General features: G+C 42.7%; 5 protein-coding genes across 9 annotated transcripts; 2 read left to right on the top strand and 3 right to left on the bottom strand.

Moving 5' to 3' along the window:
• Nucleotides 1-534: 534 nt before the first annotated feature.
• On the bottom strand, nucleotides 535-9,674 carry hpse (heparanase). 2 transcript variants are annotated; one of them, XM_026174675.1, is made up of 12 exons: nucleotides 9,093-9,674; nucleotides 8,011-8,141; nucleotides 7,645-7,773; nucleotides 7,400-7,573; nucleotides 6,844-7,015; nucleotides 6,319-6,366; nucleotides 5,345-5,438; nucleotides 5,156-5,262; nucleotides 4,697-4,826; nucleotides 4,148-4,272; nucleotides 3,197-3,343; nucleotides 535-1,449 (listed from the first exon to the last, which is right to left on the bottom strand). In XM_026174675.1, exons 1-12 carry the CDS (start codon nucleotides 9,317-9,319, stop codon nucleotides 1,290-1,292), a joined length of 1,644 nt encoding a protein of 547 aa, XP_026030460.1. In that variant the 5' UTR covers nucleotides 9,320-9,674; the 3' UTR covers nucleotides 535-1,289. The 2 variants fall into 2 exon arrangements, with proteins under 2 accessions (XP_026030460.1, XP_026030461.1); XM_026174676.1 differs by having other exon boundaries at nucleotides 4,712-4,826; nucleotides 9,093-9,673.
• A 310-nt stretch (nucleotides 9,675-9,984) lies between these two features.
• helq (helicase, POLQ like) lies at nucleotides 9,985-26,623 on the bottom strand. Of its 4 annotated transcripts, none has more exons than XM_026174669.1 (19): nucleotides 26,503-26,623; nucleotides 24,777-24,977; nucleotides 23,978-24,539; nucleotides 23,693-23,871; nucleotides 20,800-21,000; nucleotides 20,653-20,725; nucleotides 20,463-20,560; nucleotides 19,937-20,035; nucleotides 19,630-19,775; nucleotides 19,307-19,546; nucleotides 19,008-19,149; nucleotides 17,193-17,297; nucleotides 16,527-16,728; nucleotides 15,867-16,024; nucleotides 15,680-15,778; nucleotides 12,546-12,719; nucleotides 12,324-12,437; nucleotides 10,878-11,012; nucleotides 9,985-10,677 (listed from the first exon to the last, which is right to left on the bottom strand). In XM_026174669.1, exons 2-19 carry the CDS (start codon nucleotides 24,951-24,953, stop codon nucleotides 10,594-10,596), a joined length of 2,988 nt encoding a protein of 995 aa, XP_026030454.1. In that variant the 5' UTR covers nucleotides 24,954-24,977; nucleotides 26,503-26,623; the 3' UTR covers nucleotides 9,985-10,593. The 4 variants fall into 4 exon arrangements, with proteins under 4 accessions (XP_026030454.1, XP_026030452.1, XP_026030453.1 ...); XM_026174667.1 differs by lacking the exon at nucleotides 26,503-26,623 and adding an exon at nucleotides 25,451-25,836; XM_026174668.1 differs by lacking the exon at nucleotides 26,503-26,623 and adding an exon at nucleotides 25,056-25,423.
• Nucleotides 25,918-27,277, top strand: mrps18c (mitochondrial ribosomal protein S18C). Its single transcript, XM_026174674.1, has 6 exons — nucleotides 25,918-26,057; nucleotides 26,153-26,205; nucleotides 26,283-26,366; nucleotides 26,630-26,687; nucleotides 26,764-26,823; nucleotides 27,155-27,277. The coding sequence occupies exons 1-6, from the start codon at nucleotides 25,997-25,999 to the stop codon at nucleotides 27,229-27,231; spliced, it is 393 nt and encodes a 130-aa protein (XP_026030459.1). The 5' UTR covers nucleotides 25,918-25,996; the 3' UTR covers nucleotides 27,232-27,277.
• A 580-nt stretch (nucleotides 27,278-27,857) lies between these two features.
• Nucleotides 27,858-31,968, bottom strand: abraxas1 (abraxas 1, BRCA1 A complex subunit). The gene is made up of 9 exons (XM_026174673.1): nucleotides 31,825-31,968; nucleotides 30,810-30,900; nucleotides 30,689-30,725; nucleotides 30,545-30,611; nucleotides 30,281-30,477; nucleotides 29,426-29,545; nucleotides 29,265-29,349; nucleotides 29,069-29,180; nucleotides 27,858-28,531 (listed from the first exon to the last, which is right to left on the bottom strand). Exons 1-9 carry the CDS (start codon nucleotides 31,903-31,905, stop codon nucleotides 28,281-28,283), a joined length of 1,041 nt encoding a protein of 346 aa, XP_026030458.1. The 5' UTR covers nucleotides 31,906-31,968; the 3' UTR covers nucleotides 27,858-28,280.
• Nucleotides 31,969-31,973: 5 nt separating this feature from the next.
• On the top strand, nucleotides 31,974-40,381 carry gpat3 (glycerol-3-phosphate acyltransferase 3). The gene is made up of 13 exons (XM_026174672.1): nucleotides 31,974-32,264; nucleotides 33,411-33,583; nucleotides 33,696-33,762; nucleotides 35,714-36,002; nucleotides 36,424-36,498; nucleotides 36,575-36,664; nucleotides 36,746-36,839; nucleotides 36,949-37,064; nucleotides 37,597-37,652; nucleotides 37,756-37,841; nucleotides 37,941-38,069; nucleotides 39,161-39,240; nucleotides 39,769-40,381. The coding sequence occupies exons 2-13, from the start codon at nucleotides 33,440-33,442 to the stop codon at nucleotides 39,896-39,898; spliced, it is 1,356 nt and encodes a 451-aa protein (XP_026030457.1). The 5' UTR covers nucleotides 31,974-32,264; nucleotides 33,411-33,439; the 3' UTR covers nucleotides 39,899-40,381.
• The last annotated feature ends 20,567 nt before the right edge of the window (nucleotides 40,382-60,948 follow it).

Raw genomic sequence — 60,948 nt, 5'->3', positions numbered from 1 at the left:
AGAGTCCTGCTGGTGGCCATCGCTCTGAGGTGTTTCACCCTGCAAATACACTCTTATTTTTATTTCAGCAGTCGCTGAAACAGGTCGGTGCCTGCAGCGTGCATCAAAATGTTCGACCCCGACGACAAAGGCTTCATCCACAAAGAGTTCTCACGCCAACGTCTCCTTATTCAGGCCGTGATAGAAAGTGAAAACACTGAGCGAATGAAAGTGTAAAAATGAAAAGGGCTCGCTTTGGAAATGTTTAGTGACAAGCGTGACATCGATACCTGTGTGTCTGTAGATGAAGCAGATGTTTCAGTCATCAAACATAAACGCAACCAGAAACCTGGACTACAAATCCTTGTGTTACGTCGTCACTCACGGCGAGGAGCAGGACAAATGAAAAAGGAAATGTGATGTTTGTCTTTATCTTGCATCAAATAAAAGTTCAAACATTAAACTCTGAATCTAGTGTCCTTTAATAAGCTGAAGGTCTCAGAGCAGGGCCTCTCAGGCGTCCTGAGCTTCACACTCACACTGAGAGCGTCGGGCACTGGTTCATTAGTTTTATTAGAGTCCAATTTAAAATCAGCAGAGAACAGAAAGATTTCATGAAATAAATATTTAATTAGCAGAGTTCACACTAAAGTTTATAGATATATTATTATATATATATATATATATTACACATTTATATTTTCAGTGTAAAATATCTGTTATAAAGATGTATACATCTGGTTAAAGTTTCAAAACCTTTTTCTAGTTTTACTGAAGTTTTTATGAACAGACTGGATAAAGATGATGGAGGACGCTACTGCAGTTCCCAGTCTGACCTGATGGTGACAGCACTGTCTCCCCGCTGCTTAAACTCTGACACATTTGCTGTCATGATAACGTGAAGCTGCAGCATCAGGAGGACGTGCTCCAGCCTGCTGACGGCGATGATGGCAAAGAGGCGGCGTCAGCATTGTGCTTTTTGATTAATTAGATCATTAGACGTCCTCACTGATGACACGCTGAAACACGGTCGTATCAAAAATATTTTTGGTTTCTGAAAATTGTTATGAAAAAAACATTTAAGTATCTTATTCCATATTGTTCCATATCCATCATCCTCATCAACCTTGAAGTTCACATTATTAGGGGCGTGGCCTCTGTGACTGACGAGCGGGTGGAGACATAGATGGAGATGTTTGGTCATGAGTGAGAATCAATAAACTCATTATCAGAAAGTGGCAGTATTGTCTAAAAATCTGACACTGAGGCGTCCACGGTGTGAGGAAACAGCACCTCTCCGTGTGATGTCATCAGCTGCACGCCGGAGCTTGGGCGTCTGGGAGGACGAAGAAGGCAAGCGAGTAGGCAGGAAGCTGCAGGTGGCGAGCCGGCAGGAGAAGTTTTCCTTTGAGTTCAGGCAGCGTTTTATCGTCCACCATCATCAACACCTCGCCGTTCAGCTTCACTGACCTGCAGAAACAGGAAATGAGCTCATCAAGCTAACCGCCACACAACGAGTCAAACACAAAGATTACTGAGATATTAATCTTTGCCCATTTCTGCATAACTCATACTGTTTATGATCCTCGGGTGTTAGGGTTGTGTGCGCCCCCTTGTGGTCGGACCGCAGCAGTGCGGGGTGTCATCGGCAGAGTTACCCTTCTCCGGGTTTATGCCTGTATCATTTTCCACCACAGCTTATGAGTCAGATCATGACACCGTAAGAGGAGGATTTAGGATGGGGCTAGTTTGAGATTGGTCGGTTAAATCAGGTAAAGCTTTTGATTTTTATGTAGTTGTTCTCAGAAAGCCTCCTGCAGCTGAGGTGCTGTGGAGCGGTGGACGGGAGTCAGACTGTCGATTCATGCTGACCAGTTTTGACTCACGGCGGTGACCTTTGAACTCTTTTGAAGCACGCCGCTGAGCCCAAACTATGAGGCCATTGTTCGTCCTCCGTCAGCACAGCTGAGATAAAAGCCTGAGAGAGAGTTACACATCAACGGCATCGGTCCTCGACCTGCTGCTGTCTGCATCAGCTGATTCGCTCTCAGGTGGCATTAAATCACCATGACAACAGCTTTCTGTTCGGCACGCTGAAGCAGAGCAAAGCCACAGATCAAAAGCATCAAAAGGTCAACCTCAGCAGCTCTCATAGGACTCGATAAACACCTGAATCTGAGCGTCACAAGACTGAAGCCAGCGTCTGATTCACTGTCGCCCCTGTTTTTGCTTTCATGAGTAAAATAAAATTTTAAAGGATTTAAAAAGTAGCTTTCAGGAAGTGTTGAGGCTCACTTCTGTAGAGAAATGTGAGCTGGTCTTCAGGTTTCTACACCAACCAGCCATCACAGCTGAAACACAGACGGCGTCCCTGCAGATGGTAAAAACTGCAGGTTTCACTGGATGCTGAGGCGATATGATCCGCTGATGCTTCCTCAGCGTCAAAACATTTGCTGGATTCTTCTTCATTTTTAAGCTTAGACCGTTTCACCGTCACTGAGTTCAGGAGATCCAGATGTTTCAGAGACTCAGATTCATAAGAACAAAAACAGAAAATGTAAATTTAAAAAGAGAAAAGACATCAGCTCCATGCTTTTATTTTCTGACTCCAGCACAGCAGCTCTGCATGATTCAGAGCTCAGCCCTTGTATGAAACAAGGCTGGCTTTACGCCACTTTTCTTCTGTTTGGCTCTCCCTCTCACACAGTAGCCGACGGGGCTTCAGTCCCTGAGATGACATCATTCAGATCAAAGAGTAGAAAATACTGTAATAATGAGTGTTCGACCTGCGGGTATCACTACACACACGGAGCTTATTATTCGTAACTTTATCGTGAACCTCCACCACAGGAAGAGCAGAGACAGGACAGGAAGTGAGGAGAGGCAGAACAGGTAGACTATAATGACCTGAATGTGTCTTCTTAGGCTTGCAGAGTTTGGGCCGTCTGACACACAGAGCGGTGTATCATCAGCACATAAAACATCTGCAATGGGCCAATCCTGATGTTCAGGTAGAATCAGGTGTTCATTTACAGATTTTGACCTGTTGCTTCTTCACCGTGTGTATTTCACTAAAAATGGGGGCGGGGCTTATTATCTAAGGTTCACTGTACTTCTGCAGAGCCGGGAATATTTAGTGAAAAACAACTGTCTTCTTTGGGGTCGAAGCAGATTTCTAACTAGGAGGAAAATGGCTTCATTGAGTACATTCAGGCACCTGGAGTAGAGTCCCTCCTCCCCGGGCTGCTCAGACTCCAGGACAAAAGCCTCCACTGTGCTGTTGGAGAAGACGGCGGGCACCGAGATCCTTGCTGGCGTCTTCCCAAGGTTCATTGACATCAGCGTGACCGCTCCACGTCTGTAGCTGCAGACACGCAAAACAGCAGCATTATTACTCAGCTTGACTTCCACTTCACCTCAAACAACACAGAACGAAGCATGAGCTTCGTTTCTACTCACACGAAGCAAAACATGTGCAGAAATTATGTTTAGTTATCAAGGAAATCTCTAGGAAATTACTACTGGTGTCAGTGTACACAGCAAGAAATAAAAAGCTTTTTTCCTCCTTTAAATACTTTTAGTTTGAAGATGTTTGTTCCTGAGCTGAAGTAAAAGACATTCAGGTTTTCAGAAACTGAGATATTAATCTTTGCCCATTTCTGCATAATTCAGAATTCAGGTTTGAGATGAGTTTTGAATAACGCTTTAAGAATTTCAATCTTTTCTTATTTTAAGATTTAAGAAAATTTTTTTCTGTTTCTGTTTCCAGACGTTTTTGCTGGTTTATAGGAAAAATAAACCTTAAAGATCCAAAGCTCAGCTGATTCATTAAAAGGACAGTTCACTTTCAAATCTGAGTTTTTCTTTCCTCTGGCTTGTAGTGAGTCTGAGCAGCTCCATGTAGAAACTATTTTGTTGTACAGGACATTGCTTGAAGGGAGCTGTAGCAGCTGTTAACCATTTATCTGTTACTTCTAACTGCTAATACCTTACATCATTACCGTGAGCTAGCTATTTCTAGCTATTTCAGACCACTGCAGAGACAGCTGTTTAGACAGCTGTATAAACAGCTGGACGGGCCGGAAGAAAATCCCGTCCACCTGATGTGGCAGGGTTACTGGTGGTGGGAGGTCTCGGTGTTTGTATGAGGGCAGGATGTGAAGCGTACCTCTTCCTGTTGGTGCAGTGCAGATACATCCTCACTCGTTTACTTCGGCCAAACTCAGAAAGCACTTGAATCTTTAAAACCTCCGGTCCAACCAGCCTCTTGTAGAGAACAGACAGCCAATAATCCTGAAAGAGGACACGACCTTTACTGGACAACGACAAACTGTGAAGATCTGGAAATGCATCGAGCACATAAACTAACAGCAGCTTATTTCAGCCACGTTAACGCTCAGTATTAGTGTGAAGGTCCTGATTTGATCAGATTAACATACATTTTCTGACAAATGATCAGTTAATGAACTCACTGAGTCTGTGCTAAACATGTCCGTTTAGGTTTTTAATTAATTTGATGTCCCAAAGTGGACAAAATTAACCTCTTAAGCCCCAACGCCCCCTGATACAGGGGCAAAAGGCAGGAGATCAGTTAGGCTTGGGGCTTAAGAGGTTAAGCAATAACATCCAATCTGAGTGTAGGAAGGAGGAACTCTTAAAACGATTTTGCACAGGTAAAAAACATGAAAGCGTAGCTGGAATACTTAAGAGAATTAACCTGACTCTGTCTTACAGGAAGAGGATCCAGGTTGTCGTCCACCAGGTGGTAACTCCCAGAGCCGATGAGCACCTGCCTCATCACGATATCCAGGCCGAGTGCTGCTCCCAGGCCTAATTTATCCAGCCACCTGCACAGATTCCCAGCATGGAGACATCTCAGCAGCAACTCAGAGATATTTGAGAGTGTTTCAGAGATGCTGAGAGCAGAAATGTTCATCCACAGAAAAACACACTCAGCAGAATAAAAATCGTTTACTGAAAGAAAGAAATCAGTCTGAAAAACACCAACGAGGTCCAGCGGTCTAGAAGACTACGAGGAAATGGTCTCTGAGCTCATGCCTGAATGCCTTCATGATGGCTTTATGTTTCTGGTCTGACTGAAGGTCTGGCTGAATACAACACGACGTTCATGATGTTCAGAGAGAAGACTAAAGCAGGGCAGACATGAGGGACTCACATGAATCCTGCGACGAACGTGTCCGACAGTCCTGCAGCTCCTCCTCCGTACGCCGAGCTTGTCTCTCCGAGCCAAACCGACTTTCCCGGAGACGCCAGCTTCACTTTCTGAGCCGGATGAGAAGAAACAATCCCGGTGAAACTCCGAACACACCCAGCACAGAGCTGCTGGCACACAGCACAGCGTTACCTTCATGACTTCATTGGTCTTTAAGGCCAGTGAGTCCAGGACTTCAGGATCCAGGAAGTCCTTCACAGACGTGTCTCTGCCGTTCACGTAATAACTGACAAACAGGAGAGCAAGTTTATTTTATGAGTTATGAATGAAGCATTCACAGCAGTAAAGCAGCATGAAGGCTTGGGAATAAAAGAACAGTTTTTCAGGCCGAGGTGTCACTGATATCCTTTAAAATTAAATCAGGTGTGCCTCAGGGCTCGAGTTTAGGACCACTGCTGGTCTCAACCAGTGCTCAGCTGTTTGTGAATGATGTGATCATTGTTAAGCCTAATTTATCACCCAAACTAACTGTCAGTGTGGATGATGAATAATAATCTTATCTTGACTTAAATCTCTTCTTGTCTGATTATGATTCAGAATTTTGGACTTTCTGAAGAAAGTATTGATGCTTTATGACCAACTTTCAACTTAAAAAGTCCAAAACTATTTTCTGAATTTATGGTTTAATAAATTCAAAATTAGGAGACTTCAAACAAATATTTGGAGACAGATTTATGTTGGTTTTGTTGTCTTTATGGGAGCATACAGACACTTTATATCCACTGAATGTCATTTGGACTAAAAATATTAGAATTTTGTTAAGTTTTAATAACTTTGACATTCTGTTTCCTTGCAACAAGATTTGTGTTACAAATGCTAAATAATTTGTTCTGAACAGTCTCTGACTGATATGTACATTTGCAGTTTCACAATAAAAGCATGGGAAAAGTATCTCACTGTCAGAAGGAGTGCATAAACTTTTAATTACCTCCGATGGACGGAGAAGCTTTCAGGCTGTAAATGACTGTAAATGTGACATTTTTCACATTTACAGTTAAAATGCAAAGTTTTTATGCACGTCGCTTGTGACTGCATGCATTATGTTGTGAGAGTAGACTTAACTCAGAAATTACATTTCAGAGTAAATAAAGTGAGGGTGAACTCACTGGTGCCAGGTACAGGCGTCGATGGCCTCGGCTCCGGTCTGCAGGAATCTGCAACAGTCACAAGAATTCATGGATAAATCGGCAGCGTCGGCTCAGTAATTAAGTTGTTTTCTGTCTTATTCCTGCAGACTGAAGCTCACATGTGACTCTGTAACTCAGTTAGAGCACAAAAATTAGCTGCTTCCCTTTAATAAAAAGTTTTAGGTTTCTCTGCATCGTTGGTATCTGAGAGACGTTAAAACATCACATCAGATCAAAAAGCTGAAAACTTCAGAATCTGTCAGCTCATGACAGACGAGGAGCAGAGTGAATAAAATTCCTGAAAACAGAGAGAAATAAAGTAAAAAACGTTCATTTTTTATTATGTGTCTTGTTTTCAAAAATTCGTAACGCAAAATTTCATGTGAGGAAAAAAATTCATTGAAAAAAAATGTAATTTTCCCCCCCAAACATTTTATGCTCTTTTGTGTTGACAGCAGAAACTTTTCATGAGCTGTCTCTGTACAGTGACCTTTGACCTCTCACCCGTCCAGTAAGTCTACGTGGTGGTTTCTCGGCTGGCCAACGTCCGGCCCGTACAGCCCAGCATCTTGGTACAGTTTGGACTCTGACATCATCTTCCTGAGACGAATGAAGTCCAGCCCGAGCTGATGCCCATCCACCCGGATCCCGGCCTTCTTCTCGAAGCTGTTTGGCTCTGATTAGAGATCACTTTGATTAGAGATCATGTAAAGAAGAAAGGTGACTTCCTGTCTGTGCGTCACGCCACATGAAGGCGAGGAAGTGAAACTGAAACATTGGATAAGAAACCGCAGCGTTTCAGCATTATGCCAGATATTATCACTGAAAGCAGAATAAAGAAGAAGAAGGAGCCTGAGAAGATTTTACACTAACAGTGTCAGCCTGTTACTGATGCTCTGATTTACGGGTTTGATCAGGTGGTAGGAAACACACATCACTAGCTGCATTTCAAAATAAAAGGCAGAATAAAGTCTGCAGGCCTAAATAAGCAGGTCACAGACTCAAGCTGATTGAGGCTCTGTGATTATTGATTATCAGCTGATCAGAGAAGGAGTCGTACCGTTTCCGAGCTCCCAGGACATCCCATAATGTCTGGACTGGCAGTACTGCAGCAGCAGGGCAGCATTGCTGTTGTTCCAGCTGTTGTCAGCCGTCCTCAGCAGAGCATTCAGGCCGAAGATGAGCTGGAAGCCAGAGCAGTTGGCGAAGGCATGCAGCTGGTCCACGGTGAGCTCTGAGAGGGAGACGACAGTCAGAGGACAGGTGGCATCTCCATGGCAACGCCTTGCAGACATCAGGACTCACCTGTGAAGAAGAAGCTCCTGTATGTACCCAGCAGGTCCTCCTTCATCAGGACCAGCTTCTGCTTCGCCCAGTCGCACTTCAGACGCTCCTCCATCCACGGGGGTAGGAAAGTCTGGTCACATGACTCACCTGGGAGTTTCAACGGTCACAGAGAGGTCAGGAAGTCAGAGACTCACATTTCAACTATTTAAAAGTTTCAACACTTAAAAACTGAATAAGAAGAAAAAGTCTCCAACCTGAACTTAGACTAAAAACAAAAGAATCACATGACACATTAAAAAAATAATTTCCTGTAAATAAAACAAAGAAATCAACATGTTCCAGATCAGTGTGATGTCAGAGAGGTCACAAGGTGATCGTGTTTACCTGCAGCGTCCTGAGGCTCCTCCCACTGTTGCCTCCTGTGAGGCTCAAACACCATGAAGTCCTGCCGCGTCCCCCCAAATCGCAGGAAGGCCGGACTCAGAGCTGCTGCAAGCGTCCTCATCCTCCGAGAGCTGCAGAGAAACCTCAGAGTCACTCCCATGATGCACTGCTGCACTGACAGCAGTACGCAGTTCACATTAAAGAATGCTCGGAAATATTCGCGGGTCAAAGCACCGAAACCTGCTGGTTTTAAACGACCCCAGCTCTGTTTCACTTTGATCTTTGATCTGAAATCTAAGTTTTGAAATTATTTTGTTGTCACAACTCCTGAAGGGTTACGAAGAATAACTCTGATGTCATAGTTTTTAAGTTGGTCAACCGTTTTGACTACAAACATGTGACTTTAACTTGATTTCCTTTCCTGGTTTTGAGACTTTGGAAATGATTTTACTCGTGACCTCTGACCTCTGGTTTCCACATGCAGAGATCTGTGCTGATTATCTCACATCCATCATGTTACTGAAACAGAAGGGATTTTGGAGCTCGAGTTTATTCCCGGAGCACAAACTTGTCGGATTCACAGAGAAACATGAATCTAAGTTTGGCTGTCGAGATTCAAAGTTCAAATTTACAGCAGTTTTATTTCAGATGATCAGGTTATGAGGGTCAGCAGGTTACTCGGGTTATTCTCAGATCTAAGAGTGTTTGTGGTTCTCGGGTGTGCTCCTGCTTAAACAGGAACTCTGGGAATTCCCATGCGGACTCTGGAAACAGAAGTGAAACCTGGATTGACTCAGGATCACCTTACTTCTCAATCCTTTAAAGATTTTAAAATCAGGTTCAGATTTTTTCTTTTTCCAAACTTGAACTGCAGGTGATACTCACCCGGTCTGAGACTGCGGGAGGCGGAGCTAACAGGTTTCAGGTGAACTGACTCAGGATCAGATTTGAAAGTGAAACAAAAGTTTGAAAGTTTTGATCCTTAGAGTTTTTGATTTTGTGACCTCTGACCTCCCGTCTGTTTTAACCCGGTGTTTCCTGTTTAACGGGACAATCGTCGGTGGATTAGAGTCAGAGCTCACCTCAGTAGCCACACGAAGCTCTCCTGTGAAGCCAGACTCGCGTCGATGGTCACGGACAGAAAGCGCGGATCCACGCGTCGCAGAGGGGCCGACACGTCCACGCCCAAACCCAGACCGGGGTCCCGGTCCGGCTCCCCGGGGGGTCCATCAGGGAGCCGGGATCCTCCGGTTCCGGTTACCAGAGTCCCGGTGCAGCGGAGCGCGCACAGCAGCAGCGCGAGCCTCATGTCTGTCACACTTCCTGTTTCGCGTCCTCGTGCGCGCACACAGAACGACCGGGACCTCAAATCACGAACTTATATGCAGGTCCAACATTTCAGCAGGAATCACGAGAGACGACACTCCATCAATCGATCAGTGATCAATGACCTGAAATTAATATTCATCTAATAACGAGCCAGAAACGAAGAAACCTGCGAACATGTTACCGTGACAGAAACACGCATGAACTGTCCCACGAATACAAAACTCAATAAAAGTACACATAAATATTTAATGCTTAAAAAAACGAAACTATGACAAAAAGTCAAAAATTAAATATTAATAAAATGTCCCACAAACACATATGAGACCACAGCCCACAAACCAACACTAAAATAAATTATCAAAAGACTCAAATTTATGTCCTCAGAATTCATGATTTAAAAACAAAACAAAACAAAACCAAAAACCTTTTTAAATATTTTTATATTTAAAGACAAAAAAAATCAGATGACCTAAAATGTAGATTAAAATGTCAAAAAATATGAACACATCTAAAGAACACCAAAATCTTTCAAATAAGAGAAAAATGTCAAAAATATATCATCAAAAATGGAAACAGTTCGACTTAACCAAACAAACTGAAATTAAAAATCAAATGAATCCACTGCAAAAAAAACCAGAGTACACATTTTTTATTTGATGACACACATGCTTTTATTTTGGTAGGTCAGCTGTCTGATGTAGCAGACAAATTATTTTCAGTTTCCAGAATAAATAAATGCCCAAAAAACACAGACAGAAAATAAAGTTTAAATATTTAATGTTTAAAATTTACTAAAATGAGAAAAGTCGCAGAGTCATTTTCTCAAAGCAGTGAACCATCAGGTGCAGGTCGCCTCCATCAACTGACATTCTGTGTGCTCCGGAGGTGAAGACATGATGATGTCATGGCAAAAACAGCTGACAGCTTCCTGCTGATGGCACCTGAGGTTGAAACAGACTCACTTGAGCTCACCTGACACACTCACACTGCTCAGGTGAAGCTGAAACCTTTAACGAGCAGAAAATGACCTTTAACGTTTCCTCGCGTGAAAAAACGACCTTCGCGTTCTCAGTGTGATAACAAGAAGTACAGACGACAAAATAAGAGCGCAATGAATGGCTGAAAGAAGGTGAGGAGAACAGGAAGTGAAGCTTTTGGCACAGACACGGCGAGGACATCCCAGTTACTTTAATAAGAAATGATGTCACAGTGAGATCAGAAGTGTTCAAAGAGGGTAGAACTCCTGAGAAGATGTCAGAGCTGTGGCAGGTCAGAGGGCGGCGCCAGCAGTTCATCCACTTCCTCCTGCAGAGCTGCGGCTTTCTCATTCACGAGCATCTGAAACAAAGAAACTGTCACAGTTAAACTTCCTGTTTCAGTGTTTCTTCACACTGTAATGTCATCAAACACGGAGACCGACTGTGAGTGTTGTCAGCTCCACAGAGCATCACATCAGTCATTTAACACCATCAGTACTCGTGCTGATTTCAGGTACGGTGATCAGCTCGTGTGGGCGCGATCTCTGAGGACAGTCTCACCTTGGCTGAGGCCACGATCTGATTGGCCTGTTTCCTGTACAGGTTCTGGATGGCTGTGCAGAGAGCGGCTGGGTCGGCGTTCGCCATGTGAGTCAGTGTCTTGTAGCCGGCAGCGTACAGCTGCTTTGCTCTCGACTGCAGGGAAAAAAAGAGGTGATGTCAGAGCTTCAGCTGAGGCAGAGGACATGGAGAAGCTATGGAGGCTCAGATGGTTCTCACTTAAAATCACCTGAAGCAAAAAAAACTTTTCACGTTGAATAAAACTGTTCCCTTGATACAGAAACGTCGAGCATGGGACACCTCAGGGTTGCGAGCGCCGCCCATTTCTCTTTAACCTGCTGACACGAACATCAGCAGCTCAGCACGTTCACCGATGAGTCAGCGGTGACTGGGACAAAAGTGAAACATCTGGCAGAGGAGAGGTGGGACGGGCCGTGAGCCGAATAACAACCGCACCCGAACCACCTCCTGCTCACGGAGGTGTCAGCAGCACTTACATTCTCTCAGAATCATTAACACGCCACATTCAGCACAGGATGCACTTCCTGTAGCAAGTTTAAATATGTCTACAAAATAAAGTTCAAATAATCCTGAAACGTGACCTTTTAGTTTGAATGTCTCCAGAGTGAATCTGATTAATCAGGCTGAGTGGAATAAGCCGACATGAGAAACATCTGGCTCCCCTCTGCAGCGTTTTTAAACCAAAATATAAAAAGTGATCTAAGAGGAGTTTAATAAAGTGAAGTGTGAGGGAACCGGATGCATCAGCGATCTTCAGAGAAGAAAGCTGTGGCCTAAATCCTTCTGAGCTTTCACGTCACAGTGAGATAAAGTAAAACTTTACAGCCATGATGGGACATTTCACACGTTAACATGACGGAGCGAAGACACAGAACATGAACATTCTCCCTGACCTTCACTACCTTCATCAGGTACACCTCCAGGGCTGCTTTCAGAAACATCAATAAAGAGAAGAAGAAGAAAGAATGGATGCTAACAGGATCAATGAAAGCTGACAGGAAGGAACTTAAAGCTGTAATAACCCTTTTACAAAATAAAACCTGAGCTGAGGTGGATTAAGATGGTGTTCATGTGATCAGTAACTGCTGAAATGGTCCACTTCCTGTGGTCCACAAACTCACGTGTTTATTACATAGAGATGGGAGTGTACTGGAGCTCTAATGTGCACTTGTGCAGGAAGTAGAATCGAGTGACAGCAGAGGATGCGAGCGCTGATGCGTTGACAAAATAACAGAACATGTTTTTTTTGTAAACCCTCCAAGCTGACAACAGGCTGATGATGTCATCACCCCGAACTGTGACGGTGCGGAAACTCATCACTCTTAACGTGTTTCAATGATGTCACACGAGCACACAGTAAGAAAAGGATGCAGGAGGAGAAAAAGAAAAAGAAGAAGAAGAAAGCAGGTGAAGAAGGTGTCTCACCTCCAGGACTCCGGCCACCTCCATCAGAGGGATAAGCTCCGCCTTCACGCAGTAACTGAGGCGCCGTGTCAGCTCGGCGAGCAGCGCTCTGAACGGCCAGAACTCCTCGAGCTCCTGAGACACAGAAACATCAGAGCATCACCATCTCACCTGAGACACACCTGCTGGCTCACCTTCAGCCTGCCCATTTTGGTATGACCTCCGGGTAAACTCCAGTGGTACCTCAGCAAAGTGCAGCACACAGGAGCAGAAGGCAGAGGCGGAGCCGAGCAGCGTCTGCACGAAGCCACGGCTCAGCTGGAAACGCTCGGAGACGCTCCAGACGTCCGTTTCCTTCAGCAGCGAGAAGAGAACAAGAGCGAGGTACATCCTCCTCACCGCCGCCATGTTCACGCCCTGAAACAAACAGAGCACGCTGCTGAGCGGGGGGGCTCGATCACAAAGTTCAGAGAGCAAGAAGATTATGACGTCATCATAATCTGCCTTCATCACCTGCACCACTTGTCAGGTCAAATTCAAAGATCACGCTTGTCATATCCAGCGTTCATGGAGCAGGCTGAACTCCAGTCATGATTTTCGATGTTAGTAAGTTTCAGTGAAACGATTAAACTGACGTCACAACAACCTGCAGCAGAAACGATGATGTCAGGTCGCCACTCGCCTCCTTTGAGAAAGGCGCGTCTGTGACCCTCAACAGGAAGTGACTCTGTTTCTACTTCCCCCTCCGACGTGTCTTTACTGTGTCATTATTATTCACAGTTGCCTGCTCGTGCTTCATGTCTCAATTTTTACTTCCTCACCATTTAAAGGAGCTTGTGGAAAAAGGTCACGACCTTTAACCTTTCGATTTGTGCCATACAAACAACATTAACATTTCCTACTGTGAAGGTGCAAACATCCACCTCTGGAGGGTGGAGCTGGAGTAAGGGAACGGCCTGAGTCCGTCACATCACAAGGGTTGGGTATCATCACCGATTTCTATAATCGATTCGATTCAATTTGGACTCAGACAGTCAGAAATATTATAATTCTGATCATTTGTCAGTACTGACACTTGTGAGATGCCTTTGTGTCAAAGTAACTGAGGATAAAACACAGAAAAACATGGAGATTTTCCCGGCCTGTCTTTTTATAGCAGATAACCGCCTTAAAAATATTCTGCAGTAGAACAAAAACGGAAGAAAACCACGAATCAACATATGAACATTACCTGACGCTACTGAAGTGATGTAGAGCAAAGTCATAGAGGTTTAATTAGAGACATAGAAGTGTTTTGCAATTTGGCACCATTTGTAAAATTTTACATTTCTTTGGTATTGAACAGCAGAAATTAGGCTTTCTTGTTGGATGTTATCATTTTTGGAAAAAACAAACAAACAAACAAACAGAGGCTGACAGCGCTGTAAACGACAGTAGACTGGTGCGTAATAAGCAATAATAATGTAATAAATAATGCAGAAAACAGATTTTTGATGGTAAACTGCTCTTGAAATACAGGGGGGAGGGGAGTGTGTGATTTTATCGTGGTGGAAGCAAAACAGCAAAAATAAGAGAGAATTCATGACAATGTGAAGTGTACTTTGGATCTTCTTTTGCTGCTGGTTCAGTGAATTTTGGTCAGAGTGACAAAACCTCCAGCTTCAGAATCTGTGAGATGTCTGCTTTCAGCACCGACGGCTTGTCAGTGCTTTGTGGTTACGTCTTTAGTCAAGTTAAAATCGATTTGAATTGGAAAATCGATTTTTTTAAACCCACCCCTACACATCACACCAGAGCTCGGCAGTTATAAAAAACTAATCTGGCAGGATTAAGCCCGTCAGATCAGATCAGACCCTGAAATCCAGCAGTTCAAAGGGAAAACAGGATTACATGATCAGATTAAATCAGAGGAGCCAATACAGCTTTTTTTTTAAAAACAAAAAACAAATTCAGATCAAAAACTCCAGTTTTTGTTGCTTATTGGAACAGGATCAGGATTACTGTGATTCCAGCAGAGGGCTGGATTCAGGCTGGAAACATGAAATAAAAACTCCAGAGTTAATCAAACAAGAAAACTAGAACTGATAGACGGTGCTACAAACTGCATTACACTGTGTATTAAATACTATATTAACATAATAATATATTTTCATACAGTGATGATTATTTATGGAGCACTGTATTTCATACATGTGATATACATGTATAAATATTCAGGATTTGCGTTTTTATTCATTAAATTTAAAGCTATGAGATCTACATGAAACTGAGCTGTGTGTTATGAATGAAGAATACTGTCACAGTAGAGAACAGTTTAATCAATGCTCTTGATGTTTGCTGCCCTCTGCTGGTCATGTTTTACATTTTTACATGCTTTTACTTCAGGGGAGTAAAAGCATGACGACAGTGCACAAAGTTGCTTCCTGTTTCCAACCTGCTTTGCTTGCTAACAGCAGCAGCTCTTACTTTTGGCTTTTGTGGTCGTGCAGTTGTTTATGGTAAATGGCCTGCATTTGTATAGCGCTTTACTTAGTCCCTAAAGACTCCAAAGCGCTTTACACAACCAGTCATCCACCCATTCACACACACATTCACACACTGGTGACGGCAAGCTACATTGTAGCCACAGCTGCCCTGGGGCACACAGAGGCGAGGCTGCCGGACACTGGCGCCACCGGGCCCTCTGACCACCACCAGTAGGCAAACATGGGGTTAGTATCTTGCCCAAGGATATTTGGCACACAGCCAGGAGGCAGCTTGGGATCGGACTACCAACCTTCTGATTAGTGGCTGACCTGCTATGCCACCTGAGCTACAGCCACCCCAGTTGTTTATTTCATGCAGCATTTGTATGAAAGAATTTTAAAGGTTGTGGATAAAATAATGAATTAGTGCTGATGAAATAGCTCTTAGTAAAATTAAAATAGTTAAGGCTCTTTTATGTTGGTGAATTTGGTGCCTGCCGCCCAGGTAAAGTATTGCTGATCCAGATTTGGTAAAGTCATCCAATTTTTTTTGTTTCGTTTTTTTTAACTGGATTAGGAGAAACAGCAGCACTCTGTGAGATTTCACAGTGAAGCTGGATGTTTTTATCCTGTACTGAAGCTTTAATCTGTCTGGAAGCGTTCAGCGTGTTTTAATCTGAGCTTCTAACAGACCTTCAAAACCGCGGCCACACATCACATATCCAGATGCTTCCTCCATCACTCTGCGTTCACCTGCGCAGCTTCTGGTCTTCATCTTTGATTTCATGGATGCGTGTTCATGATTCTCTCTTTACAGTCAGGTTCGAGTACATTTCACAGGTCACGTCTCAAAAACAATGAAATAAAACCTGAACATCTCAAGCATTAAATCTGTGGTCTGAACTTTCTTACCTTCTTTACTGTCTGTCCTGCAGCTTTTCTTGCCACGAAACTCTCAGGCACGCCAACAGCAGCTGACATCTTCTGCTCAGCCACAGACAACAGTGTGAACTGCAGATGAGGAAGACGAAGCAGAGAGCAGCTTGTGAGAGATGTGAGGAGGAGGAGGCCAAGAGGCTCTGAGGCAGGCTCTGCTTACCTGCCTGAAGAAGATCATCCAGTCAGGTTTGCACTGATCAATCAGGTCGTACGGGGTCACCAGGTAGACCAGGTGCAGGTAGCTGTTGAGCAGCAGAGACTCCAGGCCTTTGGAGAGGTCTTTGTAGAGGACCTCAGCATAGGTCAGATCCACCGAGGCTGAAGAACACCATGAATGCTTTAATTCATCGTCACGAATCATAACAGCTACAGACACACAAAACTACACCATCGCAGTTTTCTGACCTTACAAAAGGATCTTTGAAACTTTATTTAAGCCCAATGAATCGAAACATCTGACAACAGTGGGACCAGACTGGGACCACGGTGGGACCAGACTGGGACACGAGTTTACCCTGTTCAGGATCTTTGGTGGCCGGCCCAGGCTAAAATGACCCTCCATGTTTGAATCTGTTTTAACTCCTCCTCCTTTAAATCAACTGTCTTCTTATTGGCTGCTCCTCATGAACATAAGTGGGTGAGTCTTGTGTGTCTGAGATGACCATATTAGGGATTTCCCTCGCTATAACATCATGCAGAGCCAACAGGAGCAAAACTCTGCAACTCTGTGTTCATTGTTGATTTTCAGAATCATGATTAAACATGACGTTCTAAGTCATGTGAGAGGAAGTAAGGAGTCCTACAGGTATGCCGAGGGTACCTTTGTACGTAGCCTTTCCCAGCTTGGTGACCCGCAGACTCTGACTGTGCGAGTCTACTGTGATGAGCTCTTTCTCCTTCAGGACATCCACGCACTGCTGCACTGCCTCCAGCAGGCTCCTCCCCACACACAGCTGCTGCCACTGCACAAACAGCAGCGTTCCCTGCAGGAAGTCCTGCAGCTGCTCCACAGATGATGTGATCTGCAGAAACCACGAGACATAAGGACAATAGCACCAGTTGAATCAGGCTGTGATCTGATTATTTTTAAAAACATATTGATCAGGCATCCTGATTGGCCAGTTCAGCAACAAAAACAAGGATATATGGAAATATTTGGATCCATTATATTCTGTGAACTGAATATTTCGAAGCTTGTGTTCGTTAGACAATGTTGCCATCAGTGACACAAACCAAACAAAATAAAAACCTAGAATTACCTAGAATTAGCTAGAATGAACCAGAATTACAGACAGATTCACTGATACAGAAAAATCAGCTGCTTCTTTATAAACCACTAATTCAGTTTAGTTTTTCAAAATAAAAGCGAAAAGAAAGTCAGACCCCACAGAGGTACCATTTGATATTAAATAATGATGCAGAGATAAAAGAGATTAGCGCCTGCTGGCTAATCTGCTCGGATTTGGAGTGAATTAGAAGGATTTACGTTTAATCCAATGAGGGACAGGACGAGGCTCAGGAGGCCTTTTCCATCATCGTGCATCAGGTTGCTGTAACAGCTCTCCATCGGCGCGCACACCAGTGTTTTAGCCTGAAATCACACAAAAGCAGAATTATCTGACATCTGTTAGTTTAACTGAATGCTTTTATTTTGTCATAACTCACAGGAAACTGATCAGATTGTTTTAGCAGGAGTCGGAGATGGTGGAGAAGTCATAAAGAGTTATTGTTATGTTATTATATCGACCTTAATTTTATTGTTTTTAACACATTACCAGGGCTGGACTGGCCATCGGGCATACCAGGTATTTGCCCGGTGGGCTGCTTGTGATTTTTCGTATTTATGGGCCAATGGGGTTTTATTTCTTTTAATTTTTTAACGGTATAAATGAATGGTGGTGGATTAGCCAGTTGGTCGTGATCGACTCTGGGCTGGACCAATTACAGCCGAGGAGGTCGAACTTTAAAGTTGAGGTGAAAAGGAACGCAATTTGTGCCGTACTTCAGCTAGAAAGTTGCTAATTCAATCATGAAACTGATCAATGATCAGCTTTTCTCTCTGCGCCAGAAACAGAAACCTGTGGCTGTAGCACTAAACAACAGCAGCACGTTTAAGCTTGATCAGCTGTTGTTAGAATTTATTTAATATTAATTTCTAGTATCAGCTGATGTTTGCTGGAGCCACAGCTGTAAAGCTGCTGGTCATGATATCGGTTTGTATATCTGGTGAGAGGGAAACATGAAGATGAAACCAGGAGATGTCCTTACTGAATCATCAGAGCTGAACAGGTGATGGAGAAACAGGTTTACCTTTTAGGTGACATGAATGAGTTGAAGGGAAGTTATGAACTGTTTCTGAGAGACAAATAACACCAGAATCCTTTTTTTGATGTAGCTGACAGCTGGTAACTGTGCAGGGGCGCATCTAGCAAAGTTTTGCCAGGGGGGCAGGTAGGGCATTAACAGGGAGAGGGGGGCACAAAGAAATACTTTTCTTTCTTATTCTCATTTAAAATGTCTTGCTTTTCATGAATAATTATCTGAATCTTTCAACCAAATTTTACATCTGATGTAAAATGTATAGAAATCCATTATTGTATTTAGTAAATATTAAGCCTAGTATACACCCTAGTAAGTTATAGTATTCTTTCCTTTGGGAAGGTACCATCTGTGCAGTCTGCAATTCTCTTGAAGAAAGATGTTGAATCTATTTAATTACTGGAGAAAAATAATAGATTTATGTGCATTTGTTTGATACGTGCATTAAATTAAAATCGGTTTTGTCAGTTAAGCATCTTGAGGCAGAGGGTGGGGGAGTGGTTCCCTATTTTTTTCCTTTGGCAACCCTATTAGTTAGGTATATGTAATTATAAATTAGGTTGTTTTATATTTTTGCTAAGTACTGTTTAGAATACCAGAATAGGGAGGATGGTGTAGGTTTAAGTTTATTATAAAGGCTTTATGGCTTTTCCTATAATACCATGGTGGGCTGGTCACTAGTCAAAATACCCGGGCTTGTCCCAGTCCAACCCTGCACATTACAGAGGTTTCTGTGCAGCTGCTGACCTCAAATAAACACACACAAAGATTTAATAAAGCTTTTAAACCTTTTAACTCTTTTAATTTAACGTTTCTTTGTTTTTTTTAATAACCTAAAACAGATTTTATGCCTGCAGGTCTGTATTTCAGATATCTGAGGATTAAGAAAAGTATTTTGACATAATATTGTTGGAAAGCTTCAGTTTTTAGGCTCACTGTTTTTAATCAGACATCAGTTTGAGTCCCTCATGGCTCTAGTTACCATGTTCCTGTCCTTCTCCTGCAGGATCAGGATGCTCTCGCCCACCGAATCGATCCCCGCTCGGCCGGCTCGTCCGACCATCTGCTTGTACTGGCTCCTCTTCAGGAAGTCCGTGGCTATGTACGGCGAGCGCAGGATCACTCTGTGTGCAAACAGAGGTCAAACCGGGGTCAAACAGAGGTCAGATCATTTCAGCAGCAGCAAATGTGCATAACCTTTGATATGTACACATGAACACGCAGGTGAGCTCCTGACTGCTGTGACAGGAAAGGGAAAAAGCTGTTTAATGAGCGGCTCACCTGCGAGCAGGTAGGTTGATCCCTGCAGCTAGGGTGGAGGTGCAGGTGAGGAGGCAGAGGACCCCGCTGGAGTAGGCCTCCTCCACCAGTTTCCTCTCCTCGGATGTCAGCCCGCTGTGGTGGTACGCCACGCCATACGGCACAGTGACCTTTAACACCGGGCACAACGAGCCATTCCCGCTGTCCCGCAGCTCCCTGAGGAGGACGCCCTTCTCCTCCTCGCGGTGCCGCAAGAAGTCCCTGAAAGAGTCGAGAAAGGTTTCTGAGTCAGTGATTGGCATGGGCGGCAGAGTGGGAGGAGTCACCCAGTGGCTGCTGCTCACTCTTTCAGATATTTGCAGATCATCGCCGCCACATTCTCGCAGTTCTTCTTGGTGGGACAGAAGAGCAGACACGAGTGCGCTGGGATGACCTCGGTCACCAGAGCGATGATGTGATCCGGGTCGATCTTCTGCATCGTGCTCGAGTACTGCAGGAAAGAGAAAGACCAAGCACCACGAAAACGAAAGAGGAGGACATTAAACTTTAATTTACTGCAGGAAAAATGTCTCCTGTACATATTAATGTGGCCACGGCGTGTTGGTGTGATCCTCCACTGTATTGTTAGAGTTAATTATGTTTTTTACTTACTTTAAAGTTGAGAAGACGTGAGAACCTGAAGCAGTTCTCTTCTTTTGGGTCCACCTCGTAGATGGTGTCGTGCAGTTTGACGAATTCCTTCAGCTGAACCTGGAAAAAATCAAAATAAAATAAATCACAGAGCGCCAATTTACCCAAACTCTCAAAATGAGTTTAAAAGACAGGAAGAAGCCCCGCTGATAGAAACCAGCAGTTCCATGCAACGATCTTGAAACACAAGTTCTCCTCTGACTATCACCAGCTCATCCACATCCATTTTCATATGTGCAGCTGATAAGTCGTGACTAATTCTGAGAGTTGCATTTGCATGACACACAGACCTGATTTTAGTTAATGAGCAACTTTAACAACGCTCAGTGAGCCCCTCAAACAGCTGCTCAGTGTCAGGAACTGTTTTCAGCGGTGGACTAATCTGTGTGTTATGCTCGAGCAAGTCCTTGTGGAAGCAGGAAGTTAGGGTCAGTGTTCACTCGAGGGTTTTATAAGGTTCGGGTGCAGCTTTGATTCAATCACTTACAGGCCTGAAGTTGTTCGTGTAATTTTCAGCCCTCAGAAACATCTGCAGGTCTTTGATATTCCCCAGAGTGGCGCTCATTCCTATTATCTGAGTTGTTTCTGGAAAAAAAAAGAAAAAGAACCCAAAAGCAAGAAGTTTGTTTTTAACTTAAGGCTGGATTGAGTTATGGAGACTATAAGAAGACACTTACTGCTCACATATTGAACTTTGGCCAGAGTCATTTCTATAATGGCCCCTCTGCTGCCGTCACCCAGCATGTGAAGCTGCAGAAGAAACAAAATCTCAGTTAAATGTCCTCCAGCCGTATAAAACACCTTTCATCCAAAGTGGGAGGTACCTCATCAACCACCACCAGTCCAAGGTTATCCAGCCTGCTGCTCTCTATCAGAGAGTTGACGAGGCTGTGAGCCTTCTCTATGGTTGCGATGTAAAGGGACGTCTTGTTTCTTCTCTTCACGGGAGGAAACCTGCCCTTGCTGCCAGCGTACTCCTCCACCATGAAGTCCAGCTCCAGACCAAAGCTTGCTAAACCACGCACCTGGAAAAGTGAAAAGTACTTCCTAAGAGTTCAAAACGAAGGCTGTTAATGTCTCTGAAAGGTGTCCCACAAGGCTCTAGTTTTGATCCTCTTTTATTTCTTATGAACATAAATATGATAATGATATGATTAGAGATGGAAATCGAGAGTAGTAGTGCAATTCCTTGGAATCGTTAATCTGCCTGCCTATGGATCCTGCTTATCAGTTCTTGCACTCTCACTACGATCAGCTGATTTCAGTTTGTGTGCCAGAGGAAAATAGTGGTGCAGTCTTCAGTGTGGACATGGACATGACTTTTATTTTTATTGCACAAAAGGATGAGAGTGTGATGGTAAAGTGGAGACTGCTCCAGGACAGAAAAACGGCATCACTGTTAACACAGCTTCAGCTCTTCACAAGAACCTGCACAGCCAGCATGCTAACACTAAGCTAGCCAAGAGCCCAGAGCGATTTTAAAGCTGAGTGAATGCTGACCCCAGACCAGCACCGTGATAAAATGAATCGTCATTTGTGTTGAAGACAACCATTGCTGAACTTCAACAGGTAGCAAACTGATAAGCAGTCAGGCCCGTTTCTACCTTTTCATGTTTCTAAAGTGGCATAGAATCACCATGACAACTGCTTTAACCTCCTAAGACTCGAACTCTTCCATGGCATGCATTTTTAATTTATCTTTAATATTTGGGCATATTGGGACCTGATGAATGTCAAAACAAAGAATTACCAGATTTTTTTTTTTTACTGATTTTTGTTTCTAAGAAAAATGAGAGCCACATGAGGATATTTGTTTAAAATTTCGATAGAACAGTAGTAGTATAATGTCCTCGTAAGCAATGTTCCCTCTAAGCTGCGCGCGTGCGCAATTGCGCACTGCTGGCACGTCTCTGCGCAGAAAAAAATCTGCGTTGCGTACAAAAAAAAATCTAACCTGAATTGAAATTAAAGTAAATACGCTAACAATTCTGTTTGGCAGTAAGTGACTGGCTGCTCCCGTATGGGATTAGAACGATGCCACCTTATTCCATAGTTCAGCCAATCACGCGATTCACATTCGTATATACGCAGCTAATCAACGTCGCTGACAGGCTATGACAGCGTCCTTATATGCCGACGCCGGTGTTTTATGCTGGGCAGACACTGTGCGATTTTTGGCCCATTTTGAGCCGATTTTTGAGTCGTGCGACCGTTTTGGCGATCGGCCGGATTTTGGCCTTCATCGTGTAGTATACGTGGGGTAACGAGAAGCGATTGAGACCTCACGACCAGCTCCCGATCATCAATCGCTTGGTCGTGAGGGTGTCACCGCAGTTTCTCACACTGCGCACGCGCAAACACAAATGTCAGCGAAAAAGACGGCGCAGCACGGCAGTGCAGCGTGTGATCTGGACACAAGCGATGGAGGCACAACTTGTAGAACTATGGCAAGTTCATCCGAGCCTTTTCGATGTGGCCTCACAAAATTATCACGACCACAACAACCGTGAAAATAGTTGGATCTACACTGCTGCTCAATCACAGCTGCCTGATCAATGTTTTTCATTAGCAATTTAGCAAAGTTGATGGTGGTGGTGTGCGTGTCTGTGTGAGTGAAAGACAGAGAGAGCGAGCGACAGAATTTCTGTTATAACCTTCATTTTATGGACGCACAGTGTGAGCAGTCGGGTCGCATCAGAGCATCGGACCGTATAGTGTGAGACCCTGCATCGTGACCTATGAACTTCTAACCCCTGCGAGTCAATCGTACAGTTTGAGCAGGAGCTGAATCGCGCGACTAAAAAAAAAAAATCGCACAGTGTAAGCCCAGCATTAGCTAGCAAAGCGGCTGATGTGGAGTGAAGCCACGTTAATGACAACGTGTACAACCACTGGAGATGTGAGCAGGACAGACGGAACAATTGACGGAAAAGGTGTGGACTTTATACCAGTTTTTAAATGGTGTTGATAGGCCACGTAAAACCAGAGTTATGATAAAAATATGTGCAATGTAACGTTCTGCATTACTTTTAAGAAAAGTGCTCAGTGTAATAACTTTTTTACTTTACTTTTTTGAGTAATGACCCCAACACTGATCACAACAAAGAGAGAAAATACCTCCAACATGCACAAACCTTTGACCACACTGCATGTAATTAATTTGCATGAATGTAATGTCTTTGATATGGTGCTTAAAGATGGTGGTGACTCTCAAAGTGGAGCCAATGAGAATTGATAAGGAAATCGATAATCCACACTACCATGGCAGTTTGTATCACCCCACAGTGCTATATTTCTGATTTTTATTTGTATTTCTTCTAAGCGTAAATTAAAATTTGCGCTTAGAAGAAGTTTTATCATTTTATATTTTAAGTCAAAGCTTGTTATCCCACACAACCAGAAAGTCATTACTTCTACTTCTCTTTTATTCCACAAACACAAATATTATTATCCTCTGATGTCAAGTTCTATGCAGATGATATACTTTTATATCTGAGACCAAAAGCTAACTAACCATTTGCTCGTGTTCAGGAGTGAGAGTAACATCAACAATAATCCCAGTCTGAAAGTTTCCCTACAGAACATTAAACAACATCGATTAATTTTACTCATTTGCCTATTACCCATTAGCAGCTCAGTAGCATCTACTAGCATTTATGCATTCTGTTGACAAAACAGACTTTTCTGATATGTTTTGATGTTCTGTGGTTTCTGTACCTTCTCCTGCACCAGCGATATGTAGGGCAAGATGAACAGACAGTCCTTCCTCCTGCACAGCAGTTCTCTGAGGATAAGGATCTCTGCCACTAGAGTTTTCCCACCACTGGTGGGAAGGGAGTAGATCAGATTCTTCCTCTGCTGAACACAGTCCAAGTTCAGACACGTCTGCTGCCAGTCTGAAGAAACCCAAAAAAACAAAACCGGTTGTAAATGTCTTCACTTGACTTATTCTGTGCAGAAACTACAATATTTCAATTTTATTGTGATATACAAAAATCTCACCATACAAACTCTGGATTCCTCTCAGTTTAAACATCAGCTCCTTCACTTTGCTTGGAAGCCCAAAGAATGGCCCAAGGTCAGGCATGTCAGCAGAGACAGTCTCCATGGCCTGCATGGCGACGTTTATCTCCTCAGAAACCACCGCCTCCTTCAGCATTGCTGTCCGTGAAACGGCAGAAGGAGCCGCTGCGTTGCCAAGCATCGTTCTCTTCAGCTGGTCGGCAACGCTCCTCCTCGCTCCGGCTGGTCTCCTGAGTGGACCCTCTCCGTTTGCTAGTCCTCTGAAAGGCGTTGAGGTTTTGTCTCTGTCCTGGAGTCGGCTTCTCTTCGCCTTCTCCTGAACTTCCTCCTGAAACTGCAGCTGGCTAGCCGGTAGGTCCTCGAAGGGTTCATCTCCAAGGCCGTCCAGAATGGAGTCTGAGAGGACATCCTCGTCTTCTGGTTGTTGCTCCACCCCTCGAAGCCTTTCATTTTGCTCGGCATCATCCAGTTTTGCCAGGACAGACGAATCCCCTAAGATGCTGTCATAGTCGCCGAATAAATCCTCGCTGTCGCTGCAGTACTGCCAAGAAAAAAAGAATACCACCAGCGTGGACTTCAAACAGGTTATTAATCGATCAGGGCATCATTTTTCTTTCTGATTTCTGATTACTCTATGACCAACTGAGTCATTAAACACATCGGGGAGGTGTTCACTGAGCTCAGAGATTAGGTGAGGAGGAGGCCCATTTTCTCACAGACTTCAATGCACTCAGACTTGAGGAGAGTCGAACCCTGCTGGTCAATATGCAAGATGTACCTCCACAGTTCTGCTTTCAGCCATGATGCTGCTGATCCTCCTGTTGGAGTTGCATAGCGGGGAACAGACAGCCCCTCCCCTCTTCCTGGCAGGTGTCAGGTAAGCTTTCAGGTGGTCTCTCGCCCTCTTCCTCTGACAGACTCGTTTTATTTTGACTTCCAGCCTTCCGTAGTTCATCCCTGTGAGCGCAGACCCCTGCGGCTACATGTGAAACACAATAAACATTTTATAGTTCTCGCATACTTCACTAACCTGCTGCTGCAGCCATTTAAACGCCACCTTAAACAAGTTGACGTTAAATGATGAGACCTAAAAACACCAAAGAGCCCACACAGGCTCAGTGAGCAGCTAGCTAGCAAGCGCCGGCATTCAGTTACAAAAACTACAAATTAATCACAAACAAGCTCAAATAAATAAAAGTGTGTCCATGGAATAACTTTTAACACCACCAGTAATAATAACGTTCACTAAACGCGCATCTACAGCAGCTCAGCGAATCCTTCATTCAAAATAACTATCATTAATCCTGGAGTGAGAGAGAAATGCCACCATCACTTCCGCTTTCGGTTTACTGAGGCGCTAACTCTGAGTTACAGTCGTTCAAAAAGTGTCAAAACGTGCAATTAAACATCTCGATTAGCTTTTAAATGCTAAAAAATTAAGTCTTATCAAACCTTAATAATTAGACGCCTTGGATGAAAAATTTAGTTTCGACTGAAAACGGGTTAAGTCTGTTTTGAAACGGTAATTAGATGTGATGTTTGCCGCTCGGATAGTTTAGGAGTTTTAGGACAGCTGTACGTGGTTTCAGTCACGTTTCAATGACAAACTGCAACACCGCTTTAACCTACATTAATAGCAAGCTGACAAGTGGCACAAACTAAAGCTAATCTGAGGCTTAGGGCTGCTTTTCCCAAGACTTTATGTGTTCCGCGTGATTTCTATCTTGATTTGGTTTATCTTTGGAATGAGTAACAATTAAACCTTTCCGTAAAAAAACTCAAAGCGAAGCGTTATATCTCATTAATATTAAACATTTAGATTGTGTAAATCCGTGAAATATTAAAAACAGACAGAATACGTCTTTTAGGTTTATATTTTAAATTTAGTGACATCGTCCAGTCACAGTATATATCCAAGTCACAAGCAGCCTTTGCGGAAGTGGTTGGAAGTATTTCTCAGTTGCAGCGGAAGCGGTTCCTGTCCCGTGTTAGGTCAACATGTTGTGTCTGAGGGAGTTGCAGAGGTGGAAACCTGTCTTATGTCGTTATGGAAACACAGGTGAGTCGTGCGTAACACGTTAATTACAAAAATAAAAGTTTAACTCCAATCCTTCTGGTGCAAATGCTAACTCTAGCCGTGCTGCTTCCGTGCAGGTGTGCGGAGCTTCGCGGTCGCAGCAGATGAAGCCGGACGGACGGAGGGCGGGGTGGGTGCTGAGTGCAGGCTGATGGATGCTCGCCGTTGATTTCAGTTTGGTTATGAAGATTTGTTTGTGTTTTTCAGCTGGTGAACATGGAGAACCCGTACAGAGAGCCCCAGAAGGGCTGCGTCCTCTGTGACGTCACGGTGGACTTTAAAAACATCCAGGTGAGTCAAACGGGAAGAAACAGCTCTTCACCACAGATTAAATAATGAGAAACACGCTGAGTGAGATTATTGTCAGAATATCTGTGACCGGGAAGATTATAATCAGTTTATCAGAAATCAGGCCTTCACCTCTGACCTTTGCGCTTGGGTGCACACCTGAAGCAGCAGCTCTGCTCCTCCAGGTGTGTGACAGGATCTCCTGATCCCAAGTCAGACTGAGTCTCAGTTCAGTCGTGGATTAATCTGAGTTTGTCGCCCTGCAGCTGCTCTCTCAGTTCATCTCGCCGCACACGGGCAGGATCTATGGCCGCCACATCACAGGTGAGTCTTTGCCCGAAACAGGTCATCTGGATTAAATCATCATCAGGTTGGGTCACACCTCCTTCTGTTTTTTCAGGTTTATGCGGAAGGAAACAGAAAGAAGTGTCGAAGGCGATAAAGAAGGCTCAGTCCATGGGTACGTTCACAGCATCTTAACTTTCAATTCTTCTGTTTCGTCATTTGATTTGTTTGCTGTCATAATCTCAACTTTAATCCCAATTTTTGTCTTTTTTTTTTTTTTTTTTTTTTAGACTAAATTATTTAATTTTTTAAATTTTAGTAAATTAATATTTGATGACCCAATTAATGAAAAGCTTTTTTTTGCATTTTTCCTCTTTTTCATATTTTTGCCTTTTAACAAATATAATCCAAACATTCCCATTTTCGCCACATTTCTAACATAATTATATAAGAAGCGTTTCCCTCTGAGCTGAGCTACTGCTGTTAATATAAACTTTTGTTTGCAGGTTTCATGTCAGTGACGCACAAACATCCACAGTTCATGAAGGACCCTAATATCTGTGGAATCAAACATCTGGATTAGTGTGAAACATCTGTGTGTCTGTGTAAATAAAGTTTCTCTGCTGTCAGTTTGCTGTCGGTGAATTTCTTGGGCCAAAGCGTCAAACGTGAAGCGTGTCCTCATCAGAGTAAACACCTCTGCACGGTTTCTTAATGTGAAGGAGTTTAAACACTTTAAAAACACTTGCTAATTTTTTTTTTTTTAATTTGGACCTTCTGAAAACTGAAAGGTTGTGACGTCATCTGAAGACCTTCAAACATCACACTAAACGGAGAATCTATAAAATATTCTATCTATAAAATAATGACTGAAATATTGTTTTCCTGGATTCTCTTTCAAAGTTTGTGTCACTGGAGTTTAAAACAAAGACAATGCGTGAACTAACGTAACCCGGGATCTCTGAAGTCCCGTCGCCTCGTACAGAGCCGGTAAAACCCAGAAGGTTCGTGTTTATGGAGAAAAATCAGTTGGCCTCATTGAGCCGGTGAGACCGGCTGTGGGAGAAAACTCTTCTTGCATTTCATCAGTTTTTAGAGTTCTCACCACCACCTGGACTGGACCGGACTCTGTCGTGGGCTGATTCTGGTCCCCAAGCCACATGTTTGACTCCTCTGATTTATTTGAAACAGAAAATAAAAACAGGCAGGTTTGTGTAATTCAGAGCTTTATGATTTCTGCTGCAGTCTGAAGATAAACTCGAATGACCGCACACGGTCAGACCTTTAATGGAACGCACGCTTCATCCTTTACAGTGAAAAATAAAACGCAGTGTGAAACAGTTTCTTTGTGAGCGCGAGATCAACTGAAGGTCAGGCAAAAACTTTGAAACCAAAGAAAAGGTAAAAACCCGATGACTCTAAAACCGAACATCTGGAACAAACACCAAAGTGTCACAGCTGGAAGTCTAAATCAAACCAGTCCTCCATCTGAGCGTGAAGAGTCTGAACTTTACACCTGCTCAGGTAAAAAGAACCTCTGCTGTCCTTTTTTGAAACAAACTTTATCAATAACAGTTCTTTTAAACAGACCGGTTCCAAAAACATCCGACAGAACTTGGATACGTCCTGGACTCAGCTCTTGCTCCTCCTGCGTTTCCTCTCCTTCTCTGGCAGCATTTCCCTCAACCTTTTACGGCAGTTTGTTGCGCTCGGCGGCGGCGCCTCCCTTGCTGTCGTGGAAATGTCATCTGTGTGGTCAGGAACAGGAAGTCCCTGCAGCGTGAGCGTCTGAGTGTGGAAGAGCGGCGAGGAGGCGAGCAGCGCCCTGACGGCCTCCTGAAGCAGCCGGTTTTTCCTTGGCTCGCCGGGGTCGGCGGCGCTTTCTGTTCATGGAGAAAGTGCAAAAGTTCAGAAACATTTTTACTGCAGGTCATCAGCCAACCGTGATTTTAAATAAAGACATTAAACTGGCACTTCCTTTTTCCTCTCCTGTCAGGGTTTTCACCTTCACCTACCACTTTAATTATCACTGCGAACCAAATATTCATCATTATTATTATTTTAATTTCTAACTGGTCGAATTTTTAAAATGTGAAAAAATCGAAAAATTCTCTCCATGAAAATGCAAAGAGCGACTTCACAGTCTGTGGAGAGCACGCCAAAGCAACACGCAGTGATATAGACCTAACCACGACAAAATACTGGCCAATCAAAAGCCCACAAATCACACAACACCTTTGACATTATGAGACTAACTCTCAGTTTTCCTTGTCCACATGTTAGCACGGAAAGAGTTTCTGCGTTGTGTTTTTAAAATGCTGGGCTGATCCTGAGACGTGTCTCTGGTGTCGGGAAGAGGCAGATACCGGAAATTCATCTAATCCCGCTGCTGTGTGAGATTAGATAAAATAATCTGAAACCTTTTCCTGATTCGCTCTGCTGTCTCTCTCTGAGCTTCGTCCTCAGGGCTGACACCTCCGTCTGCAGCATTTCGACCAGGCGTTCGCTCTCCTCCACGTCTCTGCACGTTTTCTGTTCACAAACAGAAGGATGCAGAGTGAATCAAACAGGAAGTGAGGTGGCAGGAAGTTCAGGTGCTCTGACAATTTTGCTCACCTGCAGCTCCACCTGCAGCGAGTCGTTCATCTTATTCACTTCGTTCACCTCCTTCAGCAGCCCGCTGGAGCAGAAGAACTTTGACCTGAAACAAAGAGATCTCAGTTATGCCAGCAGAAACACAGACACGGTGTAAACGTGCCAGCGTGGGCGGGGCATACCCGTGTTTCTTCATTGTGAGGCTGTAACCGGCTGCAGAGCACGGCGCCGACACCTTCCAGTAAGAAAGCTGCTCGAGGAGGCCGAGGTTGGTGATGAGCACGGGGACGTTCATGAAGTGCCTCCACAGGAGAAGAAGAAACACAAACCATAAGGAAAAGACACGAGTCAGTTAAACGTGGAAACACCGAGCTGTCCACCCGCCTCCACCTACCTGTTTTCATTCAACGTTCCTCTAACTGACCTGATTGCTTCACCCAAAGCTGAGATGTTTTAGACCTCTGTGACTGACCTTAAAGCCTCACCAGTGTCCCTGAATGCCTCCCAGTTGTTTTTATTCACTTTAAAAGCCAACTGGAGCATTTTAATAATTATACAACATTTCACTTCATTCACACTCAGTTTCTTCTGATATTTAAGTTGCCAGCACCTGCTGAGTAAAATGAGGTTTTTTCTTTTCTTTTTATATAAAACTAAGAAACATTCATCCAACACAAACAGGTGGCAGTGACCTGGTTGATCAGCTTTAACAGTAAAAATTATCTTTAAGAGGTTTCATACGGGAACTTCAGGCAGACAGAGGTTTGGCAGTCTCAGATTCTGATGGTGTTCCTCAGGGCATCGTTCTGGAGCCCCGGGGTAGATTATTTTAATCTAATAACTTAAAAAAAAAAAAAAAAGCCCACCTTTGCTAACTCTGTGGACTGATTTCAAATGTCACCAAAGGAGCAACCTCCCACAACACAAACTCCACATTTGGGTAAAATCTATGAGATGATGTGTCTTTGTAGAGGATTAAGAGACAACGCTAGAGAGCAAGCTGATATAAAGATATTCAGGTATACTCAGAGCGCCACCTGCTGCGGGAGATGAAGGCCGAGTACTCCATCCTGTGCGTGGAGCCTGGCGGTGTCGTCTTGGTGGGAGTCAGCAGCACAAAGATCATGTGAGGGTTGGAGAGAGCGCTCTTCAGGTTCTCGTGCACCAGCTTCTCTCTGAAGGTCATCTGCTGCTCCGAGTTCCTGCGCTGCCGGTACCAGCCGATCACGCTCTCCTTCACAAGCCGAACACGTCAATCACATGATCGCATCATGCCGAAACCTTCTCCCCACCCCACTCACCTGCTTGTTCTCTGCCAGCAGCTTGTGTAGCTCCTCCGCGTTCACCTGTCCATCCCTGCTGTACAGACTGACACACAGACACACCTTTACATAAGAACACAGCACACACACGATGGCATGATTACGTCACGATGCATCACTCACGTGTTCAGTCTGTGGCAGGCGATGTGCTTCTGGACGTCTGTCAGAGAAAACAGACATTCCTAAAAGTGTACCAGTAACTGTAGTACTCGTGTAACCGTACAGTTAATTGAGATGCACTTACTGTATGTTTCCTCGATGTGGATGTGATCGGCCTGAGAGTCGCTGATGGTGACCTGCTCGTCAAACCTGCTCTCTCCGAGGATCAACCCCTCCTGATGGATGAATAAAACCAGATATAAAAACCCTACATCTATAAGCATTTGTTTACTGAATATAATCATTTCAGCTACAGCATTTTTACATAAATATTAAAATATATGCCAAATTTACCAACAGACCTACCTGAATACTTGAATGTATTTGATTATGTTTCACGCTAACGTTTTCTTGTCAGGAGCCATTTTCATTAAACTTTACATTTTTTAAATGTAGTCTGGTGTATTCTGAAACACGGTGGTGGACGAGAACTGAGCACCAATTTTTCAATTAAATTATGTCTTCAGTAAGATTCAATAGTTGGATTAACCATATGCCGAATTTACCAACAGATCATCGTTAATTTGGGGATCTGTTTAAAAGTGCACGAATACACGAGAATAATCGGTGTTACATTAAAACCTAAAATCTGTGAATGGAGTGTGGTTTGCACCGACGGGAATGGTTGAAAAGGAGCAGTAACATCTCGGGTTTCATGCAAAACTCGACTCGCGTAATCGTTCCGTGTTGGATCATGGATGTACCGAATTTTCCTACAGACCTGTCTGAATATTAAAATATTTTTTAATATGTTTTACACTGTTTGACTTCTTACCGGGACCTGGTTAAATTAGTAGATTTTTGAATGGAGTCTGGTTTGTTTGGAACCTGAGAGCGGTTAGCTAGTTTAAAAGTTGAAGAAACACCACAGGGGGAGTTTTGACTTCACTTAGACGACAAACTGTTCTTCGCTGCATCAAACGACACGCTGAAATCCGAATAATTAAACTAATAAATACGAATTTATCAACTTTAAAGCCTGATACTAACACCTGGCGCGTCTGTTCTATTTGCTAGCTTTCCCAATAATACTACATAATCACCCACAAAGGCTCAATAAGAATTCATCAGTTTTAATGACGAGTAAAAGAGCTCATTACCACATCGGAGTCACTGTTAACGTGCTGAAACATGAGGGAAGCTAAAACGATCCCGGGCAAGCGGACAGTGGGCTCCGCCATGATGCCGTTTCATCACAAACACAGACGCGTCACATACGCGCAGTCATACGCTGCGAATTTTTTTCGTGCGCAGCAGGCTCCGCTGCAGGAGGAGCGGGCTGGTTAGCGAGCTAACCATAAAACCAGCGGGCTGAAGGTTCAGTTTCTCCGGACAGCAGCACCCGCTCGCCTCTCCTCGCTCCTAGGCACACTTCCACTGAAACAGGGCCTTCTGTGGGGGTCCTGTCCCGGTAACCCGGGTTAGTTCAGTTTAGATAGTCGGACTACCGGGTCTAACTTCCTTTATCCGAACAATAGCTCTAGTAATTCACTCCTGTAACGGTACTTTGGATTTGAAACGTACAAATACTCGATTACAGGTAAGAGTTAAACTTCCAGAGTCACCGCAGGCTGTTTAATAATCATAGTTTTGAATGTTTGTTGTTGTTGTTGTTTTAACAGCTAAACTGATTGTTCTGCTAAAGTTTTAAAACTACTTCATTTACTGCTGTGAGTGACTGTTTTATAGTCAGTATATGAACCTGTAGTTAACAACTGATTTCATTCTGAGTTCAAAATGGTCATTTTCTCATTATAAATTTTTATGTCAATTAAAATTTGTTGTTTTTATATTACATTAAATTACAAGTTTTAAAGGGTTATATGTGTTTTAAAAGGGCTGTAAACATATATGTATTAATTATGCATTAGTTAAATATGTGCACTTGGTTTTTAAACAGCCTGTGATATAATGAAATGCCTTATTTGTCTTTCTCACGCAATAGTCAAAACTCTTCACCTTCCTCTCATTTAAAAGCAGACAAATATGAAATTCACATTTTTAACCTATATTCAATCAAATATTTGATGTTTTGTTGGTAAAAAACAAACAAACAGAAACCTAAAATATTTCTATTATTATAACTTCAATTCAGCAACAGCTGTAATATGAATTAAAATGTTCTTTCATTTGTATAAGACTTTGTTTTATACATATACACAATACATGAGCACATTTAGCACATTTAGTTAAAAGCAGGTCAGAAAGAAAGATGATAATCATAAACAAACTCCCAAAATAAATCTACAGTCATAACTGAAAAGGTTTGGAGTATTATAGAATAATAAAAAAGCAGAAATACTTGAGCATAAGTACCTTAAAGTTGTTATGTATTATATGTTATGTTATTTTTCTTTGACGTTTTTGCTTGAAATAATAGTTTTAAAAACTTTTTAGAATCTGGAGCTTAAAATGTTTAGAAGAAGATCCTGTAAGTAGATTAGACAGAATTTTGTTGGCAGAAGGAGCTGATTAGTAAACAACTGTCATCAGCATAGAAATGAATAAAGCTGTTCCTATTCAATGATCATTTACTTCTGTTCTGGAAAGTCAAAGAATGAAAGTATATTGGGGAGAAGGATGGCATGCTGACTGTGGTGGAGGTGATGGGGAGCAGGTCAGAGCGTTTTTGGTTCGTCCTCAGGGGAACATGATGGGAACGCCTCCTTTAACCTCCTGTTTGCAGATGATGAGGTGACCTGCAAGCTGTCAGCAATGGAGGACCTGTGGACCGTGGCCGTGGCTGTTTTCCAGCTGTGGATATTTGTAGTCGTGTTCTTCATCACGCTGCCCGCCATGTTCGGCCTCTCTCTGGGTGTCACCAGCGTCTACATCCAGATCCTGGTTAAACTACTTGAGGTAAGCTGTCCTCAGAGGAATTCATGTCTATGGTCAACATGTGTGTAAAGTTGTGCAATGAGCAGCAGCGGCAGAGTGGGGTCAGAGGTCATCTGTCCTAATAACATTGCAGTGGGCCACGATACGAATCCAGAGAGGACGCGAGGAGCAGCCCAGCGTACCCGCACCGCTGCCCAATGGTGAGTCTGCTCGCATCACAGCAGAAAACATTCAGTGTGTCAGTTAATCAATAAATAATGACTAATGATCAGACGTAGAAATACATCATCAGAGAAGTTTGATTATTCACATTTATGTAAAAACTACCGGACAGCAAAAGCTGTCAGATAAAAACTCATCGTCCTCAATAACAAATATAATAAAAACAGGAAAAATATTTTAAACAGGGAATAAAAAACATCAAAATAAAATTATGTATATGTCATGTATATATGTTTTATAATAACATTTTTATATAATTATATAAATCTAATTTTAAAAAGACACTTTAAATAAAGAAACTATAATATATATGTATATATACATAATATATATATATACATATATTTATAATAAATGAGGTACAAAGCCGTTGGATATTGTCATAATCCGTGTCATAATAAAAATCAGAAATAATAATGTTTTTACAATAAATAATTTCTAATAACATTAGAATAATATTTGAAAAAACTAAAATTAGATTTTTAAGGCTTTAAACAGTGAATCGCTATGTTAAATGATCACATTTGGTCAAATTGAAACTGTATTTATTAAATAAACCAATAATCCCGTTGATCTCATGACTGATCAAACTTTTGTTCCGTTCTGATGTGGCGCACAAGACTTTAAAAGCAGAAAGAGATTCCTCTGTGCTGCTGCTTGGAGTTTCAGCTCCTGTTCCTGTTTGGATGTTTGGGCTGCGAGCACAGATCACGTGACGCTGTGCCCCGAGGGTGGGGGCTTCCTATTGGTCAGCTGCAGCATCTGATGTTGGGCTGTAGGTCAGGGAGAGAAGCACATGGCTCGTCTCAGGATGATGATGCAACAGCTGCTTACATAACGCTGGTCAAACAGAAGCCTGAGAAACTCAGACACACACACTAACACACACGTTAATAACAAACACAGGTACTGCTGCTTTGCTGCTGTGTCAGAGGTTTAACCCTTAACAGCCTGTAGGCCTCACAGATTTACTGCAAACTTTTTCTGAGGCACAAGATCAGAAAAAAAAATAGAAATAAATACAAGAACCTTTCACACAGAGTCAAACGTCCTTAAGGACAGGAAAGTGACCAACGTTTAAAAAAAAGGTCACTTTTGGGTTAATTCAAGGACAAAGACATGGAAACAGGAAGACACACAAACATGACAACAACAAAAAATATGAGACTCTAAACAACTACAGAGAGACACAAAACCACCACACAGAGAACAAAATGACCCCCAAAACAGATGAAAACACATAGCGACACAGAAACAATCACACTGGTTCTCAAAGAGTTGATGTTTTCAGTAGGAGAAACGTTTCATCATCATCCAAGTGACTTCTTCAGTCTCAGCTGACTGCAGGTTTCCCCAATCTTGTAAACAGTAAATTTGCCTGAAACCAGCCCACTGACGAACAATGTGAGGTCAGTTTCATGATCATTGTTATGACCATGAGTAGCATTTACAGAGAGTTGGGGAATGGCTGCAATGGTTAAGATTAAGGAACTGACCTCACAGCCCATTTTTCACCAGTGGTGCTAGTTTCAGTTAGTATGCACATGTACTGTTTATAAGATTGGGGAAACCTGCAGTCAGGTTCTGTTCAAAGGTTGGAAACCTGGAGTCAGCTGAGACTGAAGAAATCACTTGGATGATGATGAAATGTTTCTCCCACTGAAGAATCCAGATGAACAGAATCAACGATTGAGATTTGCTTACCTGGATGATTGATCATGCATCAAGACAGTCACACAGGCTTTTAAAAGAAAATCACAGAGACAGGAGGAGTTTGATAAAACATATGAAAATACATGATATATGCTCAAATAAAGACAGTGAGACTAAACGCGGTGCTGTTCTTTGTTCCTTCCTCTCTCGTCTCCACTGTGTCTTTGTTAAACTCTGGTCCTGCTGAACTCTTTCTGAAACTCTCTGATGACCCAGGGATCATCGAGCGAGCGGAGGGCTCGATGGAGGAGGAGATGGAGCAGTTGCGGCGTTCTCGGTCTCTGGAAGGCGGTGAGTTTGCTCTGAGTGACGCCTTGTATTTCTGCAAGAAGGGCCTGGAGAGCATCGTGGACGACCAGGTGACCCAGCGCTTCTCCTCTGAGGAGCTGGCCTCCTGGAACCTCCTGACCCGCACCAACCAGAACTTCCGCTACATCAGCCTCCGCCTCACCATCTTCTGGGGCATCGGCGTGTTCGTGCGCTATTGTGTCCTCTTCCCTCTCAGGTCAGTGTGTCACAGCTCGACCTCTCACCTACCCGGGGAGGCACTGATTTCAGCATCATTGGCCTTTGCAACAGGAACAGCAGCTCTCACAGCGGTGAAGCAATTCAGCCAGAGGCACGTTTCAGTGCTCTCAGGTCACTCCAGTGCTTACATCTTCTGCTTTTAACTAATAAACAGGAAGTGCTGCTCACTGTAACACATCACTGGTGAGAAAACAGATAATAGATGAGCAGTTAGCTGTAATTATCTCCAAACCATCATCACCGCAGTGCAGTCTGTACATGTGCAGTTTGTATGGTTACACCCATCATTCAGAAACCAGGTGACAGAGCTACTTTCTCTCTGAGGCCTTCTCAGTGAATAAAAGTGAGACAGTTCTGATCAGGGGGATTTTCACCTTCTCCTCCTCATGTCTCTGCAGGATTACTCTGGCCATCATCGGCCTCTCGTGGCTTGTGATTGGAACGACTCTAGTTGGATTTCTGCCTGAGAACAGGTATGGCGCTTCCACGGTTCACAGCTTTGGTGACTGCCTCGGCGAGGCACAGACTGAGCATGTGCATCTGTTTCAGTGTGAAGTACTGGCTGAGCGAAGTTGTCCACCTGACCTGCTACAGGATCTGTGCCCGGGCGCTGTCGGCCACCATCCGCTACCACAACAAGTCAGTCCACTTCATCGCTTCCTGTCAAGTGCTTCCTGTCGAGCACTTCCTGTCGATCTGAACACGTGTTTCTTTCTGCAGAGAGAACCGACCTCAGAAAGGAGGGATCTGCGTGGCTAATCACACCACGCCCATCGATGTGGTGATCCTGGCCAATGACGGCTGCTATGCCATGGTAAGTGTCATGCGTGCGTGGGTGTGTGTTTATGTGTGTGTGTCGGCGTGCCTTTGTGTGTTTGTACATGTGTGTGTGTTCTGTTGTCTTGATGCTATGTTGTCCTCAGGTGGGGCAGATTCATGGAGGTCTGATGGGGGTCATCCAGAGGTCGATGGTGAGGTCGTGCCCTCATGTTTGGTTTGAGAGGTCGGAGATGAAAGACCGCCACGCGGTGACCAGCAGGTGAGGCTGACTGTAAACGATTTCACCTGCCAGACAGAGTCAGACGTTTTTATTTCTGCTCCAAACCGTGATGGTGGAGATGCTCTGACATCAGTGACAGCTGGGTGCGGCCCGTATGATCACACATTTTTAGCACCGTGACCTTTAATTTGTTCCGTTGGCTCAGGAGGTAGTTCAGCGTGGCTCTGCCTGTCAGAGCCGGTGGATCAGGAGCCTGTGTGTATGTTTGTGCGTGTGTTTCATCCTCTGCCGAGCTGCTGATGATCAACTGTTGATGTTTACCTTGCTGTCTCCTCGGCGAGCTGCGGCCGTGTGGCGTAACGCTTTGATGAGTCAGCTGAATTGGTCCAGGGTCACTTCCTGTGAACTAAATGCTCACCACAGCCTCGAGCTCGAGGGTCACACTCAGGGTTTGTGACCACATTACAGTCAAACAGCGAGAGAATGGGAACATCTGTAATTACAGCTGTTTTGTGAAAGTGTTGATGCAGATGTGTTTGATGACTCACTGACGTGTGCTTCCTCTCTGCAGGCTCAGAGCTCACGTAGCAGCAAAGACCAAACTTCCCATCCTTATATTTCCTGAAGGTCAGCGTCACATGATGGTGGTGGTGATGATGATGATGATGGTGGTGGTAATGATAATCATGATTTGATGGCTGTATATTGTCTGTTTGTGTCTCTGTAACAGGAACTTGTATCAACAACACGTCGGTCATGATGTTTAAGAAGGGCAGCTTTGAGATCGGAGGAACGATCCATCCCGTCGCCATCAAGGTAGCAAAGCTGCACGATGATCGATTAGTCCAGAGAATGTTTTACCTGAGCCAATCAGCTTTGAGAACCTGACTCACCTTCACTCCCTTTGTGTCTCAGTACGACCCTCGCTTGGGTGATGCTTTCTGGAACAGCAGCAAGTACAACATGGTCAGCTATCTGCTGCGCACCATGACCAGTTGGGCCATCGTCGTCAATGTGTGGTACCTCCCACCCATGACCATACAGGTACGCCTCGGAGGTCAACGTCTCTAGAAACACCCCAGTGAGGGATCTGAAGTACGAGTGGGGAAATTAAACTATATTTTTGGCCTTTAACCTTTCACACACATACTGATTAATCCATCAGGGGTCACCCGTCACATGACCTCACAGGAAACAACAGGTAGAAAAGATCAGCTGATCGACGTTCTGCTTGTGACCAACAAACTTCCCACCAACGTTTACATCACCAAACGTCTGAGCATAAATCATTTGACACTAATATAGCAAACATTAACTGTTAACTGATGAGAAACGCACACACACACAATAATACTGAAAGGCCTCAAATAGAAACACAATAAAGACACAAAGTGCAAAGCGCATAGAAATTGTACTGTTTAGAAACCTATGCACAAGAGTTGCAAACAACAAAGTTATATACAACCATTTACCTAAAAATGCAGCCAGTGCCTCGGGCGTTTTTTCTATAACCCTCACAATAAGATGCCACACAAATGACTTGTGCCACTCCAAAAAATAGTTTCTGTCCACTATAAGACGAGGAGCACATCACATTTTTCCACCAATAGGAAAAGGTTTTTTTTCTTGTTTTGTTTGTTTTTCAGCAGCAAGTTATAACGAGCACTATCCTTAGAAAGTGTCTGTTGACCCCAGAGGGTTAACCCAATGAATTATTTTGTGTTTCATCCAGAGTTAGTCTGGACTTCCTGAAGGCCTGACGTCTGAAGGTTTGAGCGCTTTCCTTTGATTTTCAGTGATCTGCCCATGCTGTAATTCCCACTCTGACCTGATTGGGGCAGCATCTGCTTCACTGTGTCAGGAAGGCGACACTGTAACACCTGAGCATCATCATCATCGCCCTCCAGCGTCTCTTTTGATGGAGGGTGATGATGGTGATGACAGCTCTGCAGATGAAGACGAGGAGTTAAATGCTGTGCTGCTCGCCATTTGGGCTTTTAAAAGCAGTGTTACCGAAGCATAAACACACTCTCTCACACACGCACACACACACACACACACACACACACACACACACACACACAGATTGTGAGAGTCATGTGATCACAGCTAACATGACCGCGGGGTGTTTTCAGGATGGAGAGGATGCAGTCCAGTTTGCCAACAGAGTGAAATCTGCCGTTGCTTGTCGGGGAGGACTGCTTGACCTGGCATGGTGAGTACTCAGATTACTCAGTACAGTTAAGTACATCTCACTTGAAGTTTGTATCTACATTACAACAGTTTAAAGATAGAAAACACTTTTTTAAATGATGAAATAACAACTTTGTTCTGAATCAAACACTGAACGTTAGATTTAGTTTGTTCGTCCCGGTTTGTAGGTGTCAGTCGTGGCGACGTCTGCTTTCACATACAGCGAGCTGAAGGATTTCACCTCAGCAGCAGGGACCATTTTCTCTCAGCCGAGCGAGCTCACAGAGAAAAGGGCTCATTTAAAGTGACGTGTCCGCACGACTCAATAAAACTAACAAGCAAATGATTACGCGCTGTAAATAATAAATTAATGAGTAGTTTTTTGTGTTTGAGTCCCGAAGTTATGACTATATGATATTTATAATCCATCACAGCATCAATTCTGTGTCGAAAACCATCTTTTACTGTTTTTCAATCTATTTCGAAGAAACTGCAAGATTGAGATTCTCAGTGAAAACTTCCTTCCTGATTTTTTTTTTCTCCATTTCAGGGACGGAAGCCTAAAGCGAGGGAAGGTGAAGGACGCGTATAAGGAAGAGCAGCAGAAGATGTACAGCAGGGTCATCGTCAGGCAGAACAGCATCAGTGCCACACACACCCGCAGAGACGATCAATCATAAACAATCAGTCACAGCAAAACTCGGTCATCTGATTTTAGACTTTACAGGACAGACCTGAATGCCACATCAGACTGTGGGTGCAGGACAGCATCTCCACCAGCAGGAGGCAGCATGACACAACACAATCACCCATCCAGCTGCTCATCTCCTCCTCTTCATCATCATCATCATCAGCTGCCAGGACTGAACTCTTCATCACACAGATGAGGATGATTTATCATCATCGCTGTGTCTGATTTTAACTTTTGTACAAACATCTGAACCAAACTGACACTTTTGCTCACTGTTTATTTCTCACATGGACGAAGAAATATTTCATCTGTGTGTCTACACACAACACACCATAAACCTCACACACACACACACACACACACACACACACACACACACACACACACACAGATAAATAATCCACATTTTTCAACAAATCCCTTCTGCAGTAACAAGAAAAATAATAAAAGAATAAAAGAATCTAAACAGAGATCGACATAGTAAAGAAAGTAAACATTATTACAATATTACAACCTACCTATATATATATATAAAATAGTTTGTAAAATGAAAAGAAAGAAAAAGGCAGAGGGAAAACTAAACAAACATCAAACTTTTTTATGATTATTTTTATATTTGCCCACATCAGAGATGATGTAATGCAGGGTTGGGATGAGGTCCTCACTGAGGTGAGAGGTCAGTCTACCTTTTCTTTCTTTATTAAAATAATCAGAATATTTAGGATCCATGTAATTATTTTATTATTTGGAATAATACAAAAATGTTTTTAATTACAAACATAAATGACAAGACGTTTTGGGAGAAAAAAGATTTAAAGGTTACTGCAAAATGGACTCGAGTTCGAAGTATTCGGGTTACTTTACTCCAGTATTCCACATGTGTTAATATTTTGTCACCTGTTAGCGGAGGTTAAATGAGTCACGTGAGGCCGCGTCTGTACTTCAGAACCGACTCTGAGGTCCTCGCCTTGAGAGGGAGCCGGCAGGCGATGTGTTTACTGTGACGGCGCTTTAATAAAGAAAGCAGAGACTGTGAAATAACATGGAGTTATTCTTCCACACACGGACGGCTTACATTTCACAGCCTCTGTGCTCACGCCGAGGCCGCCGCCACCGCCTGGAATAACAATCCCACAGCTGGAATAGCCTGAACAGAAATGTTTGTTCTCCCCTAACAAGATTGTGAATTATTAATAGGATCTAAAGCCGATCCCATAACCCGATTGTTGAGGTGGGATTGTTGGCGAGCGCTGCTCCACCACCATTTACTGTGATGTATGTGTCTGCACATCTTTAGATCCAATTTAATGTGATTCAGATAGATTTCAGGGGGACATCATAAAAGGCATCGCGCTGACCCCGGCTGCTCGCTAACGCCCCCACGTACGCCCCGTCCCAATATGTTGATTCAATTTGCTCAGTTTTACGTTTACCCCGACTGATCCATACAAATGCAATGCAGGTACGCTGAGTAAATATGAATACATTTCCAAATTGAATCCAAGAGAGTGTATCGGGCGGCGGACATCATTTTAAATGACGCTGTGCTGGGAAGTGACCACTCACAGGGGTAAATGACTGTTCCCTCTAAGGCTCGCCATTAGCTCGAGTGTAATGCCTTTAAATACATCGTTCTGCCATCTGTTCTGTGCCGCCGCTCTGATGGATGTGATGCAGACGAGGTCCGGTCCAGCTCCCGGGGCCGATCGATTCCTGAAGCCGGACTCGCTCCGACCCCACTTTAACACATACGGTACGACACGCAGCCGGGAAAGGACGTCGGGATATCAGAGCCTCACATGGTATAAAAGAAATCATGGGAACAATATTCTCATGATTTCTGTGGAAAATAAAACGACAACTTCATTTTCTGAGGTTAACTATGAGAAAAGTAAACGTGTACATAGACGGAGAGTCTACTCATAACACAGTTATTTACATATTATTGGTACGTCATAGCATCATTAGGTATGAAAAACAGTTGCTGCACAGATCATTATAAGCAGAGGTAAAGTTACTGCTACTCACATCAGTAATGAGTATTTTCATTTTGGGGTTATTTATGCTTATTTTATATGGACACACTCAAATTACTGCACACAGTAGTATTTCTACATTTCACAGCATGACAAAACATGAAAAATGTGTTGCTTAACTATTAAAAACCATGTCAATAAACCAAATTTTAAAAAAAAATACAATGTAGAAAAATCAGTCGCGTAGTCCCTCCATGATGTTTTAATGAGGGCAGTTTGAACTTGGATGAGTCTCCCAAACTGATCCTGTGAGAAAACCCAGAACCCTCACCTGGATCAGGGACATCATCTGGTGAGACTAGGACTTCCCCGGCGAGGCCAGGGTTGGCTCACCCTGAACTAGCTGTAAGGATCGCCCTGCAGGGAAGGTGGAGTGGCCTATTTAGTGGGGAAGGAACATGTCTCCTCTGGAGTTGTCCACAGTGATGCTGGTCCCCTCCACCTTCACTCAGTGACAGGGACACCTGGAGGAGTGTGACTGGGTTAATTGTATTTTTCAGTATGATGGGGTCTTATTTGTGTGGTTGTTTTTGTGGGTTCACTAATTACTGATGTGTCGCTGTTGAAAATATTTTATGTCCGTGGTTATATTTCGTGTCTTCTTTTGGACACAGAGTCCCTTTAAAGATGTTTGGCCTTACTGCATGTTGTTTCTGTAAAATGTTCTTTTGCATCATTTGAAGTAATTTCTCAGGTTTAGTGCCATTTTGGGTCGTTTCTGTACCTCTGTGTGGCTGTTGTGTTGTTGTTGTGTCTGAGTGGTCATTATTAAAATGAAAGTGGGCCGAGAGCAGACCGTGACAGCTTCCTGTGAGTGTCGGCGTTGTCCATTAGGGGGAAATGTAAGACCGAGCCTCTGACGGCACCTCTCATTTGCATACTCTAATGAAACAGGCATTAATTGGTCAGAATCGATTTTTTTCTTGCTGCTGTGATTGAGCTACAATTGAGTCTGAAGTTCTTCAAGTGGATTGATTTGTGGTTAAATTCCAGCTTATTTAGTTTGGGAAATAATGATGTCGTCATGCGTTGATACGGCGGCCGTCCTCCTCGTCCAATCCCCTTCTCCGTGTTTGTTATGTGTACAATCTGCTGTGAGGCTTTGACGGCGCTCGCTGAGTGAGGAGGTGGAGTCGCATGAAAAATGTCCTCCGGCAGGGTACATGAAGGTGTGAAATTGCAGACTCCTCTTTGCCCTCGGCCTCATGCCTCAAAAGGTATTTCTTCTTTTATTGACAGTGTGGCTGAACCGCGGGCTGATGGCGGCCGCCGCGGAGCCCACATCCCCCTCTATCCTTGATTGCTTTTGTTTCCAGGTCACCTCCTATCTATTCCTGCAACTTTTCCAATTTCTCAGGGCTTGTTGTATGAAGACAGAAGGCGCTCGCTGGGAAACGCACATAAACCTCCGCAGAGCGCCGACACAAAGGAAACACTTCAAATCTTCCCACTTTCACGCTCAGCGGCGACGCTGGGCCCGTCGACTTCATCAAAGCAATAATCAAATAAATGCCGTGGTTCATTAATATGAAATTATCTTAGCATGAAGATTAATTGCATTAAACTTATGAACGTGTGTTTGCCGTGGATGGCGGCGGTGGAGATGATGGATGATGAGAGCGGCGTGATGAATGGAGAAAGCAGCGGAACTAAATTGAAAGTGTACTCATCCGTTCTTCCCTCACAACTAATGATAAATTGAGCGTGTCACGTCCAACAATACATGTCGAGGTTTAAACATGGCCGCCTGTTCCACACAGGCCAGGCTCCACGGCAGGTAGACGGAGGGGGACGTCCAGCTTCAGATCAGTTTCAGTCCTTTTCCACTTTGACTGCCTGCTTACAAACCGCCATCTTTATTTCCACTGATGAAGACACCACACTCCTGCACCATGTATGCTGTATGTCTTTTTAAAAAAACTGTTCTCCATCATGCTGTCATTTTTTCCATCATTTTAGGTCACTGGGTTTGTTTTTGGCTTATTTTTAAGTCTCTGAGGACATTTCAGAGACTTTGCATGTCTTTATGATCATTTAGTTTCTCTGCATCCCCATTTCTCTGCTTTTGGTCATTATTAGGGCTTTTCGATTCTGTTTGAGTGATTTAGTGTCTTTTCGTAGGCCTTTTAAATGTTAAAAATGGAATTTTCTTTAACGATTTTGAGCCTTTTAATTAATGTTTTTCATATTTTTGTAGTTGATTTGTATGCTTTGGGTAATTTTTAAGACCTTTTGGGTCTGTGCATGTTTTTGTAGTGATGTAGAACCTTTAGGATGCTTTTTTGCATCCTTTTGCCCTCATTTTACACTCATCGGTCCCTTTGAAGACCCTTTGTGTCTGTAATTGTTTTCTGTGTTTGGAACTTCTTAGTTTTTTCTTATTTTGTCTCTTTGTGGGATTTTTTCCTATAGTTTGGATCATTTTAGGCCTCGTTTGCTTGTGGATATTTTATTTGAACTGATGACATTACTGCTTCTCTAATTTAACAGAAAGCTCTTTTTTTTGCTTGACTAACCATGTGAATCACTAAAGTTACAGGTACTATCTGATAGTGAAAAAGTTCACATGGTTCATACCTCTCTGTGGAAGTCGATTCAAATAGGTTACTTTACCGTGGGTCGACTTCAGCTCTGCATTTTAATTCCTGGCTAGTTTTAAAGGATTCACAGTTCAAAATAATCGATCTTTATCTTATACTGAATCTCAGTGCAAACTTTCAGTTCATCCTAACCTGAAATGAGCTGTTTTAGCTCCTCCCTCTTAAACTGACTTTCTCCTGACTGGCTGCCCCTGGTAACTGTAAATGGGTGGGGCTTCTGTGCCTTGGGTGACCAAATTAGGGCTATTCGCTCTGTATGACATCATACAAATACAAAAGTAGAAAAAACTAGTGAAGTGTGTCAAAACTGTCATGTATTTAATTTCTTTCTAGTTTTCGCTTTTAAAGTATTGTTATATGATCAGCTCTGCAGCGCCCCCCTCAGGTGGCTCTGTTTCACCTGTATGAGCAAGTCTGACAAACATTTCTGGATCTTTTGTCCTCTGGTAATTCTGCATGTAACTCGACCTTAATCGCCCCCATTTTACTCTCCACTGATCAATAACTTTAATTATTTTTCCAAATAACTACCGGAAACATCTATAAGGATTGATTGCCTGAATATTTTTTGCTTTGCCTTGTTTAAAAACCCAAACGAGTGACAGGCAGCCAGAGTTACAGATGATCAAAGTCGAATTAAGACAGCGTCTGGCGCCGCTCCAGCTCGCAGCCTCTGTTGTAAATGATATTGCCATCTGTGAGATTACAACAGTTGGGGAATGAAGAAGAGGATCTCTATCAGTCTGCATTCGGCCCATTCGTATTACAGTAGCAGTCCTATGACTGCTGCTGCACTCAGTCATTATCGACATTTTCTGTAAAGTTTTAGGCATTAAAATACTGTGTTACATCAGGTTTACCGTCTCACTTCAGATCTACTCCACAGGCAGCACAAAGCAAATCATTCAACTTTTGATGTTCCTTCAACTGACACATGAAAATCCATTTTAGTTGCCTTATTCAGCATTTACAGTCAGCTGTAAAAAGCTTCATGGGGTTAAGCAATAAGCAGAAAAAATACAACTCCACGTGTTTCTGAATGAACCTGACTCGTGAAGACTCCGTGGCAGTGTATTTGCTGACTTCCCAAAATGTGCAAAAAAAAAGCAAGTTAGACACAAAATGCACTGACCAAAAAAATTACACAAACCCCCTAAAGTAAACCAAACACTCAAAAAACAAACCCAACAAACTGAAACATGTGCCAGTGCAACAAAAAGGCAAACAGAAATCACCAAAAAATGATCAGAAACCAAACGGGGAAAGAAGAAAGGAAACAAAAATGAAAATGACTCAAACATTAAAAAAAGCAGAAGGACAGAAACTGTGAAGAATGTCTGTACCTGTCAGTCAGGTAAGGTCTTTCTGACCTCTGTAAACATGTCGCTGCTGAGGTCATCACTCATTTTAGGTCATACATATGAAAATCTACATTTTAAATCTCATTCATGCCACTTATTAGTAATTAACCAATGAGTAAGCAGTTTAACAGTCAGACCCGCCCCTTCCTGTAACAGTCAAATATTCATTGGTCTCTGAATATGTTGGCGTTCAGACACTGAATGCCTGAACATCTCGCTTGTTTTTAAGATTTTAAAACTCTTCTAGAAGCTGTCTCTGCACTCAGCACCTCCAGGGAATCATCTGGAGCATTAATCAGTTTCAGTGGTCATAAAAACAGAGTGCACAGGATTACTAATCACATGTGATTAAAACAGTTAAACATTTTTGATTTTGCCCCAAATAAAGTCATAAAAAGCTTCTTCCCTCTAGAAGTTACAGTTCCACCTCCAACTTCTCCCTGTTCGTTTTAGTGTCTCGCCTGTAACCTTTTTTAGACATTTAAATTTTTTCATATATTTTTGTTATTTAAACCATATCCCCTGATTTTACTGGTTCAGGCCATCTGAGGTCAAATTATGTTAGGTGAGCTTAAAAAAGTCCAGCATGGACAGAAACAGAGGAAAACAAACATGAAACATCAGTCATTGCCCCCCACGTGTTTAAACATTTTTTTTATAATGCAATAATTTCAGGATATTTAATAGAGGTGCACAGAAACGGGGACTAGTCTCTGAATGTTGGTAGGAGGAGACTTTTATTTCCGAGCAGCTGCCCGTCCCACATGCTGACACGAGCCCTTAAAGTTTACCCACGAATTTCTGCAATGTGAGGACTAAAAGAAAAAGAGCCAAATTTGTTCCTTCTCTGATACTCTGAGCACCTGTACCTTACATATTTATAATAGTTTCCCCTTGTTTCATTAAATAAAGTTGCTTTCTAGAATGAGTGGGCTGGCTGTGAGGGAGTGTTTTTCAGGTTTGACTGATTTCATACACAGAAAATGTGATGATGACACTGAACATGGTGACTTCTCACAGAAACAACCTTCAAAGAAAATCACGCTGCTCCATTTTTATCCCAACTTCATATTTGGCACGTCCACACCGACTGTCATCCATCACGGCTCGCACTTCCTGATCACGTCTCCGGGGGAACGAGGTTCATCTCCCCCTCTTCCACCAACCAGAAAAAAAGGCAACCTCACCAAGTCTCCAATCTCCCTCCGAGCAGCAGCAGCGATGCAGAGCGGGGGGAAAAAAATCAGCCGGCACGCTCTGCAACTTCTCTGCAAAATGAATACTTTTTAATTTGGCTGCCTGGGATGGCCCCGGGCCCCCGGACAATGTTGATGGATGATGTTTTAATGCTGCTGAATGTTATTTTTACTGAACAGGGAAAACTATAAATTTTTACTTCATTGGCAATGATTGTGCCCCATGCATAAAGAAGCACGGCGGCGGCAGCACCCATGAATAATCGCCCCTCGCAGCAGATGTTACTCTGCAGAAACCAATTCCTCGGATAAGATTTGCACAAGATTAATTGTCTACAGCTGTTTCATGGCCCGCTGCAATCTTAATACATTTATGATAAGTTTAAAAGCTGAGCAGAGGCAGCGCAGCCTCCCGAGCGAGGCCGCTTTATTCTTACATCTGGATTCATATCCTCCGTCGGATTCATCATTAGCCTTTATGCTCGGCGACGGCGGCGGCAACGAGACCGGCCATCATTACCGCGCCACGTGCAACACTGTCTCTTTCTTCTTCCTCCTATTTTCATCTCTCCCGCTTCTCAGTGACTGAATTATTCAGATATGTGCAAATGAGTTGTTTTCATTTTTCCCTGCCTGAAGTGGAAATTGAAAGTGACCCGGCGTGACCCCCATCTATTACTCAAGCTAAATTGCAGTGAATGTGCGGTGCGGCTCATTGTGGCACCGCTGTTCTTTGTTAAGCGGCGAGCTGTGACCCCGCACCGCTTGCAGCTTTAGCAGCGGCAGCTCGTTACGACCCACACGCTCCTTGCCGCTTTAGAGCGCCATTTAAATATTCTGCGCAGAACAAAGGCAATCATGTCAGGAGCGTGGGGCCGGGTCAGGGGCCGCTGCCGCAGGACACTAGTTTAAGGTGAGTTTGTGAGGAGACGCTTCAAAGTTCCCGACCCACCGGCAAACGCTCGGGAGGCCATTTAACCCTCCCTCTTGCTCATTGTGTGCTTTTCATCCTGCCTCAGATCATTTAACTCCGCGGAGCTGCTTTCTCTGTGCGGCACAGCGGCAACGGATCGTCCATTATTTATGACGTGAAGCAGCTCAGCGATTGAAAGAAGCAGAGGAGCTCAGGAACTAACTGTAAAATCAATATGCACACAAAATAAATGCTTTATAACACACGCTAATGTGGCTGTAATCACATCTAAGATCTTTCATATACATATTTAATATCCCGGCTGGTTTTTACTTTATTATTACATTTAAATACATGATCCACAGGAGGACGTTTAGCTGCTAGCTAACATGTTAACACTGCTCTCCTTACAAGTATGCTTCATAAACTACATGTTACGTGTTTTTGATCAGTATAGAGCAGGGGTGTCAAACTCAAATACACAGTGGGCCAAAATTCAAAACTGGAACAAAGTCGCGGGCTAACATTAATATTTATTGAAATATATTTATTCCTCCAGATATGAGAATGAATCTTTTCTTATGGACTCAAACACGTTTTGCTGAAAAACTGAATATGGAACAAGCAAAGCTTAATACTAAACAATATATATATTAGCTGTATAATACCAGTAGGCCAGCTCTGATAGTAATTTGGTATGGCTTCGCGGGCCAAATGTAAGTAGGCTGCAGGCCAAATTTGGCCCGCGGGCCAGAGTTTGACACCTATGGTATAGAGGGACAACACCACAACAAACAAAAAAGCATTTCTTCATGAAAAACAAGAATTTGTTGAATTATACACACTCACATATATATGTATATAAACTTTAAAGCTTCAGTTTTGGGTGCTGCAATGCTTTTTCAGAGTTTCACTCACCAACTGGAGCTCAGATTTCTTGGACGGGTTGTTAGTACTTTGCTAGCCCAGCAGACAGTTAGCAGCTACAGTCCTGTGTGAAAGAGGCCACGCCCCTAACAATACAAACTTCCAGCCAATTTAAACAGGTGAGCTATGAACCCACCGTCCCCAGAATTATGAAAGATTAAAACATTTTGTGCTTTGAGAATTGCTTTTGTATCCGACAGCATGTAAAATCTTCACATGATTTACCAAAGTAAATTTAAACAAGTAGATAATAAGGTGTCATGCAGGGTGAAATTATCAACCAGTTTTCAAATCAGGCCGTAAACATGTATATTTCTGCGTTGTCTCTGACATATTTTAGCCTGCAGATGTGTATTATTTGTAATTTTTTTATTTTTTGCCTCCATCATAGCCTGATGCAAACTGACGTCCATGACCACGTGCGAAGCCAGTATTTCCGTCTTGCCCTCCTGACGTCCAGCCTTTCTGTGCTTCTGTGAGAGAAGCGCAGACCTGAGGTCTGAGAGCTGCGCGGAGCCTTGCAGCCTCCCAGATTTATTTCAGCCGAGCAGCCCGGGGCGGTGCCGCCGGCGTTACGATGACCCCATACATCACGCCTCGTGTGAGCACATATTAAGTGCTTTTCTCATCATCCCCCCGCCCATTAAAAGTAAATAATCCGTTAAGGAGCGGTCCAATTCCTCATACGTGACAGGTATCTGTTTGTACAGAGCCAGGAAGGTGTGCGAGGAGAGTGAGGAGGAGGAGGAGGAGGAGCGATGGCGTGAGAGGACTCTGATTACCTCGCTATAGCTGCTAAAGTCAGATGTACGCCCGCTGTGTGACCCCGGCGTTTAAATAAAGCTGCAAAGAATGGAAGCGTATGAGAAGTTAGATTCACTGCCGCTGTGTGCACACAGTATAAAAAGGTAGACGCTCGGCGTTCACTTCATTAACGCACATTTCCTAATGAGCGCGAGCTCAGGGAAACCAATCAGTAATTAAGTCCCGCCATCACATGAGAATAAATTAAAATGCTTTCATGTTTTTGCATATTTATGATGCCGAATTCATTCTGCAGCTTCCATATAAATCATGCAAATTTATGAAGTGAACGTTTGGTTTTATTACAGCGAATTATGTCATGTTCGATATCTGAGGTGTCGCAGGAGGGAGGTAAAGGCCGCGCTCATGGTGCTTAGTCTAGATTATTTATGACCACTTCCTGTCAGCCTGCGCACAGCTGTGAGCGTGTGTGTGTGTGTGTGTGATCAGGATATTGATGACACAGTCTCTTCATGTCCACTCTCACCGCGACGCTTCGATCACGTCGGGTTACAAACTGTATTTGTCTCCCTCATCAGCTCCATTAGAAACATCAGCAAGTCACATGTTCTGTTGTTTTACAAGGAAAGAGCATTTTCATTTTCTTATAGTCAAAACATTTCCTGGAATTTTAAAGGGTTTATCATAACCCAAATAAAGATGAATCGATCTGGAAAATAATACGAACTTATAGCTTTGAGTTGATTGATATTAATCTAAATCAGACTGAATCACTTCAGCTTAATTTAAAGGAAAACTTACTTGTTTGCTGGACATCGTTCTGTTTCTGTTTCAAATGCTTTTATTCATTTCTACTTTCCATGAAAATCAGTTGATAAAAAAGGTTTATCATCTTTGATTTCACTTTTAAATCCATTTTTACTCCATCAGCGCATCATCAATCTCCTACTTTTTATTAACTTTAAACAGAAATTTGTTTTTGAAAGCAAAAATGTTTCCTCCATCATAACAAATGTGTTGTTTTTGTTTTATAAGTCACCAGTGTGTTCATTATGTTTAAAGCTTGCATTATTAAGGGCGTGGCCTCTTTGACTGACAGGTGGCTGTAGCTTCTAGCTGTCTGCTAGCTTCACCTGAACTGGACCTGTTGGAGCCGTTTGTATTTTTATTGACATCATCGGACCAACAATATGGCTGCTGTGAGGTTAACCATGGTTTTGGCAAGTGAAATTATAGGATTATTTAGATGTCATTTGACAGGTATTTAAATATTGTCACTCTCTCAGAGACCTATATGGCAGCAGCCAAAACACTGAAATTAAGGCTCCAACACCTAAAATATTAAAAAGAAGCCAACAGTTTCTACTCTTCCTTTCCTATTATTCAAATCCATGTCCACAAAAACAAATGAATATTTTAAATTCCTTAAGTATTAACAAAGCGTTCGGGAGAAGGTGTTTCCTGCCCCTTTATCTTCATTGTAAAATATTCTTTTGCATATTTGACGGTTTTGTTGGATGAAATACGGCGCCTCTTTGTGCAAAGCACCTCCTCGATAAGTAATATATGAAGCATTTAAACGATGCCATTTATTTGCCATTTGGTGTTATTAATATTCATGATCAATCATCAGCAATGAGGCACCAAAGAGCCACAGGTTCAGTGTTTTATGATGGTTATTAATGACGACCCCAGCGCTTACTTCTCCCTCTCACACAGCTCTGAGCTCTTAATATCAAAAGTATTAATTCCCACAGTATTCCATTATTAATATCCTGGATGGAGATAAAAAGCAATATTAATGTAAGGCCAACATAAAGACAGGGTCATTATTTAAGTCCTGTCATCGTTTGTCTTATTTAAATACCACCGTGATAAGGCTTTATTTTCATTTAAATAAAGACATTAATTTCTTTAACGCTGACTAATCAAAGCAATATTTTGCGGTTTAACTGAAAACCTTGTTAGATCGGTCGTAAATCTTTCTAGAAATTACCGGTTATGGATCACCCATGATTACGGTCATATTGCGTTTCTTAACTTGTGTTGTCAGAGCACAAAAATGGAGCCGAGCGCCGCTGTGAGTAAAGACCTGTAAAGACAATTCCCTCAAGTGTCTTTGAAACATGGGGTCAGGCTTAGCTTAAACTCGTCTGTCAGCTCACAAAGCTTTAGAGGAAATCGCAATATTTACCAACAGCATGTTCAGTAATATCTGGCTTACGTATTTAGATTTTAAGCTGCACATCAATGATGATTGCAGAGAATATATGACATTTAATTTATAAATACATTGCAGTCGGTCTATGTAAAGGCCGTTACACCGCTGGCCTTTGCCTTTACTAGTCGAAGCTTTGTCCTTGTTTCAGGAATCAGTGGGGCAGTTTGAGCTCCTGTTGGCAGAGGTGGAACACACCTGAGGAGGCAGAAGAATCCCTTCAGAGCACCCTCTGACCCGTAGCAGCAGCTAGCCTTGAGGTCACACTGGATCATTTATCGATTCCATATCGTTGGTTATTCAGTACCAGTGGACACTTTGAGCTGTGATAGCACTTGTTCCCAGTAGTCAGCTCTGTAAACCCTAAGCTTGGTTTGAAAAAATAAATGCAACAAATGTGTCCAGTGAAATGGGTTTTTCTCTGTATGTATTATTGTAGGGTCTACCTTACAATATAAAGCATCTTGAGGTGACTGTTGTTGTGAATTGGCGCTTTATAAATAAAATTGAATTGAAATTGCACAGTCGGTGCAAAAGAAAAAAATTTTAATGCACAAAATATTCACACAGATTTTACACGTCTGCGGTCTAAAGGGCTGAAGACTGCGCTAATGAGCGCAACTCGTCTGCGATGCGTCTCTACAATGGGGGGTTGCACTCAGCATATTCACATCACACTATTCCAGTGTTCTCTCATTTTTGCTATGTAACTTTGCACTGTCCACTTTCTGCTGTGACAAAAAAATTTCCCACGTGTGGGACTAATAAAGGTTATCTTATCTTATCTTATCTTATCTTATCTTATATAGTAGTCTTGCTGTATTCCTGTATAACAGCCAGGTCGTCATTTTGCAGTTAAATTGCTGTCCTGCAGCCGCTATGTCATTATTTATTTAGAAATTTATGAGTCACATCAGTAAGGTCCCGGCTGGACTTTGGTTGTAAGGGTGTGAATTTCTGTGCATTCAGACAGCAGCAGAGCTGTGCTTTGTGCAGATTACTCAGTTAATCGCCGTATTACCACAAACAGATTGCATTTAATTGCCAACCTGAGCACATTCAGTCACAGACTGATAGCAGACTGTGTCAATGCCTTCCTGGCACACCGCTGTCGTGTTTCAGTCAGCCTTGTTGTCGTGCTGATGCTCAGGTATACAGGAGGTATGCTCAATGCTGAAATGATGACAGTGGGTCACTTTCTAGTCACAAGTGTCAGAATTAATGATGGCTTTGAGGGTGTTAAACAGTAAGATAAGCACCTGACAGCAGCTGCTGTGAAGCTGAATGAAGATGAAACGAGTCTTTGTTCCAGGTAGGACAGATGATGATACCTGTGGCTCTTGGAGGTTGGAGTAAACAGCGTTTCATGGCTGAGGACACGGAGCTGCAGCACTTGTTGATGGAGGGAGGTGGGGGATAAATCACTAGATTATTCTGGGGCCGTGCACTCGGAAAATGAGAAGAGGGCCTCAGCCAGCGCACACCCAGCTGCCTTCTGATCATCCTTTTAATAACGTGTAATATTGTGGCAGGAGATTTCTGCCAGGATGGAGTTGATTGATGGGCTCTCCGATGAGACATTACAAGTGCAAGGTAGATTGACCAAACATCTAAACATACAAATTATTAAAAAAGGAGGGGTTAGCCTCTGCACCCAGGGAGGAAAGTGAATAACCTCTAGTTAAGATGATCCCATTTTCCAAGTGCAATTTATAGTCTATTGACTGGAGAAACTGTCTTTTCAGATATGCGGAAATTGTCTTACATCGCAGATGAGATCTGCTGCTTGACACCGGATTTGGGGGCCAGGGCGACAGCAAATATCACATTAGCTGCCCGGGAGCCGGAGAGATGATATCAGACTGTGTTTCAGCTCTGGACAAACACAACCACATATCATCTCATCTCCCAAACAACCTCATCTGCCTCCCACTGGAGGAGCCCGAGCACTCGTGTCCAAGCCAAACAATCCTCCCACTGCAACACAGTGTGGCGAGGGAAGATGTCGGGGTGGTGCACGGCAAACCCAAGAGAAAAATTCTCTTTTCTGTGAAACCTGGTTTATTCCCATCATTTAAATCTGCTCCATGCAGCTGTATTAAACCATGTTCAACAACTCGAGGCCTTGCTCGTGTGTGTTTTAAACCATGACCACACTTGTTACCAAATGCAGTGATCTGATTGGTCAGATCTGTTTATTCACATGCGGAAAATCCCACAAATCAAACTTGATTTAAAAAAAAAACCCCAAAATGTGAATTTGTGGCAAATGCAAAAATGAAATGGCTACATGTGAACAGCTACATTTAGAATACACAATTCCAAAAATATATTTTAAAGTATGAAATATTTGCTTGAATTTTACACATCCAGTGTGTAAAGGCTTCTGTGGGTCACACTCACAACCCTGTTTGTGAGGGGCATCCAATCAGAAGAAGGTTTTAAAGGAGGAGGAGCTTGTTTCAGGATGTGGCTGAACCGAGATCCAGTTTAAAATAAAGACAAATTATTTTGAACTGTGGATCATGCAAAGCTACTTCAGAAGTTCACCTTCAGGAGCTACATCCAGTGCAAACGGGACAGCATCCTGTTTGCAGGTTACTCTGGATTGACTGGTGCATAGTAACACCTGTTCACCTGCAATCACCATTTTATCTGCTCACATAAATGTAAGAAAAGCAGCCTAACACGAACAATCCAGATGTTATCATATTTGTGAAAGCTGTTATGTTTTTAAGATCTGTATCTCTACTAGACACAACATTCTTTCTACCAAATATGAATGTTTGTTTTCATAGAAAATGTCACACATTCATATTTACTGCCTTATCACCCTGCATGTTGTGATTCATCGCCCGGTGCATACATCTTGTGCAGGTGTTTAGAAAAAAGCTGGCGGTGGACATGTTTGGAGGTTTTTCCTGGATGGTCCGGTATTGATTGTCTCACATACAAAACAACCGATTCTTCACAGTCAGACAATCCCAATGATTAGAGGGAGAGGCCGAGATGAGGCTTTTTGTTGGAGAGTTTACACTCAAGTGGCGTTTCTCATTACCTCTCAGCTGGGGATGTTTTGACAGGGAGGGATCCTTCGCTTGCCACTCAAGTCTATCAATGTCAGCAGCAGGGCTCAGCCACACACCCATATATTTGGATTAAACAGTCAGAGTCATTACAGCGAATGTTATTGACCTTTTAAGATACAACTTTAATAGCTTTTCTCTCCCCTCTCTGTCTGTCACGGTGTGAAACGACACAGGCTGCCGTGCTGATGAAGTCCCCCTCAGGGTTTGCCTGGAATTGGAATCAAATACTTTAGATCCCCTCTTCCTCGTAGGTAATGCCACCGGCTTTGTGGCAGAGAAAGGAGAAATTAAAGGAAAAGCACACAATGAGAATGAGGAGCAGGCGATCAGGATTACTAGAAAGGACACTCATTTTCCAGTGGCCAGCCAAGCTAGACAAAGCCTGAGTGTGGGAACGAGGCCGTGATTTTAGACTCCCACAGCAAGGGTCCCCTGCGATGAATAAAAACAGATCATCAACAAACAATCAAATCAAGAAACAGAGCGAAGGCTTTAAAAATGCCGGTAATATTTGAATGCATTTATAAAATACATCGACTGTTACTGTGTCAATAAAACCCAAACCATTAACTTTTCAAAATAACTGAATTCCCAGCCGTAGTATAATGGTGTTTTTTCAGACAGCACAATAAAAACCTAGATGTAGCTAATAATGTAGCATCTGTGTAATTTGGATACTCAACAACTAGTCAGTTGGGTTAAAACACTAAAAGCTACTCAAACTTTTTGATTAAGGTTATTTGACAAAAGCTCAAAAGTAGTGAAAAGTGCTACAATTTATTCGGTCAGCATTAGCGGTTAAAATCTAATCAGTTAGGTTAAAGTGCTAACCAGCGCTCAGTTAGCTTTAGGTGGCAAAAGATTAAACTTAGATAAAACTGATGAAAACATTCGATTTGAGTTAGGCGCTAAAATTAGTCGGTCAAATTAAAGAGCTAAAAGGTACTCGGTTCATTTAACTTTTTACTTCAGCCAGTAAAAACTAGTTAGTTGGGGTAAAGCTACTAAAAATTGTTTGGTTAAGATTTAGAACTGAAAGCTACTTGGTTACCTTTATGCCATAAAAGGTAGTTGGTCAGGTTAAAGTGCTAAAAACAATTGCAAACAGTTTGATTTGCATTAAGTGCTAAAAGCTTTTTGGTTAAGTGTAAATTCTAAAAAGTATTTGGTTCGGTTTAGCCACTATAAACTGTTACGTTGAAGAGCTCCTCTTTTAGGCTGTAAAAAGTACTAGGGTCAGGGTTAGCTCCCCAAAGCTAGTCAGTTATTTTAATAAAGCATTAACAGCTAGTCCTTTGCTTTAGCTGTTAAAAATGAGTCAGGTTGAAATGCTAAAAAGCTACTCAGTCAGGGTCCGGCTAAAAAGAGTTCAATTTTATCTACAAAGGATTAATCACAACAACAGTTTCCTCAGACTCTACAATAATGCAGAGAAAACAATCAGTAAAGATTTATGTTTTATAATGTGTTTGGACTTCATGAAAGTAACGTATAGATATTCTTCTCCTGATTTTTAAAATGTTTTTATTTGAATGTATTTGTAGTGCCGGCAGTAAATGGACCCTTTGTCTCCAGGTGTGTTCGGCTGCAGGTTAATATCCTGCCCTGTCTCTGCTCCTATTTATCATCTCAGGTGTGTTTAAGTGCTACAATATGTGATGGAGGATGGCTCACATGTATTGACAACAGCCATTTGTAAATCACAGCACAGCGCCGGGTCACAACATAATCCTTCTCTCACTTTATATAAGAGGAAGATAATGCGATGGAACTTTTCTAAACTCGTAACCTTTTATCGCGGCCGCCCTCCTCGCTCTCTCTCACCTGTCCAGATATTGTTTCTGAGCTCGTATACCTGCTCCGCCGCTGCAGCCATGTCGTGTTATTCACTGTCTGCAGCCATCAGCCTTTTCCAATCTCACCATCAGGGAAGTCACAGCTCTTTGTACAAGTGCCTTCAGTAATTGAATTTGCTGCAGAAATAGCAGCCTGGAAAATTTCATTTTCGCTCCCAGCGGGTGTGTGTGTGTGTATGTGTGTGTGTTAAATGCAGTGGCGCCCGAGGCTCATCCCCTCCTTCCTAACTGATCTGCTCTGTCTTCCATTTCCCAGTCTCTGAAGTCTCCCACAGACGGCCGTCCCACTCCATTCTGGACTGCTGTCCTTCCACCACTGCTGTTTTCAGCCCCTCCATCCTCTCCAGTCTCACAGGACTGTTAGCTTTACCTAATAATCAGAAAATAATAATCTGAGTGCTAGAAAAACAAATTAAAGAAAACTGAGGCACTAGAGCTAGGAAGGTAAATATTCAATAGTATCTAAAATAATAAAGTTGGGTTTTACACAGAAATTCTGTAATTATGTTCATCATACCAATACTGTATTTAAATAGGGAGTTTATTTTGTGTTGGACTGTGTCTTCACGTAAACAGGTGTTTCTTAAGAAATATCACTGTCCTCATGAAAATGAAAAAACAAGTAAAGATCATGCCAGACAGGAGGCAATGGTGCATACCTTTGATGTTGCAAGAAAACATCTTCATTTTCCTCATCCACACATGAACAGTTTCAGAAGTACAGAAAAAAAAACTATTTTCCAAAATAGCCGTGTACATATGAACGCAGCCTCAGAAACAGCAGGAAGGCATCATCATTAGCAGCCAAGATTTTAATTACTAACCCTAACTAACTCTGTTTTTATGCCTGTACTTGACCAACCCACGTTTCATAATTAATAGCACATTTATCAAAGGTTATGTGTGAACATCGGTCATATGTATGATGGAAAAATCATTTGCTCCACCACGAAATGAAATGAAATGAACACACAGTATATATGAGAATAGCCAGATTAAAAGTTGTGTTCAGAGACGTGAAAAATTTGTGCCATGAGAGGTGTGGAAAGACCTAAAATCCAGGATTTAGACAGACGAAAAACAACTAAAACCTGAATGCAAACAGTAACGAAATCCAAAAAAATAAATAAATCGAAACTGGAGTCAAAAACTCAAGTCACCAGAAGCACAGCAACATCAAACCCAGGTTCACAGGTTTTGGTCAAAATGATCAAAAAATCTAAAACTCAAAACAAAACCCAGGATGGTGACATTTAGTGTCTACATCAGGACGTTAGACATCGCTGCCAAACGTCACAGTGTACTGATTAGAGTTACAATTAAAGCAAAGCCGACAATGGGAATCCTGTGAGCTCTAAAGTTTAATGCTAATGCTGCAGGTACACCCTAACACAAACCATTGATGTGCCACCTGAACACAGCCAAACACAATCGATATTTCTGACTCCGTCTCAGTTCTCTGTTCAGCATTTATCACCTCACACTCGAGCAGAAAGGGTTTATTGTTCAACTCAATTCAATTCAATTTTATTTATATAACAATACATCACAGGAAGTGCACTTGAGTAATAGAAGATAGGATAATATTGGGTTCAGTATCTTGCTCAAGGGTACTTCAGCATGGAGACTGAGAGAGCTAGTTCTGAAAGGAGAGCAGCAAATTACAGATAAAAAACATAATAATTTTCTAAATTGCAATGTTGATTAAATTAGAAGCAGTTAACAAATTACTTTTCCTAAAACAGATGAAAAAAGTACTTTGATTTGTCATATCATTTAAGGCAGAACTGAAATAGACATATTTTCCTTTCAACATTTATTTTAAACTGTGACATTTAATTTTGTGGATAAGTGAAACAGATTTTAGCAAAACAAAAAATGTAGCTTAAACATCGATTACACTACGAAAGATCAAAATTGTTCCCATCATTTAAAAAATGACTGAAACAAACTAAGAATGTGTAAACCGATTTTTAGGATTTAAAAAATGGCCTCCACATGCATGTAAGTCCAAAGCTGTCAAAATCACAAATAAACAAGGATAATAAAATATGATTATAAAAACTATATGACATATTGCGCATTCTATTCATAGCATTAAACATAATGCAAGTGCAGGAATATAATAATTAAAAGATATTATAAGTATACGAGCATATTATTTTATGTATATAATTTCATAGTTTAAATTCATATATTTTTGTCTGCCTCCAGACAGGAGGTCATGTAAAAGTCCCACTGTCTTTCCCCTTTCTTGCATAATGGAAAAAAGGAGAAGAAATAAATACAAAATATGTAAATAAAGAGCAAAACTGAAAAAGAAATAAAAAGAAAAATAAGAGTGGAAGTTTAAAAAAAAAACAATTTGAGAGACATTTTTAAGTTATTTAATGCCTACATTTATTTATTTGGGCGCCATTTATGTATATTTAAATGTTGTTTATTAATAATGACCCTCTCAGTCCTCTGTACACCCTCAGCTGCAATAAAAACAACAGTAACAGCAGCACTTTAAATTGACCATACTGGTGTCTTATTTGTTATAAATTTTCGGATCTTTTGCTTTGATGAATAAAACAAACTGCAGCCACCAGGACCTGAACAGCAGGGGGCGCCACTGAGATCCAGAGGTTAGCTTAATGCAGCAGTTTTACTTGTAACTGTTTTTTTTTTTTTTTTTACTGTGATGCTGAAGAAAAAAAGCCCCTGAATACTTGACCACCTCTGCTGCGCTGTGGGGTGGAGGAGGGGGTGTTTGGTTGGGGGAAGTGGGGTTATGTGGGGGGATTTTGAGGGCTTGTCACGGTGGCAATTTTCTCCTAAATACCTTCCACAAATAATGGTTTTCAGAATGAGCATTAACAGGGTTGATTACATGAAATGGCCCTTTTAATTTACAGCGGGCTCCTATTGATCACAGGAGTGCAGATTAAAGCGTTCAATGAAGCCTGTGATGAGGTATTAACCAGCTGGAGCCCCCCGGGGGGCCTGAGGCTGGCCGGGGCTCTGCCTGTGTACAGTTATTCCCTTGTAATGAAGTGCCTCTATGCAGGGGCATGGAGCCCCGGCAGGAAAAATAGATTGAAGATGATGAGCTCTTCAAAGTCATTTCTCGCTCTCTCATTCCACCTCATGCCCGGCGCCTCCTGCCCCGCCGTGCCCGCTCCCGAAAATGCCTCGGCTTTACTTAGCCGGGCCGGACCGATGCAATTTTTATGACCTTATTGCTTTTTTACCATGGTAATAGTTTTGAATCAATTTATCAATCTGCAGGAGCCATCAGCCATGTTGCCCTCGAAGATCAAGTCCAGGTCATTCCATCATTGCTCTCTGGTGCACTGAGATGGAAAGGGCAGGAAAAAAACCTCCTGCTCCTCCTCCTCGCCTTCATCACTGCCAGCGGCTATATGAGAATGCTCCTCAAACAGCTTAGCAAACATGCTCTCACCAGTTTAACCCGTCATCCCAAACCCCCACCATCACGCAGGGATTTCTTATTATCTATCGGAGATGGAGACTTGGAGAGGGGGATCGAGGAGAGGCACCACCACAATAAGAGCCTCTCCACTTCTACAAGTGTGTGTGTGTGTGTGTGTGTGTGTGTGTGTGTGTGTGTGTGTGTGTGTGTGTGTGTGTGTGTGTGTGTGTCAGAAAAGCAGCTCTCTTTATTCAGCTCTGGCATGAATGTGCTCCCCTAATCCAAAGCTACCGGTTTAAAGAAATTCACATAAATCTGCAGAAAGGCTGTTTTATATTTTCTGGATTGATTCAGCTCGTTTTCAGATCAATAACAGATTGAAGAGGACGATTTATTCTGGGGATTAATATGTTTAAATGAGCGTTACGGCTCTACTGTCCTTTGTTCAGCTTCAGCAAATGTCAATTAATGTTCCATATCTTCTGTGAGATCAGGCCTGAGAGCTTTCATTCAATTAGGCTGAATTATCGGAGGCTCCGTCTACTGTATGCCACATAATGCTCAATCAGTAATGTGATAATGGCAGCGTGGCTTTGTTTCACATAACCGCACAGCTGCAGAGTTCCCCAGAGACGTTGCAATGCAAAATATTACTGAAAT

This window comes from Astatotilapia calliptera, chromosome 7 (assembly GCF_900246225.1).
Source record: "Astatotilapia calliptera chromosome 7, fAstCal1.2, whole genome shotgun sequence".
NCBI classification, from domain to species: Eukaryota; Metazoa; Chordata; class Actinopteri; order Cichliformes; family Cichlidae; genus Astatotilapia; species Astatotilapia calliptera.
The sequence above is the reverse complement of the archived record's forward strand: the minus strand, read 5'-3'. Positions and strand labels throughout refer to the sequence as shown.

What these genes read in the sequence shown, in the direction of transcription:
- gpat3 (XM_026174672.1), top strand. Translation starts at nt 33,440, where the DNA reads ATGGAGGACCTGTGGACCGTGGCCGTGGCTGTTTTCCAGCTGTGGATA. An exon ending in GGATTTCTGCCTGAGAACAG is followed by an intron (nt 36,499 to 36,574) that starts GTATGGCGCTTC and finishes CATCTGTTTCAG; the next exon opens with TGTGAAGTACTGGCTGAGCG. An exon ending in ACCATCCGCTACCACAACAA is followed by an intron (nt 36,665 to 36,745) that starts GTCAGTCCACTT and finishes TTCTTTCTGCAG; the next exon opens with AGAGAACCGACCTCAGAAAG.
- hpse (XM_026174675.1), bottom strand. Translation starts at nt 9,319, where the DNA reads ATGAGGCTCGCGCTGCTGCTGTGCGCGCTCCGCTGCACCGGGACTCTG. An exon ending in GGAGCCTCAGGACGCTGCAG is followed by an intron (nt 7,774 to 8,010) that starts GTAAACACGATC and finishes TGAAACTCCCAG; the next exon opens with GTGAGTCATGTGACCAGACT. An exon ending in CAGGAGCTTCTTCTTCACAG is followed by an intron (nt 7,574 to 7,644) that starts GTGAGTCCTGAT and finishes TCTCCCTCTCAG; the next exon opens with AGCTCACCGTGGACCAGCTG.
- helq (XM_026174669.1), bottom strand. Translation starts at nt 24,953, where the DNA reads ATGAACTACGGAAGGCTGGAAGTCAAAATAAAACGAGTCTGTCAGAGG. An exon ending in CTGAAAGCAGAACTGTGGAG is followed by an intron (nt 24,540 to 24,776) that starts GTACATCTTGCA and finishes TTTTCTTGGCAG; the next exon opens with TACTGCAGCGACAGCGAGGA. An exon ending in ACACGAACAACTTCAGGCCT is followed by an intron (nt 20,036 to 20,462) that starts GTAAGTGATTGA and finishes GATTTTTTCCAG; the next exon opens with GTTCAGCTGAAGGAATTCGT.
- abraxas1 (XM_026174673.1), bottom strand. Translation starts at nt 31,905, where the DNA reads ATGGCGGAGCCCACTGTCCGCTTGCCCGGGATCGTTTTAGCTTCCCTC. An exon ending in CTCACAATGAAGAAACACGG is followed by an intron (nt 29,350 to 29,425) that starts GTATGCCCCGCC and finishes TCTTTGTTTCAG; the next exon opens with GTCAAAGTTCTTCTGCTCCA. An exon ending in GCAGAGCGAATCAGGAAAAG is followed by an intron (nt 28,532 to 29,068) that starts GTTTCAGATTAT and finishes CTCCATGAACAG; the next exon opens with AAAGCGCCGCCGACCCCGGC.
- mrps18c (XM_026174674.1), top strand. Translation starts at nt 25,997, where the DNA reads ATGTTGTGTCTGAGGGAGTTGCAGAGGTGGAAACCTGTCTTATGTCGT. An exon ending in CCGGACGGACGGAGGGCGGG is followed by an intron (nt 26,206 to 26,282) that starts GTGGGTGCTGAG and finishes TGTGTTTTTCAG; the next exon opens with CTGGTGAACATGGAGAACCC. An exon ending in AAAGAAGGCTCAGTCCATGG is followed by an intron (nt 26,824 to 27,154) that starts GTACGTTCACAG and finishes TTTTGTTTGCAG; the next exon opens with GTTTCATGTCAGTGACGCAC.